The sequence below is a fragment of the Stereum hirsutum genome (genome assembly GCF_000264905.1).
Source record: "Stereum hirsutum FP-91666 SS1 unplaced genomic scaffold STEHIscaffold_15, whole genome shotgun sequence".
In the NCBI taxonomy this organism is placed as follows: domain Eukaryota; kingdom Fungi; phylum Basidiomycota; class Agaricomycetes; order Russulales; family Stereaceae; genus Stereum; species Stereum hirsutum.
Genome location: NW_006763145.1, coordinates 344,967 through 412,516, shown reverse-complemented (window position 1 = coordinate 412,516; position 67,550 = coordinate 344,967). Strand labels below are relative to the sequence as shown.

The 67,550-nt window shown below is 49.4% G+C and overlaps 15 protein-coding genes and 2 non-coding genes across 17 annotated transcripts; 5 read left to right on the top strand and 12 right to left on the bottom strand.

The window, feature by feature from the left end:
* Nucleotides 1-4,475: 4,475 nt before the first annotated feature.
* Nucleotides 4,476-4,935, bottom strand: STEHIDRAFT_64732 (uncharacterized protein; the record flags this gene model as incomplete). The annotated part of the gene is made up of 2 exons (XM_007308261.1): nt 4,476-4,787; nt 4,843-4,935. Coding segments are annotated over 2 exons (405 nt in total), but the record flags the coding sequence as incomplete, so codon positions are not given.
* Nucleotides 4,936-8,558: 3,623 nt separating this feature from the next.
* Nucleotides 8,559-9,453, bottom strand: STEHIDRAFT_114243 (uncharacterized protein; the record flags this gene model as incomplete). Its single annotated transcript, XM_007308385.1, has 3 exons — nt 8,559-8,786; nt 8,884-8,910; nt 8,980-9,453. The coding sequence occupies 3 exons, from the start codon at nt 9,451-9,453 to the stop codon at nt 8,559-8,561; spliced, it is 729 nt and encodes a 242-aa protein (XP_007308447.1).
* A 4,360-nt stretch (nt 9,454-13,813) lies between these two features.
* Nucleotides 13,814-14,303, bottom strand: STEHIDRAFT_40441 (uncharacterized protein; the record flags this gene model as incomplete). Its single annotated transcript, XM_007308245.1, has 2 exons — nt 13,814-14,099; nt 14,173-14,303. Coding segments are annotated over 2 exons (417 nt in total), but the record flags the coding sequence as incomplete, so codon positions are not given.
* A 3,325-nt stretch (nt 14,304-17,628) lies between these two features.
* STEHIDRAFT_t232 lies at nt 17,629-17,710 on the top strand. The gene has a single exon. It is a non-coding gene; the product is annotated as a tRNA-Gln (tRNA).
* A 133-nt stretch (nt 17,711-17,843) lies between these two features.
* Nucleotides 17,844-19,672, bottom strand: STEHIDRAFT_102783 (DUF1768-domain-containing protein). The gene is made up of 9 exons (XM_007308384.1): nt 19,485-19,672; nt 19,358-19,412; nt 19,051-19,298; nt 18,929-18,983; nt 18,528-18,853; nt 18,350-18,440; nt 18,250-18,287; nt 18,095-18,181; nt 17,844-18,036 (listed from the first exon to the last, which is right to left on the bottom strand). The coding sequence occupies exons 1-9, from the start codon at nt 19,599-19,601 to the stop codon at nt 17,920-17,922; spliced, it is 1,134 nt and encodes a 377-aa protein (XP_007308446.1). The 5' UTR covers nt 19,602-19,672; the 3' UTR covers nt 17,844-17,919.
* Nucleotides 19,673-20,586: 914 nt separating this feature from the next.
* Nucleotides 20,587-24,096, bottom strand: STEHIDRAFT_160851 (uncharacterized protein; the record flags this gene model as incomplete). The annotated part of the gene is made up of 5 exons (XM_007308383.1): nt 20,587-21,130; nt 21,217-21,622; nt 21,688-23,056; nt 23,768-23,930; nt 24,002-24,096. 5 exons carry the CDS (start codon nt 24,094-24,096, stop codon nt 20,587-20,589), a joined length of 2,577 nt encoding a protein of 858 aa, XP_007308445.1.
* Nucleotides 24,097-25,299: 1,203 nt separating this feature from the next.
* STEHIDRAFT_160850 (uncharacterized protein) lies at nt 25,300-28,750 on the top strand (the record flags this gene model as incomplete). Its single annotated transcript, XM_007308382.1, has 12 exons — nt 25,300-25,745; nt 25,821-26,022; nt 26,079-26,335; nt 26,400-26,534; nt 26,574-26,686; nt 26,926-26,945; nt 27,021-27,133; nt 27,253-27,291; nt 27,352-27,469; nt 28,214-28,351; nt 28,427-28,496; nt 28,575-28,750. The coding sequence occupies 12 exons, from the start codon at nt 25,300-25,302 to the stop codon at nt 28,748-28,750; spliced, it is 1,827 nt and encodes a 608-aa protein (XP_007308444.1).
* Nucleotides 28,751-31,030: 2,280 nt separating this feature from the next.
* STEHIDRAFT_160849 (cytochrome P450) lies at nt 31,031-33,484 on the bottom strand (the record flags this gene model as incomplete). Its single annotated transcript, XM_007308381.1, has 14 exons — nt 31,031-31,214; nt 31,298-31,465; nt 31,531-31,774; nt 31,834-31,861; nt 31,926-32,141; nt 32,198-32,221; nt 32,272-32,299; nt 32,356-32,432; nt 32,504-32,576; nt 32,637-32,761; nt 32,910-32,982; nt 33,038-33,119; nt 33,188-33,229; nt 33,295-33,484. The coding sequence occupies 14 exons, from the start codon at nt 33,482-33,484 to the stop codon at nt 31,031-31,033; spliced, it is 1,554 nt and encodes a 517-aa protein (XP_007308443.1).
* A 990-nt stretch (nt 33,485-34,474) lies between these two features.
* STEHIDRAFT_160848 (MFS general substrate transporter) lies at nt 34,475-35,991 on the bottom strand (the record flags this gene model as incomplete). Its single annotated transcript, XM_007308380.1, has 8 exons — nt 34,475-34,536; nt 34,613-34,805; nt 34,876-34,937; nt 34,994-35,028; nt 35,084-35,309; nt 35,375-35,541; nt 35,596-35,814; nt 35,876-35,991. 8 exons carry the CDS (start codon nt 35,989-35,991, stop codon nt 34,475-34,477), a joined length of 1,080 nt encoding a protein of 359 aa, XP_007308442.1.
* A 2,037-nt stretch (nt 35,992-38,028) lies between these two features.
* Nucleotides 38,029-38,790, top strand: STEHIDRAFT_64991 (uncharacterized protein; the record flags this gene model as incomplete). Its single annotated transcript, XM_007308282.1, has 3 exons — nt 38,029-38,199; nt 38,326-38,466; nt 38,530-38,790. The coding sequence occupies 3 exons, from the start codon at nt 38,029-38,031 to the stop codon at nt 38,788-38,790; spliced, it is 573 nt and encodes a 190-aa protein (XP_007308344.1).
* Nucleotides 38,791-43,240: 4,450 nt separating this feature from the next.
* STEHIDRAFT_114238 (DUF1768-domain-containing protein) lies at nt 43,241-43,740 on the top strand (the record flags this gene model as incomplete). Its single annotated transcript, XM_007308379.1, has 4 exons — nt 43,241-43,328; nt 43,381-43,418; nt 43,493-43,579; nt 43,642-43,740. The coding sequence occupies 4 exons, from the start codon at nt 43,241-43,243 to the stop codon at nt 43,738-43,740; spliced, it is 312 nt and encodes a 103-aa protein (XP_007308441.1).
* Nucleotides 43,741-44,691: 951 nt separating this feature from the next.
* Nucleotides 44,692-44,774, bottom strand: STEHIDRAFT_t223. The gene has a single exon. It is a non-coding gene; the product is annotated as a tRNA-Thr (tRNA).
* A 679-nt stretch (nt 44,775-45,453) lies between these two features.
* STEHIDRAFT_160847 (uncharacterized protein) lies at nt 45,454-45,798 on the bottom strand (the record flags this gene model as incomplete). Its single annotated transcript, XM_007308378.1, has 1 exon — nt 45,454-45,798. One exon carries the CDS (start codon nt 45,796-45,798, stop codon nt 45,454-45,456), a length of 345 nt encoding a protein of 114 aa, XP_007308440.1.
* Nucleotides 45,799-46,703: 905 nt separating this feature from the next.
* On the bottom strand, nt 46,704-49,917 carry STEHIDRAFT_114236 (uncharacterized protein; the record flags this gene model as incomplete). The annotated part of the gene is made up of 2 exons (XM_007308377.1): nt 46,704-47,119; nt 47,160-49,917. The coding sequence occupies 2 exons, from the start codon at nt 49,915-49,917 to the stop codon at nt 46,704-46,706; spliced, it is 3,174 nt and encodes a 1,057-aa protein (XP_007308439.1).
* A 1,519-nt stretch (nt 49,918-51,436) lies between these two features.
* STEHIDRAFT_114235 (uncharacterized protein) lies at nt 51,437-58,317 on the bottom strand (the record flags this gene model as incomplete). The annotated part of the gene is made up of 15 exons (XM_007308376.1): nt 51,437-51,516; nt 51,563-51,662; nt 51,744-51,815; nt 51,937-52,131; nt 52,164-52,329; nt 52,397-52,593; nt 52,713-52,935; nt 52,984-53,310; nt 53,369-53,436; nt 53,495-53,532; nt 53,580-53,798; nt 53,866-53,891; nt 54,021-54,043; nt 54,850-54,949; nt 55,130-58,317. The coding sequence occupies 15 exons, from the start codon at nt 58,315-58,317 to the stop codon at nt 51,437-51,439; spliced, it is 5,022 nt and encodes a 1,673-aa protein (XP_007308438.1).
* Nucleotides 58,318-59,376: 1,059 nt separating this feature from the next.
* Nucleotides 59,377-60,833, top strand: STEHIDRAFT_114234 (uncharacterized protein; the record flags this gene model as incomplete). The annotated part of the gene is made up of 10 exons (XM_007308375.1): nt 59,377-59,428; nt 59,581-59,652; nt 59,707-59,712; nt 59,860-59,908; nt 59,941-60,026; nt 60,120-60,152; nt 60,234-60,281; nt 60,383-60,415; nt 60,494-60,541; nt 60,715-60,833. The coding sequence occupies 10 exons, from the start codon at nt 59,377-59,379 to the stop codon at nt 60,831-60,833; spliced, it is 546 nt and encodes a 181-aa protein (XP_007308437.1).
* Nucleotides 60,834-64,414: 3,581 nt separating this feature from the next.
* Nucleotides 64,415-65,889, bottom strand: STEHIDRAFT_64887 (NAD-P-binding protein; the record flags this gene model as incomplete). The annotated part of the gene is made up of 6 exons (XM_007308272.1): nt 64,415-64,589; nt 64,709-64,887; nt 64,994-65,068; nt 65,130-65,165; nt 65,228-65,475; nt 65,571-65,889. 6 exons carry the CDS (start codon nt 65,887-65,889, stop codon nt 64,415-64,417), a joined length of 1,032 nt encoding a protein of 343 aa, XP_007308334.1.
* Nucleotides 65,890-67,550: the final 1,661 nt, after the last annotated feature.

Here is a 67,550-nt window from a genome sequence, read left to right as displayed (position 1 = left end):
ATGGAGACCTGTTACGGTCGTGGAACATTATGCGCACGAACCACGTCCTTCCGATGTGCTTCGTTCCGAAGTACGCGGGTCAAAGGACGCTCGTGCGTATCGTCTCTATAGAGTTGAGCTCAGTTTCCTGTCCTCCTTTGGGCATGGGGTGAGTGCTGGGCTCGTAGTTTGGGGACATACATCTCTTCTCTCTTCTCAGTTTGTCTTTCCGTAGCTTGATTTGCGGAATAGATGCTTTCTTAGTCCTTGCAAGGCGTTTGTTGTATGGAACTTTTCAGCGTAGAGTATTATATTCTATGCAAGACTTGTTTCGCCAGCACCTCGTGTGCTGGCAATATATCAACTCGATCTTTTGAACACACGATCTCCAATCCCAGCGACTCCGGTCGTATGTTCGACCTTTTCTCGTACGTCATTCTTGCCTACCTTTCCTTTTCGTTTATCCCCAGTAAAATGCACTGATACCTGATCCTAACTTTCCCCCACCCATCATCAATGCGCGCAGTTAGTACACAGCAGACCCGTCCAAAACATCAAGCTTCACCGACTAATGGGCTTCTCACCTAGGAAGACTCTGTCCTTATTCACCCGCCGTTATCCACCATCTATCCATCATACACGCAGTACACAGTACACAGCACAAACTGTGCACTCCAAGACATCTCGCTTCATCGACTCGACGGGCGACATTTCTATTCCGCAACATTCTTCCTCCACCGCCTCCGTTCGAGTTCCCGGACTGCACTAACTCGACCCATTGATCGGCCAGCCCCTCTATGTAACTCATGAAACTCGGTAAGTCCGAACCTCCATAGATCTCTTCTAGTCGAGTCAGCCTGTGAAGTGGACGCTGCGAGACAGGAAGTGCTGTTTGTATGTAGTCGTGACAGTGCCGGTGATGCGCAGACCTTTGAGCGTTTGAGACCACGACTAGTGGCTCATGTCTCCGTCGTCTACGATTTCAGCGCTAGCTGATCCACTCGTCGATGACTGAGTCAAGGACTGGGACCCTAACTTGGATTTGGAGCCGAGCTTGGACTCTGAGGTGATTTGACTCTTCGCCGTTCGTTGACATCATCGTCTACGGACAACCCAGCCCCAGACATGATTCCCACCACGGGTGCATTACTCTTCCTCGGGCCAAAAGCAATTGCAACCCGCGAAGCATACCGCGAACCACGAACCGTCATACAGTGAATTCTTTTGTCAAGCTCAGCAGTGGCAATGTCCTGATGTGGGCCACACCGTACAGTGCTGCGACGCCCGTAGTCGTATCGCGCTTGAGTTGCATCGCATACTTTGGGACCACTTTCGAACCTCGGCATCTCGCCACAAGCGTTGTTCTGAAGTCTCCTCGTCCATCATACACCCTGCTTCAGGCGTACTTTTCGAGTCGTAATCAGGACCTTGAGCAACGCGATGCGTCTTCAGGGTTCACAATGATTTACGGATAGTTCGTATATCTCGACGAACGAACGAAAAGCTCCTAATACTGATGTTCGTTTCCGAGCTCTGGTTTCCGTTTCTTTCGGATGAAGTGGCACGGCTGCGAGTGCTGTACATACACTGTGTTTCCCAAACTCGGACAATGCTCGACGAGAATCAGCATGGTCTGAAACGGTCCCTGAACGTCGTCTTCTGGTGTTGTCACGAACCGATTGTCGCGAGCTCGAACTCGGTCTGGTCTGACTATCTTAGACTCGAGGGCTGACGATGCTCGGTGTAGTTTGACGATACGATCTATTGGGGCATGTTGAACCTCAGGGACTCGGCTGCCAATGCTTTACGCAGGGTCTTCTGAGCTCCGATGAGGGTCGACGGGAATCAGCATAGTCTAAAGTCGTCTTTGAAGTTCGTTAGACTTCGTCCTTTGGCATCGTCGTGGATACAGTCCGACTGGCCTGCTTGAGGGCTGATGATGTTCAATGCCGTCTGGCAAAGCCCATCAACCCCATCCCTCGTGATATCTCGTAACAGCACATCCATTGGCGGATACTAGACTTCCTCGTCTCGCCTCCTATATGCATACAACAGCATCCTTTCCCAATCCAAGAAAAAAACACGTCCTGACAGAACAGACCATAATACCCAATCGTACACTTCTCCGAGCCGTTTCTTTGACGTTTCGCTTTACCCAATCCAAGAAAACCCGTCCTGCCCAAACTAATCCTACAAAATTGTACACTTCTCCGAGTCGGTGCGTTTACGTTTCGATGCCCAACTATTTCGCCCTGCTCGAATCTACAATTCCGGATGCACGAGGTGGAATGTGTTCGGGGGGTCTATCGTCTGCGTCTTTCATGGTGGCGACTCGTTAGCGACAGCGAGATGTTAAGTATTACAAAGAACTCCTGCGTACCTTCCTCAGGCATGTTCATCCGGCGCTGCTGATGCAAGGGCTGCTGGTGTAGGTTCTGCCGGTGCAGGCCCCGCCGGTGCAGCCCCTGCTGGTGTATGGGCTGCCGGTGCAGGTGCTGCTGGCGCAGATGTTGAGGATCCAGACGTGGCTGGAACGGCCACCGCTTGCTCAGGTGTTGTTTGAGCAGGAGCTGGTGGTACAGGCGTTGCTGGAAAGGCTGCGAGAATAGCTCTTCTGGCCTGTTCATTTACTGCGTGAACGTCCTCCTGCAGATGTCCCCTTTGTGAATTCGAGTCAGGCACGGTCAGTTGCTCCAGCCTTCTTTTCGCATCAGCGAGAATCGCTTCGGCCTTGGGCAGATCCTTCAAAATTGCTTTGGCTCTCGTGACGTCAGCCAAAATCACTCTGGCCCATTTAGCAGATTTCACCCCTTCAACCACCGTATTCCTGGTCACTTCCCCATCAGCCGAAGTCACTTTTGCCATAGGCTCCTTTACCCAAGCCTCTTGGTCTTGTGTCGTAGTCTCTCTAGCCCAAGCCGCCTTGTCTTCTAATCGGTGGGCCATGTTTTGGACAACTGCTATGATGCCCTCCCGCAGCTCGGAGGACATAGCTGTGGGTGCACCGAGGACGTCTTCGGCGAGAGAGATTACTCGGGAGACGATATCTGAGTAAGACCTAGGGTCAGGATCGGTTTCTCTCAGACGGAAGAGGGCGACGGCATCAAGCAGTTGTGTCACGAGAGGTTCATTGGTCCTGAACTTTTGTGCCTGTTCAAGTGCTGCTTCGGCGAACACCTGCAATCCACGACGAGAGAGACATCGACATAATTCTCGAAGGGCAGTGTCGATGTCCGTCAATTGGGCACTGTCTGTCATATCTCTATAGGCATTCCAGGAATCTATCAGGGCAATCATGTTTTGGCGATTCTTGAAGATCGGATGACTTCGAAGGTCACCCATAGACCCAAATAGGACAGAGAGTGGGTTTCCTGAGAGTGGGTCTCCTGAAGGGTTTTGAGGGACCCCTGCTACCACACACTGAGTATAAAACAGGCTGCTCGCTGCTAGAGCTTGGACTTGACGGAGTTCTGTCTCTAACCCAGAACCTAGCTCAGCGAAAAGTAAAAGCATACAGGGTGCATCATGGCAATTATCCTCTGAGCTCTCTAGGAGATGAATGGTGGCCAGAGCCTCCATGTATGGGGAAGTCCACAATCTCTCTGAGGCTTCACGACGCGGGTATTCATTGTAATCGGTCTCGAGTGCAGTGCATAGTGCTTTGATTATTCTGGCCCTCTGACGTTGTAGGAGGGAGAAGTGTTGGTCATTCGGGTCTAGGTACCCTAAGGTAAAAATCAACAGTGTTTTGAACAGTGAGCTATATATTCCTGGAGAATAGTCATAGGTAGAATAAAACGTACTGTAATATTTTATGATCGTAAATGCACACGTTGAATTGGCCTTTTCGCCATATTCTGGCAAAAGAAGGTCAACGATGATTTGGGTGACCTTTTCCGTATGCTTTGATTGCAGTACGGTGGGCTGAATTATGCCCCATAAAGAGCCTGCGATCTTGGCTGTATCATGGTGGTCGTATGTGTTCACAAGCATAGTATGGTAGGCCTCCAGTACCATAGTCTCCGTCGGTGTAGATAACTGGTGACGCCTATAGATTTTTGGTATGTACCGCAACATGCGTTGGAAGTTTTGCCACGAAGCGGCAGCTCTGGCCGTGTCATACCATTTACTAATGGTATCCCAGATATATACCGGGTACAGAAATCGCATTTGGACTGGAGCGAGGCCAAAGAAGATGGTTTGGATGATCGCAGCACCGCAGAAGCCCACGATAACAGAAGATATGACGCCGGCGGCGAACACGGGCTTTGGGATAGGTGATAGCGCAAAAGCGCTCGCGAATACGGTGTTCAGGAGGCCAGCAATAAAGAGAACCACAGCAATGATCAAGATGTACGGCAATGCGTCAACGGCAGGTTTAAGGAGACGGGTTGATTCCGTCCATCGAACGAGCATCATGATTAGCTTGTTGTGAGCTTCAGTTGTCTCGCGGGAGACTCGAGCTATGGAAGCGGGATAGGTCCGTTGGATGACAGCTAGGGATGCGATGGAGACCTAGAAATTTGCGGTGAAAAGTGGAAGATATTATTATTTATCAAAGAGAAGACACAACTTACACTTGTCAAGAGAGAAAGCGTCCAGAAGACAACTTGTCGAATAACACCAGGGTTTGGGTTGAACGGGATCGATTCCGGGAAATCCAATGAAGATGTCTGCCCCTGGCTGAGCTGGATGATGACTTCTGTAAGGTTAGAAACCAGTTCGTTCGTACGCTCTGCAGGGTCCTGCGAGAGCCCCGCCAATGCCGGAACCAGAAATGAAGTCACAATGGCAGAAAAAAGAGCAATCTGGAAAGATAAGGTGAGACAAAGCGGATGTCGTGAGTAATGCAAAAAGCCTGACAAAGATCAGTAGGGTATCCAATGTGTCCTTCCAAGATTCCAATTCAGGTTTAATGCTACTGCTTCTGGCAATGTTCGACAAGACAGGAGTCCAGCCGTTAGTCTCCTTGGCATAGTAAATTCGCGGAGGCTGCTGTGCTGTGGGCGTTGTATTTGAGATATATCAGCTGATAGAAATTCAACGAGCCTGATATCGAGCTATCGCTCGAGGATTAAACAATGACATACTGTTATTCGAGAGTTTCTCTGGAAGATTGTAAGTGTTTAGCAATTCAGACAAGCATACCAGTAAAATCTCTACCGATTGATTTGATTTGGCGCTCCATCATTTCACTTTGTCTATTGAGAATGGCGTCCGCCATCTCATTCTGCTTATTCAGAATTTCATCCATCATCTTCTTTTGCTGTTTGAGGATATTTTCCATCATATGCTGCTGCTGATCGATGGGTGTGCCAAGCGTGGTCGACTCGCCGCTTTCCGAACAGCAGGAGACTTCAAAGGCCATAGAATCGGAGAGAAACGACCAGTGCTCACGTTGACTGCAGACTTGATTGAGGCGCATTGTCCGCCATATCACTGTACAATCGAAGGTGGACAAGGGGAAGAAGGCAGTGTGAGGGGTGACAAGACTTGGACAAGGTTGAGTGGATGGTACAACAATGACCTGTGGGAGCGGGGCCAAAAGTGCGGTATGTGAGGACAGGCCTAGGGACAGGGTACATAGGCTGCTGAAGGCGTGGTTCAAGCATGCATACACGCATATGTAACACGCCACTTAGGCTTAAAAAGCTGGGCACGATCATATGTTTACAAATCACAAGGGAGCTTGCTTGTCACGAAGACCGGGGCCCGGGTACATACACCGCAAGCAGCTGGCGACCAGTAATTTCCGGCTTGGGTCTCAGAATTTACTTCTGTCATGCTAAATGGGAAACGGATAAAGAAGCAATTAAAAAGGGCTTGACAAAGCATTGGAAGCAGTATTGGCAGTGCCGTGCTCTCTCTCAAGCATTGCTGCAGTTCTCGGCTGTGTAGACAAGTGGTATTGAGTAGTTGCAAAGGTTGGCCTGAAACTGACGAACTTGGGCAGAGAAAGCGACGAGAATATCCTTCTGTGCTATGAATAGTATCTCATGTTTTCCGCGAGGCTTACGGATATGAAAGCAAAAAAAAAAAATTGAACATAATCGGCGGGAAGTGCATCAGCAAGACCGCATTACCCTAGCGCCCCTCTCACGCTCTAAATCGGTCTAGATGGTCTGATTGCTCTTCGCGCTTAGACCTCACGAGGTCTTGCAGACTCGATAGAGGTTGAGCTGGTACGATAGACCATCGTAGTGCTCGGTATTCATCTGACTCGCAGGTTAGAGGACGAGTTGGATGCTCAACTCTTTCTCTTTATGCAGAAGTACTTTATGAGGATGCAGTGGTGCTACTACCACCTCCTCACACTCTTCCCTACTGTGGCAGACCCGGGACAATATGTGCATGTGAGTAAAATACAGACTGGACAGGACCCAGTGATGATTGCGGCAGAGACAAGTCGAACGGAAGGGCCGCTCAGTCTGACAGCGAAAATAAACCGTGAATGCTTGATGGAGGTGATAATGCGGGAGAACGCAAGAGCGTTTGGACAGAACAGGTCAGAAACGGACAACCGTGTCTCCCCAAATGCCTGCCCTAAACAGCACGTGGGTCTGTTGATACTTGGCGGACAGTGTGATTTTTGCATCTCGCTTCTTTCCGTCCCTCCATGATGCCCTTGACTCGCTCTTTGCGTGAACACGTCGAGCAATCTCCTCGAAACGCCCCTCAGTGAACACAGCTCATTGTCCAATCGGTTCATTTCTCGCATTTTTGTTTGCTTCTTTGCTCCCGCGGTGTGAAGAGGCACCCCGCGAGGACGGGGCGGACGTACTTGATAGTATGCTAAGATTTCAACAACATCCCTTCGCCAGCTTCCCACTTTCCCCGTCCTGCCCCCACCTGCTAATGCCGGCGCACTACACCGTTCCTATTTTGACGGGTCATGACGCGTCTAACACCCATCTTCCCCCTCTCCCTAGCCGTTTGCGAACTACCTTGACGGTTCTCTACAAGGTGTGTGCACACGGTCAACCCCAGCTCTTCTTCCGCTCTGCTACTTATAATACTTACAAATATCCATTAATCATAGAACCTGGCCGGGGCTCATAAGTTATCGGTATGTTCTTCTTACCGCCATTCCTTTATACCCGTGTGATTCGCTGTTCGATGCGCTCGCTGACTTATGTCCTCCGTCTCCCAGCTGTGAAAATAACCTTTCGGCAGTCTTCGTATAGGTTTCCTGAGGTCGATCGTTCAATATCCAGGTTTTGGCGGTGTATGCGCATACCTAGCTATAGTGCAGGGTTAGTTAATGCTGTCAGGGTGCGAGTGCGAAGGTGAGGTACTGATATTGATGTGGCGACGCGTCGCGAGCACAGACGAGTACACGGACTGAAGGCGATTGTACTGTATTGCGATATGTGCTGAGACACGTGTACATCCGAGTTGTAGTTCTTGCCATGGTATACTATCTCCCAAATACATTGATTTATTTGAAGCTTCGAAAACCTCGCGTCGTGAAGCACTGTGAATTGTCGATCAAGCTCTGAGGAACGTCAACGACCTGAGGAGAGCTCTTGAAAGCTCTATGGCTACTCTAGCGGAAGAGCCATGGGTCTGGTCAAATTTCTGTCAACGGGTTCCTTAGAGACAGGTGGCACGGTCTGAATGGTCTAGGCGTTCTATTCCTAGACCTGATAGACGCGTGCGGTCTTGCTGATGTGTGGCCGACAATGGTTCTCCTCTACACGGATGTGTTTTTTTCTCGAGCGAAAGCGTCCTCTTGCAATTGGAAAGATTCGTCCCTCCGATCAAATGGCTGTATATGCAGAGTCACAATATACACTTTTTTGGAAGACAGAAGAAGACGAACGAGTGATGAAGGTATGCATGATGGATTCCGCTTCCCGGACACATGACTCGCCTCATTCAAGGGTTTTCTCGGGCACCCGGTGAAATGAGCTCATTTGCGTCGGAAGAACGGTGATACACATGAACTTACTCGAGACCTCAAAGAATCTGTTACATTGAAAAAGGCTTAATACGGCTCAGAACACTTCAAATGGCGCCTTGATAAGTTCCCGCCCTCCTTGTCCGATGTTTTCGGATTTCTGTCAACATGCAAGCACCCATCTGAATTATGGACTCCGAAGAATACTCGAACGCAACTATGAACCATCACAGACACTGTATATGTGACCAATTATATATGTAAAGTGACAAAGTGACAGGCAAAGTTGTATACACGACGCTCTATCAAGAGAAGCAGGAGTGTCTGACCAGGCACGTCAAGAATCACTGACTGTATACTATCTATCAGGTTGTCTCTTATTTAACGGCGGAGGGGGGCCTAAACATAATCAATGATGATGAACGGTAAGCTATCGCTGATCAAGCAATTCAGTGAAATTGACGGACTGACCTAAGTACTCGACATCACACCCTCCTGCGCAGAACGTGTTCAACCGACGCATTCGCACAGCCATGGTTCGAGAAGTCCGCATCAGCTTGGAGACGCTGACACCGTGGACAGAATGCTAAGCACTCACATGTATCCGTCCGTCGATGGCATCCTCCGCATGTGATCTCTTTGTTATTTTGTTTGTAGCACTTTCTTCTCTGAGGGTGCATTACCCCACTGGCCAGAGTACACCCACACCCTTCCCAACTCTGATAACACACGTCAGACGAGCGGAACGTTCTACACCCCCCTCTCTTGCATTGCACTCCGGGTCCAGTCGTCGCCACAATGTGACCCACGGCCATTCCAAGAGGCCCAAAGAGAGCACCAATAAAAGGTGCGGCGTTCCTCCACGGATCCGGATCATCGGGGTCGTGAGGGTGCGGAAGAAGGCGGCCTGAGTGATTATAATGTATGACCTCAGAGGCGTGCTTGTAAGCGATGGATGGATGACATCGTCCGTATGTGCGATGGTCACCTACGGAGTGACAAACCACACATGCTTCGTCAAGAATGCAGATCTGTGAACAATCATCACTGGTCAGCCACAAGGACTCAAAGCGAAGGAAACACCAGCAACTAGTGCGTACTTGGATCGGAGAATGTGAGATGCGCAAACCAGCTAAAGTGACCACATTCTGCTCAGGATTATCTTCGTACATTGAGATGGACCTGGGGGAGGAGCCTGTCTCTTCGTCAAGGACACATCCTCTCACGGGAAGAGCGTCATAATCGGTGTAGGGTTCGACAGCTGCTCGGATAGGAGGCTCATGACGTGGACGTAGATTCTCGACGATGAGGACGATAACATTTCTCCACCCGTCTCTCCCGACGAGACCGTCGATAAATTTGGCCTCCCATCTGATGTGGCCATCAACTCGAGTCGCAGGCTGAAGATGCCAGTTGATCCCATGTATGGTGTCTATCTTCTGAATAGCGAGGAAATTGAGGAGGGCGCGTAAAATAGACTCATCGCTATGCTTGTCGTCTGTTGCATCGATTCCGCGGGTGTCGTGAAGACCAGGCATGTCGATTGCACGGTCGCCATTGGCGAGGGTGTACATATGAACGGTGCTCGTGTCCGATTCTGCGCCGGGATTGACGTGAGCGGGTCCACCTTGATACTTTATGCTCGTTGTATTTCCTGAGCCTGTACAGCCGAATACGAGTATGGTTCTTGTCTGAAAAGGTGTCAGTGAGGATTAGAGGGATAAAAAAACAATGGATGACATGCCACCATTATATGTACCGTTACTGGTAGGCCTGGAACTTGAGGGTAAGGATAGCTGGAGTATTATGGCAGTGTGCAGTTCGCCTTCATATATGGACGAAACATTGGTGCAGCATGCCGTGAACCACGCAGCGGTTTTAGAACGAGAGTGATCGAGAGAAAATAAGAGTCTTCGCTGTTCTATGAGCACCCCCCTCGCTGGCCTGATCAAGCACAGTATGAACTCAGAACTCCTCTAGGATAACGCACTTACTCGCAATGTTCATATATAACGTCGACCCAGCTTTACGGATGAGGGTTCAAACGTTCATAAGCACTAGGGTACGCCACAAGAATTCTGGAAAGTCCTTCTTTGAGGAGAGTGCTCGATCGAATCCCTAATATAACTTTTCGGTCTGAACATAGCAACTAACCAAACCAAACAGTCGGGCTATGTGGAGAACTCCGGAGCAATCTATGATCTCTCTGCCGCAAGACTTGCGAAGGCATCTCATAGAATGCTTCTGAAAGATGCGGCAGAGGGGAGCTATTGCGAAACACTTATGGCACGAACATGGATGTGGGCCGTCCTCTGCGTTGCTATCGAGATATATCGAGAGGCATCAATAATGTAGCACAGCCGTAGAAAGATCTGGCCATACAATACCAAATGTATTGGAGATGGTTCTAGTGCTTCTTGGAACACAAGGGAAGAACTGGGTGACTTTCCGTAGCAGTCTAGAAGTGTTCCTTGACGCACAGAAGCACAAATACAAGGCTCTCAGCCAAACAAAAATCGATCTGAGCCTCTTTTCTGTGTTCTAGGTCTCTAAACCGTGCACAAACCCCCTACGGAAAGTCACCCACTGACGCCGAGATAAACATTTGAAGCTGTAGCAGCAGTGATTCGACAAATGCGTCACAAGGGAGAAGTCTGAACGCCAGTGTGGATTCAATCCGTGCATTGCTGGATCGATCTCAGCTGCGTATCAAAAATTGTGTCACGCAATACATAATCGTCATACTGCAGACTATGTGGTCGCGAAGAAAGGCTAGAATAGTGGCAATTGAATCTCTGACGAAAGAGACGAACGAGAGAAAACATTAGCAAACCCTGAAAAGGCACTGACGGCGAAGAAATTACCGCAGACGAGTTATATCATATTCCGAGAAGTTCTTGCGATAGAGCGTGAGGTGTAGAATGAAACTGGTAGGCAATACTAGGCCCAAGTGGTAAGAATTAATAGGGGAGTCCACGATGGCGTTTAAAACGACGTTTAAGCGTGCGTTTGAGCCCAAAAGCCGCGCTGCGTTCTTGAACGCGGCTTTGAACGCACGCTTAAACGGTTATCGTGGACTACCCTGATGATGGGGTTAAACAGGGACATAGAAGCCCAAGTCAAAGGAATCGTTCGAAATGAGGAGCGAATTCAACATGGCTTCCAAGCGAGACACACACTGCGCATAGACAGACACGGGTGCTGGAAATTTTTCTGAGTCATTGTCTCGGTGTGTTGGTCACCTATGGCATGGAATAAACTCTTCGGGTGAGGATAGGTAGTCAGTGGGCAACAGGGGAAGGGGATAAAGAACGTTGCTCCTCAGTGGAGGAATTCACGATATACCCAGACAAGGCCCAGGAAGAACTATAAATAGGTATTGCCAGGATGGTCCCACCGACCTCAAATGAAAAACTGGTCTATGCCGAAATAATGGAGTCCCACAGATGAGCGAAATCCAAGACCAGAGTGGATCGAGAACGACAAGTACAAGCTGTCAGAATACGAACCGCCAGAGTGTTCACATCTTCAGAGTCCGTTTCATTGTCCAGGGAGCGATGGTCTGGTCACTACGTGGTGCAAGTGGTTCGTCGACAAAGGGTACCCTGCCTGGCCCTGGCCTTGTCCCCACTGCGCCATCGTCGGTGAAAATTAGGTGAGAATACGGGTGACAATGAGTAGAGAGAGGTTATCGCGCTGGTACGGAACAGGCCAAGAGCGCGTAATGACGAGGACGCACCCAATTCGGGCGGAGATTCAATTCGGGGGTATATAGCCGAGCCGTCATTTTCCTTCTTGCCTTTTTTCTTCCACGACTCGTCCACGTACTCTGAATCCGATATTGTTTGAAACCACCTTGTTAACCTCTCGTGTGCTTTTACTTCTCATTCCATCCCCACGACCAAGTCAAGGTCTCCATTCCACCTTCCTCACAGTCGGTACAATCTCAGTATGGAGACCTGTTACGGTCGTGGAACATCATGCGCACGAACCACGTCCTTCCGATGTGCTTCGTTCCGTAGTACGCGGGTCAAAGGACGCTCGTGCGTTTCGTCTCTATAGAGTTGAGGTCAGTTTCCTGTGCTCCGTTGCGGCGTGGGCGAGTGCTGGGCTCGTAGTTTGGGGACAAACATCTCTTCGCCTCGTTTTGTCTTTCCGTAAGTTAGCTTGATTTGCGGAATGAATGCGTCTCCTTGAACTTTCCAAGACGTTTGTTGTGTGAATATTTTCAGCATAGAGGATTACGGTCCATGCAACCCTTGTTTCGCCAACACTTCGTATGCTGGCAAGAAACCAACTCAACACTTTGGACGCACGATCTCTGATCACAACATGGACTCTGGTTAACGTTGTATGTATGGCAATTTTCGTGCGTCATTCTCGCTTACTTTCCCTTTCTCTTATTCCCAGTATAGTATGCTAATAACCGATACCAACGTCGACCTGTTCATTCATCATACGCGCAGTACACAGCAAAAACCCGTACATTCCAACATATCACGCTTCATAGACTCGACGGGCTTGTCACCTAGGAGGACTCTGTCCCTATTCACCGCCAGGATCCAGCATCTGTCCATCATGCGCACAGTACACAGTACACAGCACGGATCCGTGCATTCCAAAACATCACGCTTCATCGACTCAATGGGCTTCTCATTTTGTAGTAGGAGGACCTGTGTCGATCACCATCATGCATATGCCGCGTCATCCTCACTCAACGCCTCCGTTTCTATACTAGGCCACCTCGACCCGGCAGCCCGACGAGCTGCTTCTCAGTAGCTCATGAGTCTTGAATCTCGGCATACATATATTCTTTCGGGAGCTCTGCAGTTCGCTTGCGAAGTGGACGATGCGAGTTCCTATCCGTGCGTCGTGCGCAGGCCTTTGTGCTTTTAGGTCGTGATGGATGGCCGATGTCCCCGGTCTTCGTGCGTTCAGAGCCAGTCAAGCTGCGTGTCGATCCGGACTTGTATCTCGAGATGGTCTGACTCTTGGTCCTTTCTTCGTTCTTTATTGACAGCGTCGGTTATAGACGATCCAGTCTCAGAAATGATACCTATCACGGGTGCATCACCCTTCTTTCCTCCGCTTGAGGTCAAATTTTGTCCTGTCTCGCTGATTCCTTGCGATGCGCGCGATTCTGCAGGAACAACTCCAGCCTCGACTTCCGCATCATAACGCGGTCCACGAAGCGTCACACAAAAAAAAACAGATGCATGCCCTCTAAATATCTAGTTGAAAGACTCCGTTTGACGAGTTCGATGCGACACCCTGGTGTGTGCATCGTGCTGAGCAGGCCTACGCAGAATCACCGAGTATGTAAGCTCTAGGGAACATATCGGTATTAGACTGGCGCGACAAGTCGTGGCTCGTAAAGGTCAGGTATTTTGCTTCTCTCGAGGCATCTGCAGATGGGAGATATTTGCATAAAGTAGTGCGCTAAGGATAAGTATATGTAGCCGCACTGCGCTGTGTACATGTGATATGGGAATGTCATCTCGCTCGTAATTTCGACGCGCCTCTCCGTCTCATATTCCTGCAGGCAAACCTCGCCACTTCAGACCAAACCGCTCACCCTTCAGCTCGAAGTGCCATTTACCCTGGGCAACTGCCTGGTCTTCCCGGGCCTGCCTTTCTCCTTGATTTTGCTCCTTGATTTCGATTAGTTCTTAGTCGTAAGTTCACGGACAAATAAAACAATGAAAGTACGTACTGCAGGCAAGGAATTAAAGCCTGTGCCGTCGAGGTGACGGTCTCTGCGGGAAGAGAGGTTGGGGATGTAATGGCAGGTAGGGCAAGGTCTTGCGAGCAGCACTTGCAGCTTACAGATGTCTGTGTGCTGTCAAATTCGTAATCGTATGAATTGCGACATGCGCACATGATGGTCTGTGTCATCTTGATGACCTGCGTTTTGAGGGCGAGAAGATCTGATTGAATTTTCTCTCTGACTTGAGTAATGGCCACGACATCATCGACCCCAAGCTTCGCGCCCTCCTCACGCGTAAGAGGTTCCTTCCGTCCACACAAACCAGTATATCCTGGAAGGAGCCATTCTTCATGGCCATAGCGGTGACCGAGAACGACCTTGTCGACGTCGGAGGCCGACGGAGTGAAGCACTCGATCGCGAGCTCGCGAATGGATGGGAAATCCCAGAGGGTGGCGAGATGGAGGACAGCGGCCCAAGCCGTAGCGCTATGCTTCGGGGTGGAGGTGTAGGAGCTGAGGACGCATCGCAAGGGAAAAATGATGTCAGATACAGTGCAAGTCGGATTTGTAACTCAAAGGGACGAACGTGCGATACAAGACGCTGAGGAAAGCATCGAACTGGTCTTTCTCGACGCCTTCCAAGGGAATGGGCTCGGTAGAGTCGGAGCGACCTGCGAGGAATGTCTTGGAGAATGTCGGAGAATGAAGATCGAACAAATAGCGGTGGAGGCAATAGGCTGTTCCTTCGACCTGACATAGAGATTGACGATCAGAGAGGGCATAAACGGGACAGTCTACGATACAGGAAACGAGAGATTGGCATACCACGAACGTCACACTTCGCGCATCGAACCAAAACTTGTCATGCTGAGGATACTCGGCCGTAGAGACCTTAGAATCGTCATCTCCTGGACCCGGAGAGAGGGTGAGGCTCGTGAGGGTGAGATCGGTCGGCTGCGTAGGCATAGCTATATCCACGGATACTACTGATGAAATAGTGGATGCAATATCTTCGAAGTCTGACTCGCTTGAGCCTGAGAGCTATTAGAGTTTGAGATATGTGCGATGAGTAAGAAAATGAAAGTAACGAAGTACAAACACAGGACGTGCATACCATTCCTCCGGGAAATGAATCGGAAAGGAGGAGACAAACAGACGTCTGCTCGAGCTGAATAGTGAATAGCTTATGTACCGAGACAGAATTCTTGTGGCGGCTTGGTGATGGCATACATGCGTTTTAGGCGTGTCGAGTGTGAGAGATTGAGAGCAACCAGAAGGGCCGAGGCCATAGCATATAAGTGACACACTTCTTAGCGTCAAAGAAGTAAGAGCATCAGACTGCACTTTGCAGTCAATTTTGTAGCCAAGAAAAGTGATTTGACACGGAACGAACTCGTAGCCGATTACTTAGCCTATCGTTCCTCTGATCCAACCTACGTTCTTTTGCCTTTCCTTCCCAAATCGATTCGGATAGGGGGCGATAATATCCTTCTACGTATCACGGTGACTCAAAAATCGTGCGGTGTACATCACAATTTTTTCCTTCATTACAATCTGTCAGATAGGCTTCCTGAAAACTCGGCTTTTCAATGGCTATATACAACCTACCCTTCACACCTGCGACTTCCCAATCGCCGCATTTCAATATTCACCTCGTCAGCCGTAAACTCTACGTTGGAATTAGACAAGCGCTGTTCCAGTCTGCACTCGTCTCTTCTTCCATGGCCGTTCTCTAAGTTTGAGCCTTGAGAAACATTATTCGTAGTCGGATGGGTGAACTCCATCTCTCCGAGAGTGTGTGTTTGTAAAGCGTTGGTCGTAGCACTGTTTCCTACGGAAGCTGCATCTCTAAGATGGACTACAACTCGTGTGGCGAGCATAGTGTGAAGCATGCCCTGGAGTCTAATGATCGGAGGACACCAAGTCAGTGAGTATTGTAACTAGGCATAGAATAGGAGGCCGACTCACACGGCAATGATTTCAGCTATGCCTAACTGTGGTAAGCGTGTCAGTAGCGAGGAGACAACAAAATCAAGATGTCCACGTACGGGCGCGACAAAAACAACCACGATGTTCACTATTGAGATCGCTGCTGTATTTTCAGCCAAATAACGTCCTTCCCACCGATAACATCGCTGATTAGACTTACCAACAAGAGCTACATAGTATAGAATTCCTAGATGGTGTCGTCAACAAGTGTTTGGACACCCAGTTCGGTAAGAGGGACGTACCATCCCGATATAAAACTCCATATAAGTGACTCTTCCACAACCCTGCTAAAACGGGCAGTCAGTAGAGGTGGCCGGAAGGATAAACGGACTACGAGCATTGCTCACATCTCCTCGGGGCCTTGAACATAGTGAGTGCGAAAACGACTGCGCATCAGACACACACGCACACGCACACACACATAGTGTAAGTTATGTCCTCGGTCATCATCCTCAGTTTTCACTCAGATATAATATGGACGGACCTGTCCCCGACACGACGATACAGGCATAAGTGATATATAGATCGTTGGTGCCACCCACCTGAAAGCATCGTGGAAAGGAAGCGGGGAGCCTAGGTATGTCTGAACGGACTGAACAGATAAATAAAGGCATGAGTTCAATGTTCAACGATAAACGCGACCGAATCTCGCAAGATAGCCTACATTGTGGTGATACCATAAACTTGGTGAGAATCGTGATGACGACGATAAATAGCGAGGTAATCATGGCTGCGAGCACCATTGCAACTCTCTTGTCTCTTCCCCACAGAGCCCATGTTCGAAAGCAAAATATGACTTCCAGCCATAGACGTTAGTACTATATTATTTTTAGCGATGAATGATGAAGAAACCCACGCTCAGCCGTAGTTATGCATATCATCTGGGTAGCTGAAGGGGGATGTCAGCAATACGCATGCTACGATTCGGTAGGGGCTGACCGTCTGCTGCATGATTAAACACACTACAGATGTTAGTCGAAGGATGGACCAAGTTATAGTCTACATGTCGTTGGATGAGTGGCGAAAGTTAAGTGAAGATAGAGATTGCTGCATGCCACTTACTGATTAGAATACAGACGGCTTCGAAAAGTGCACCATAGCGAGTTACAAAGAACAGCGCTTTCACGATACTCCATTCAGACGACCAAATCAAACGAATCTCTTGGGGAAGGGTCAAGAAATAGTCGTAGAACTATACATCTCGCATCATTTAGTCGTATCTCACGAATATGAATCCTTCCAGGGTGACTCACGACCAGTGCGACGGAACAGACTGAACATGGTTTTAGTAGACGAAAGCAATATAAACTTAAGAAATGCATTAAGGTCGTACCATTAACATACTGTTCAAGAGTTAGGATTTCAGAAGACACATCAATATGAGAGACCGACCGTAACAATCCGTATTTGGTGCAACGTGTCGACAGGTACAGTGAGGGCCATGCCAGCGAGAAGTTCTTCGGTGGGGTTGCGCCCTCCGATACGATCCGTCCCTCTTTTGAAGTGTCTTTCATCTTGGGCGCCTTCGCATCGTGAGATGATATGCAGATACCCCCATAGCCAGAGTATGGCCCATGCCGCACCATCGACGCTCCACAGAATGATACGATACATGTACTAGCGGCAAACACGGAGACACGTTGCAGTGCCGTTACAAATATGCCTTGAACGAGATTAGTTTGCACCAAGTGATGATATAAAGACCCGCTATGCAGTAGCAATGGTCGAAGAAGGTAGTAGTCAAGATACTTAAATTGTCATATGTATGAGTCAAAGATAAAGGATCATGATCAGGAAGGCTGAGGTCTATGTTGGGCCTACTATGTGGAATCCCTTGAATGGAATGCTGACAAAATCCTGACGCATCAAGATCTTGGCAGCCGACATCTTGTTGGCTGCGGGGACGTCCTCGAGGACAGAGAAAGTACACCAAGGAGGGAAGAGTGGTGACTATACTGAGCCTGGATGTAACGGCAGGCGGGCGGCGGCCTTGTTTGCGACCACACGGAGTAACATGAGGTGACATTATATTAACGTGTAGGCTAATTGTCAAGGCGCTATCGTATAGTGGTTAGTACACAGGATTCTGATTCACGTGATTTCCTGTAACCCAGGTTCGAGCCCTGGTAGCGCCTTATTTTTGGCGTCCATTTGTGAGCTTTACCAAATCCATAACTTGCTCGCAATACAGTAACGGACAAAGAAACACGGCCATTCATCCAGCAAACACCCCCGTCGACATATGACTATGCTCATAGATTACTTTTCATACATCCTCCTAGTTGTACAAATGCTCGCCATCAATACAGCACAGTGGCTCTTCTTACAAGAAAGATAGATGAATTTAACCTTCTGCGAGCGAAGCTCGAATCGAGTCTCTCAGTCGCATCAGACATCGCCCGAGCTCGTTCTTTCCTTGTCGATTCGCGCCTATTCCCCAGAAAGAGTCCATGTCCGAGTCCTAACGCGGTCGCCGTGAGGAAGACGGGAGGGAATGCGTGATGAAATGTGAAACATACCTCTACTAGGAGCGCATCTCCCGTCTCGAGCAGCTCTTTTCTGAGAGAAGGATGTTGCTGAAACTTGAGGGAGAGTACTTTCTCCATCTATCGTCACACGTTCATCACTAATGGCCACAGCCCATGCGAACAGTCAAGACCGGTGGGAGACGTACCTTCTTGATGTTGACATCGAACCAATCTCCGCGTACCTCTGTAAGTGATCGGTATCAGTCTAGTATGCAACGGCAAGGATCAACCAGGAGAACTACGCACTTGATTGTGAGCGGTGTGCTTCATCGAAAGCGTCCCGAGGCGTCTTGCACTTTCGTATCGCCTCCGCGATATCGGGATCGTTCTTCATGAACTGTATCAATAGCGTAACAAATGTATAATCAGCCGCACGCAGAAAATTTGTCGAATATCTGGGAGTACATAAGCAACAAGAAAGTACCTTCAACGCTTGGAACAAGTGCTCGCTCGTGGGATACACCCGATTAAGGTACTCGATTGGATGGGCAGAGAAGTTCGTAAAGCCGTAGTAAGGGGCCCCTTGGTGGTAGAACAAAATTGCGCGTTGATTTGTGCTGTTAGGGGTTGTGGGATCGCCATCTGGTGAGAATCTGGAGGTCGGTGTAGAGCTTGTGCTTGAGGAGGAAGCTGGGTTGGCATTACTTTCGTTATCAGGTTTGGGGTTCACAGCAGATTGAGGGGCTGAGGACGGGGCTTGTGCAAGTCCCGAGGCTTTAGCTTGTGCATCGGCGCAAGTCTTCCCACAATCTGATGGGGCGAAGGAAGACGATAAAAACAGACACTAAACGTTAGCTATAATGTCGACTTGAATGATAAACTCACAAGGATGTGTAATGTTCCTCTTCTCGTCTTTGTACTTAGGCCTACGGCCGCAAACCTACAATTCGGTGGAGTAGCGCAGTCGTCAACAGTCTCCAATTGCACAAAACGACCAAGGCATGTACTTCACACATTTCGATCTCCGGTTCTTTGAACGCGGGCGAGGTAACCCACTGGGCCTTTTCATCAGCTCTTGTCTTAGGCTTATTGTCTCGTTTGGGTCCAGATGAGCCGAACTTCTCCCGAAGCGTGTCCATCATCCCAGGTTTGTCTTCCTGCGCGCTCAGAGGGCGCTTGTGTTGCACCTGCGGCAGAGGTTTCGCTTGAGAGGCTCGTCGAGCCTGATCGGCCTCGGAGCACTTTTGACCACAGTCTGATGGCAAAAAGATGAAGGTTAGTTTGGTCTGACGATATGGCGATTCAAGCACTGACATTGGTGTTCTTGCTTTGTCTGTGGATCGACGTATCGAGGCTTTTGGCCACAGTACTGTTTCAGGAATAGTTGACGGTTATCGTTAGTGAGCTTTGGAGAGAGTTCAGCAATAGTTGAACCACCTACGTTGCAGCTTTTCGCAGTGCTCCAGTTCTGAGGCTGACCCTGTTGCCCTTGAGTAGCCATAGCCTGAGAAGCAGGAGTAGTAGGAGCTTCTACGTCAATATCTTCGACTGCAGCCATCCGAACAAGTTGCAACACTCAAAGTCAACCGGACAAAGAGCCCCAAGTTAACAATAAGCCAAGAAATCGAGAACTGGAGATGGGAGTGCAGACGAAGAATGGTGCCAGATGAGCATGCTGTTCTATCGTGGTATGTGGGCAAAGGGCGGTCCGTCCGGTGACGCCACCCGATGATGGAAAGCACCAATTCATCGGTTTATATCGGACCAAGCACTGTACGCGGTACGTTCCCCAAACATCAGAAACATTTTTTGTGGAAGAAAAGACAGAAGATGAAGAGCAGAGCTAAGAGCGTCGATGGGTTGGATCCGCAACCAAAAGTAGTACTCCTTTCGAAGTGGTGCGCCACATACCACATAACAGTAATCCCAGGCCACAGTTGAGTTGTGCTCCTCCTGCCTGCTGCACCCCACACCGCGAGAGAATATTTACATAAATACCTGGTCTTAGAAGGAGAGATGATACACTCTACGAAAAAAGGACCGAAATATCAATATTAAACAAGGAATGTGAAACCGCGTACGTATGAGTGGGACATACAGTAAGTACGGGTATGTATGTACTGGATCTTTGACTGCTGAGCTTGCGTTTCAACGATTGTATGTTATGTACTAGGCTACTTACTGACTATAATGACTACTGCTGACTGCCAACGAACGGACTGCGAACAATAAATACCGTGCCCGCTCGGATGCATGTGGTGGCATCGCTTGGGAAATGTAGACAGGGAGGCGGGTGTGTGGTCATGAACATGAACGGATGGAAGGTCATAAAAGGTGCGCGACGATGGGTGAGTAAATATATAGATAGCGAGAGGAAAAACCAAAGAGATGCAGCATAATGATGTGCGACGAGGGTGCGACATGCGACGATTGAACGGTTGAGAGAAGAGAAAAAATAAGAGACCATAAAAAACTAGGAACCTATTACCTATTACCGGGAAGATCATAATAGCGACGGAGGCATGCTCCTCACTCTCGAATGTTTAGATAGCCATACTTCTCCTCCTACCCAAACTCACGCCCGCGCTGCCCCCATCCATCTCGACCTCCTCCTCGCTAGCCAGAATCCCGGCAATCCTCCTACTCCCTGCAACAGCTGCGCTCCTTCTCCTTCCCTCCGTATTTATCCAGCTAGTCCTACCACCGCTCTCCCTTTCCCCGTCCGCCTCCGCCCCATCGTCATCATCCTCGCCGCCATCTCCGTCGCCTTCGTTATCACCTGACGAAGGGAGTGGGAACGGCATCTTAGGACGAGATCTTCGACGTTTGACAGTCACGGTAGAGTATCCGGGCGTATCAGATTCTCGTTCTTGTGGTGGGGGAAGTGGGGCATCGGACGGAGGGGGATCGCTGCGTGAACGAGGGGCGGAGGACGAGGAGATCGGGGCATCACGATCACGGTCTAGGGAAGTGCGAGCAGAAGCCGACTCCGATGGTGGGTCTCGAGGCTGAGTAAACGCACTCGAGGTCGAAGTACGTTTGCATTTCGGTGCCGAATCAGGTGGAGGGTCCGGTTTACGCATTTTCCTGTTTCGCCACGCCACGGATACCACGCATACGTAGTCAGCATCAAGGATGGTACCAAGTGGCAGGAGCAAAGGAAGGTGACATACGTATTCAGCTTCGGCTCAGCATAATTGACGCTCTTCCTCACTCTCCTCTCTCGTCCACCCAAACCCTCCACATCCGTCTGCGCCTGCAGCAGAGAGTCGGGACTTCCAGATCGCGCTGGTGGAGGACTGGATGATCTCGCGCCCGCACGGCCTGTACGACCCACCGGGCTTGAGGACCTAGCCGGTGCAGGAATGAAGGATGGCCGAGGTTGTGGCTCCGCGGCTGGCGCAGTTGTAGTGGAAGCGGAGGAAGAAGGCAAACGATGTGTAGAGGGCGCTCGGGCAGTTGCGGGTGTCGTTGCAGGCGTTGGGTAGACGTTGTGTGCGGATGCATGGCGGGATGAAGTATGTGCGCTGCTTGGTGGGTGAAGGTCTTCGGAAGAGGGGGTGTGGATGCGGTCGGGGTCTATCGCCACAATACGTCAGCAAATCCTTCGTAGAAAAGATCGAACTGGAGGGAAACAAACGCACCAGAGACATTTGTATCAATCCCTAACGTAGGTGGACTGACTCCGCCCCTCTTCCCCTCCGCCGCCGCTACTATCGACCCTCCCGACGCTACACGACCATTCGTAACGTCCTTCAGCCGTTTTCCTGTGGTTGTCGTTGTAGTCGTACTGAACGCCGTCTCCTGATCTTCATCCCTTTCCCTATCCCTCGCTGCTCGTCTCCTCTCCCTATCCCGTTCTTTCTCCCTCTCCTTCTTCCCTGCAGCACTATCTGAACTGCTCGAACTCTCCCCTTTCTTCCTTTTCTTCTCCTTCTCTCTTTCCTTCTCCTTCTCCCGCTCTTTTTGCCTCTCCTTCTCCCTCAGTCTCAAAGTAACCTCCCCATCCTCTTCATATTCATCCTGATCAATCTCAATAACATCATCTTCGTCCACATCCACATCCTCCCCCCTCTCCACCTTCTCTTCCTCCTCGACCTCCCTCAACCCCGCCTCCCTCCTTATCGGACTCCCAAACGCAGGACTAGGAGGCCTCGGACTCAAACTCCTCGCGACCCTCTCTCTCCCCGACCCAGCACTTGGAACGGGAACAGCGAGAGCAGCCGATGTAGTAGTAGTAGCCGCATTACTAGGAACGGGTATCATTCCACTTTGCCGTCGTAGTGTTTTCTTCTTCATTGATGACGATATGGATGTAGAGTGCGAAGATGACGACGATGAAGAGCCGCTGGTCGTTGTTGATTTCGTAGAGGCAGATTGGGGTTGAAGCGCTTCTTCGTTATAGTCCACCTGAATCGTGGCCGACACGATCTCCTGTCCCGAATAATTCCGTGTTTGTGCCGAGCTCGAAGACGAGGCGGAAGAAGGCCGTGATGGATATGAAGGTGACGGCGAAGGCGCCGACGTCATCGATGCTAAGCGCGCGGACGTCGACGGTGGTATCGAAGGTGTCGCGACCCTAGTACTAGCAGTCGAAGTGGCCGTAGCATATGCAGAAGACGAAGCCGAAGATGAAGACGATGAAGTTCTTGCTTTCCGTCTCCTCGTTGTGACAGGACTCGGGCTCGGGCTGCTTACTCTCTCCTCGTCTGCATCGCCCTCATCCTCGTCTGCTTCCTCCGGCCACCGCGCATTTCGATTCCCGGTTCCATAGCCTGTAGCCTCGCTCTCCTCGGCGTCTTCGTCTTCTTCATGGATCTCGGGGAACCCTGGCGCCCGCGCTAGACGGTTCGCATGTGGCGAAGCATTCGGATCGAGTGCGGGTCGAGGTCGTTTCGTTGGTGGTGGGTGAGACGGAGAACGGTGGTGTTTGGATGGAGTTGATTTAGGCGTTACGTTGGGTATGTTATGTGACTTGCGAAGGAGGCCGAGGTGTTTTAATAGGCTTAGTGTCTATAGGAGCAGAAGTGGCGTGAGCTTCGAAACAAGATGAAGGTAAAGGTTTGAGAGATGAGTGGCACGCGGAGTACACAGCAACTCTGGGGTGCATGTATCCGAAACGATCGAGATGGTCGACATCTTGGTTGGAGTGGCTCACGACTATCACAATCGGTGCAATCTCCCGGACACATAGGGGCCTCAGAGCATCGAAGCACCCAACTTCAAACATATCACCCAGCAACATCGCCCAGTCCGTACACGAATAGCAAAGGCACGTCCATTGTCCATCCAGCACTCAGGACTTGTGGCGTCGCGACTTACGACCACAGGGTCACGCCGTGGAAGAAGTGAAACCGGAACAGGACATCCGCGAACAAGACGACGGACGGATTGCTCCCATCGGAGCGAGATTATTCCAGAGCTGAGACGATGAAGATGGACGACCGGCCTCGTGCAAGAGCCGGAAGAGGAATGTTGTGTTCCATTCCTCGCAAGAGGAAGAACACCAGAAAATGAAAACGAGGCAAGTGAGGCGATGTATTGGGGTGTTTCGCCACATCGACATCACGATGAAGAGTTTCGAGAGCATTCGAGCGTCTACGTCGCTGTCCAAGGCGAGCAGTACTCCCCGCGGGATGCATAGTGAGGCAATACCAAGAAAGATAACGACCATATAGAAGAAAGCGAGACGAAAGAGAGCGAGAATAAGGAGAATGAACGCACTGCCGCTTCTGCATCGCCCATGACCCTCGCCGTCCGCTCCTTCTCCTTCTTTAGTTGACTCGTCAGTGCGATCTCGGACGCACGCAACCGTAGGTTCTCGACATAGAGCGCCGATATTTGTGCATTCAGCTCTTCGATACGGACGGAGAGCGTCGAGTTGAGCCTATTTGAGCGGTGACACAGAGAGATATGTTGAAATTTGGATGCCTTGGAAAAGAGGAGACCTTAACGCACTTGGTGATGTGTTTGTTAGCCAGAAGAAACTTCTTCTTGACTGAATGTCCATGTCCATGTCCGTTCCAATTCCCATTCCCATGTCCACCCGCCATATTCCGCCCACGATGTAATTTCCGAGTCGAAGCAAGAATTGATGGGCGGTTTCGAAGACGCCCAAGTCAAGTCAAGAACAAACGATTGTGTACGAAGATGATAGAGATATCAGTTAGCATCGGGAAGATGGACGGCGACACCGTAATAAGGCGTACGCACAGTTCTCGAATTCGAGCAAGGCATCATTCTGCCTCGCACCCATCGATACACGCGACTCGCGCCTGCTCATCTCGCTGCCGCTAAGGACCCTCGAGTCCCGATTATTACTTGATTTAATGTCCTGTCCGTCCTGAAGACCTCTGGTGCGGCCGGCGTCGTCGTGTATGATGTGGGGGGTGGGAAGATGGAGGTGGGTGTTGGAGGCGTGTGTTGACAAAGTTGGTCAGAAGTGCGCGAACCAAACGAACGCGGTTGAACAATACCGCCCACGTGGCGCGAGTCATTGCAAATTCAAATACCGACCTCTCTTCCTTCTTCCACCATCTTCGAAGACAAGTTCGGTCGTTCTCTATATCCCAGTAAATATCGTAGCCAGAATCCTCGGGAGCTCATGTTTTTACAAATTCACGCGCTCTGCTCAATTTGATTCCTTTGATGGATCATGGCTATCGCTCTCTGGCAATCTCCCCGTCGTTCAATGTGAGCATTCGTCTTGTTTTGTCTGTTTGTCCGTCTTAACTTCAAATTTGATTCAATACATGATTGCTGAATCTTTACTCTCAACAATTCAGCGCACCAACTACGACCGGTGGCAGTGTGGCCTGGCAGTGCGCCAGTATGTTACAGTCTCTTGACTTCTCTTTACCACGAACAGGTATGAGTGCTCTTTTTAGGTGCATCCACGGTCGTCATCCAGGTGAACGCGAGCAAGTCCTCAAGGGTTGCCTCTGCAGAAGTTCAAGGTAATCGTTCTCATAGCTGTTCTCATACATCTCCGTGTGCACGACGTACCAGTGCAGTTATCCTATCATTTTGTACAGGCGCTCTAGTGCTCTATACATACTAAGCGCACGCATCTGGCACATTGCATACATCACGATGCTATGTAATCACCTTGTCCATGCAGATGGGAATGCGCTGAATCTATAATTCCACTGCCATGCTGTTTCCTGCACAAAGTCGCGCATCTTCATCAAGGACTTTCCTAGGTTGACTCCATATAACACTTCAGAGCACCTTGACCCTCACACCCACTTCTCATCATGTCCGTTTTCGCATTCACCTTCGGCTCGTTTGGAGACATACTCTCAATAGTGCAGCTGGGTTATAAAGTCCGTACTCTCCTCAGCGAAAGCAAGGGCGCCACAGAGGAGTATCAGCAGTTGCTGTCCGAGCTCGACACGTCTCTACGCACTCTTCATCTCGTCCATGGTGCCCTTTTTGCCAAAGATGCAGCATCGCTCCCTCCTGATGTCGTGAAGGCAATCCGACAGTCTGTCAGCAACTCCTGGATCATCATATTTGATATATACTCCAAGATAGCACGTTTCCGTGATAAGCTGAAGAAGGGAGGTTCGGGAAGCATGATGCGGGCTTCGTGGCAGAAGATCGGTTGGGGCCTCTTCAAACAAGACGAGCTCGTTGAATCACGGAGAAGACTGTCAGAGCAGAGCAGCGTTATTAAAACTTTATTGGGTCTTTCGAGCTCGTACGTTTTCCGCCCTTTCGTGAGGTTACCATCGTGTTGCTCTAATCGACCAACATATACATATACCGATCTCAGCATCATCGTTACTCGCGTTGAGAACCAGGTTCTCGCATCGCATGCGGAGATCCTTGAGATCAGCCGATGTGTCAAAGGAATTCCTAAAGTGCTTGGATATTCGTGGGAAGGAGGTTTAAACCCTGAGAGTCGACCCATATCCTTGTTAGACATGCTTGGGCAGAGCATTCGTCTCCCTCTCGAACTGTGCCGAACATGGAGCGTACGTTTGACCGTCTATATCCCGATCGAATGTCCATCAAACTTATCATGTTCTAGGATTTTGATGCGTTTCTCAGGTTTTATTTTCGACAGCGAGCTGGCCGGCAGCTTGTTGAGCGAGGCGACTATGATCTTTCTTCTCAGACTGACGATACGCTCATTCCACCAGCGGAATGGACCATTCTGCCTGGATCAGCCATCAACATGAATGGCCTCATCCGGCGCCGGCTACTGTCTCAAGCGACGGAGAAGACTGCAATTTGCCCTTCTTGCAACCAGAGAGACTCTCGGGACGGTGCCACGGGCATAACATGGTAATATTTTTGATATATAAGAACGGGATGTTGTTTGATATGAGGCGCTCACTGGCATATCTAGCGCTTATTGTCGTACCTGGTTCATCACTTCAAACGCTCGTATCGAAGAGATCAAACCCACGAAAACTAGTTTTAGCGAACGGAGTGAAAATTCCAATAGCGACTCTCTTCAAGAGAATCGTGGTGAAGGGCGAGGGTCAGCTTCATCTAGCTCATCATCAATGTCTTATCGCAGTGACCCCCGTGACGAAGATTACACTCGATTTCTACGTCGCATCAGGGTGTTGAACAAAGATCTCGGTTATGGCATTGTAGAGGTTGCGTTCGAAGATAATGAATACCTCAATGGTGAGTAGTCCTTTTAGCGTGTTCATCCGGTGATCGCTCCTAATTTTCATGTACCCTTATGGTGGTCAATTATTTTGAGAACGGTTGGAGGCAGGACATAGAATGTCCGTCTGTCCAAAGGGTCTACTGGATCATTGGCCCCCCCGCGTTGCCAATGTCCCCATACGATGAATGCCCGTAAGACAGGACCCATCCGTGGCTTACTCTCAGCCTGACGTGTTGTTACAGAGAATCCCTAGACGGCCCTGAGGGTTTCCAGGTGAATGAGGTGTCAGAAGGAATCGAACAATATCGATGGCATGGGTAGGCATTCTGACAAGAACTGGCGATATAGATACCGAACCGATCGTATTTTCTCACCCGTGTAGGACTAGACGGAATTGCCTACTCGGCGATCCTGGGAACACTCAGCTCTGCACGGACACTTCGTGCTCACTATGCTCCATCGTTCGTGATTCTTATCACGTCGATCCTATCGGAAAGGCTCTCGGTTGGACCAGGCCAGTCGCTTTTCTTTTTGAGTAATTTCAACATGAGCTGCGATCCTGATTTGTACACCGTTATAGAGTGGGTCGCGGACTGTATGCGACCACGACATCTTTCAAGTGAGTATGGTCTCCAAAGATACATGATCTTCACAAACCGCTGACTCTGTGATGACGTAGATCCGAGATCTACAGCAAAAACGCTGGCGCTGCAGTCGCCTCGCACTACAAAGCCATGCTTCTCGTCTTCAGTCAAGTATACAAGACCGCTACATCGCCTCCTCACCGGTATGATTCGGTGCGTACTCCTCCCAAATGTCAATATGCTGTCACCCACCCACCTTGGCCTCCGTTATGTTGATGGTCAGATGCAACATGACAAGCCCGTCGTAAAACAAAGCCATATAATCACCCCGACATATATCGTAATTTATGGCTGATCGGCCTGTATACGTAGCTGTGGTCTTTCTGCTATACAGACAAATCTTTGACACTAAAGGCTGTTCTCTACTATCTAAATATGAACGTTAATACGTCGAACACTATCTCGCTCTACGAATTGAGGTGTAAATAATTTGATACACAATACTTGTCTACGATGGTTTTATTCTGTTCTATTCTGAGTACTACGGGGAACCTTCTGAATCCTTTGTTCTTATGACCCCCTGAAAGTCTTCCCATGTCGTCTAATTGTCGTATATCGTGTGAAGGTGATGATGTTTAGCAGTGGATGGAGAGTCGTGATTGCCTTGTTCTCGACGAACGCCCGTATTCCAGTTCGTTCGGAGAATCCTAATATGTGGCCTCGGCAGGGCGCCTAATTTATTATCACGCTCTCTTTCCTACCACCATGTCCTCCCAGGTCACAAGCAAAGACAAAGAGTCGACGAGAGTGCTCTTAACAGAAGAGCAAGCTCAGAATCTGCGGAGATGCGTAGAGATACTCAGTCCTATTGTCAAAGACCTGGTTGAAGACGCCCTGAAGGCCTGTCTTTTCTTCGACATTTTCATGTAAATGGGCTCTCTACTGATTTTGCCTCAGGCTGATACTGCGTCATTGGACGTTATCTCTCACAATCTTCGATGTGCGCTTGATGAAGTACGGAAGATATATCCCAGGGTCTCCGGCGGCATGCGGCTTCCCACTGAACACGAGGAGTCTCTGCTGAGCACTATAATGGTACGCAACCCGTTCGAAGGGGTCTAGAATCTGCACCAGTTATAAACTCTCTGATTTGTCTTCTGTATCAATTAGATCCTAGCCCATGCCGTGATCAAATTTGAGGCCTGTAACGGGGCAAGCCCGGAAATTCACCAAAAACTATGTATGTCTTACAAACAGTTTCATTGATCATATTCGGTCCTGAATATGGAAACCGCTGCTTTCAACCCACATGTAATAGTTCCCATTGCCAAGGAAACCTTCGATTATCTGAGCGAGGCGAAATCCGAGTGCGACTATGAGGAATACAACAGACTCAATCCCGTTCAATTATTCGCGCCTGGACCCGTGTTCAGTGAAGCGGTCACAAAGGAGCTAGAGGCATACCGATATTTTACAGACAGATGCATGATTTGATTTTACCGAGAAAATGTACTGTGGAGTAATGGGTTGCCCGAAAATATGCGTAAGGACCTACCAAAGGTGCGCTGAAGAGAACTTAAAGTTCGGCGGGGGAGCGGTCACTTTTCTGACGAGGAGTATGACATTTTCACCCAGCGTGGCACAACGTCTTGTTGAGTCTGGGAACATCACAGGACTAAGGACGGATAGCGGCAAATGTATATTGATACAACGTCCATGGTTAAGATGAGAGACAGGCGGGACGGTGTGACTCGCAAATCGCGTTTCATAGCCAATCAGAGACTATGATGAGTCGCTAATTTAATAGTGCATAGTCGGAGAATGGAAGATCCCAGAATATTGTAAGCAAAGAGATTTCCAAGTACATCGCTGGGCTTCTAAGTCGTTGTTCTGAGGATACTTCGGACGGCCCGCGGTCATAGCCTCAGTAGCCAGAGTGCAGCAGGGCCAGATAATGTCGCAAAAGTCGACGGTTCCTCATTAGGCGTTCTGACAGATACTGCAACCTAACACACCTGATTTGACCTAATTTTATGAACGGCAAGTCTATCAGGTCAGATTAGGGTGAATTAAGAGACTATGCCAGACTTGCCAGATGATACTAGTGTAGTGGATGCGATATATTGCAATTGGGAAAGCATCACATATGCACGTACATCTGGACCGCGGATTTATTATTGAAGGCTATCTCGGCTCTGATACTGTACATGTACTTAAGTAGCTAACTTACTTACTCATAATATGTGCGTTCACAGACAAAATACTGCCGCCCGGTGGTTGTGAGCGATACCTCAAAGACTGATTTCGTGAAGTGACGACTCAAGTCAACTCCAAGAAGGGTGGCACTAGTACTAGTAGCTGGAACGATGTGGCGGGCCGTCTACCACGATGACATCACATTTTCCAAAGCTCCACACGGGAGGCGCCCACATCTTCCTCTTGACCGCCATCACCCACAACTCGCTCGATATTCGTCAACTCATGGAGCTGCAGTGCCGACCGACATTGTCTCTTACACCTCCATTTCTCGATACTAGTATCTTCAACAACGGGGCGCATGATCTTCGAGTACACGGGCTCTCAAATACAACACGGCCGAATTCGTCGTATCTTCCTAACCACGACGCTGTAAACTTCCTCAAGTTCTTGTGCATTAGATCAATGGTCGCAGCGAAGTTGAAGTGAGAGTTCTCATCTCAGGTACGTCCTTCTGACTGTCTCTATTATCCGCCTCGCTATCGAACTTACTACCTTGACCTCCCCTCGTTATCCGTGTGCTCGCCTATAGATCCCACTATACACCGTCGGTCTGTTTCTCTTCACATGCTTTCCCCCCCCCTCCCCCAATATTCCTTGTGACCGTAAAATCGTTTTTGCTAGACATGAACCCGTTCTCTCATTCTGAGATGACTGTCAGTGTTCATACCCTTTCTCGGCTCGTACTACTGAAGAAAATACTGCGCGATCATCTTGCACCATTGCTCACTTCTCCGGCGTGAATGGCCTCCACTATCCTACGAGTTATTTGTACCCTCACTGTACATCTTCATAAACAATATTCAATTGCATGGCTTGTGCGTCTGATGCCGGTGACGACCAACGCACGTCTGGACACCCAGAACAAATAGAAAGGTCAAATAATGAGTTTTTAGGTCACATTAGGTCTCTTTAGGTGAGAGCCTAATTATGCCAATCAGCCCCTTACTGAACATGATTTGGTTCTCTGCCGCAGTATACCTAAAACAACCCAATAGGGCCTAATCAGGCCCAATTAGGATTGGTCGACTTTTGCGACAAAAGCAGACCGGCTTTGTACTTCGCGATATCCGCCTTGCATGATGCATGAATACTGGCGGGATTGATACATCCCGAGTCTGTCAACGCAGATACTTTAAGTGACGCTGACTGAGAAGCATCGTGATTGAGAGCCGACTTGACCATGAGGGATGAAGTCGGGACTATTGAAAGCGAGCGATCCGGAATGCGGAGATTCTTGACTATGCTAGGAAAGATCAAACACAAAGCAGTGTCAATAAGATCAGCACACACGACGCCAAAACTCCGATGATGTTTGGAAATCAACAAGGAACAAATAGAATAAAACAAGAAAAGATATCCATACAGAAGAGCTGCTACAAATAACGGTCGAGCCGCCGCAAATAACGGTCGAGCCGCCACAAATAACGGTCGAGACGCCACAAATAACCGTTCGAGCCCTTCAGATCATAAAAGCTGACATGGGAAAGTGCCAACATCAGACCGCCCAGTAAATTCCTAGGCCCATTCCTTCAGCCGCTCTTCAGCCTCCGCAGCCTCTGCCTCCACTAACCTCCTCGCGTCTTTGTCCCTGAAACGCAATTCGAACGATATCTTGCCTGGACCTCTTACCAGTCCATGGTTCACATAGGAGTGTGGGTCCGGGGTGGAGAGGGACACGACGTCGAACGCCCAGAGTAGTCTTGTGGTGCGTCCACCATGATATATGCGAGTCAACAAAGCGCAGAAATTCTTTTCATGGAAAGGGAGTGAAATAAGATTTACCGCGCAATGACGATGAAAAGCGATTGCGAAGCTACATGCATCCCGGGACATTGCCTCCTTCCAAAGCCGAACGGTATCGTAAAGTCCGAGGCAATCTTATCATTAGGAAACCGTTCAGGTTGGAATTCTTCTGGCTCTGGGAACATGACAGGGTCCTGCATCATGGTGCTACCGCACCGCACCCGCCATCAGCCCTCAAACCGCGTGGGAAGGTGAAAGTAAATAAAGCGCACTAGATATTTCCGTAAACTGTAGTCCCCTTCGCGATTCTACCGCCTCGAAAGAAGTCGTCCCTCGTCACAGCATGAGGAACGGCGAGTGAAACAGGTGGCCGCCATCGCGAGAGTTCCAGAATGAAGCTGCGCAGGTATGGAAGAGCAGATTCGTCCTCGAAACCAGGGAATCGTCCTCGTCCGACGACAGCGTCGAGTTCGACTTGGACTCTATGGGCCGTTTCTGGGTAGAGAATCATCGCAACTAAAAGAGAGCGAAGATTAGTTGATGAATAAACAGCAGGAAAAGGTAGGAAGACAGACGGATGGCGTATTCTATGCTGCCCGAGGTCTGTAGTACGATGCACATTGTGTGAAAAGGGAGACTCGTACAGAGAAGCTTACGATAGACTAACCGTATCAACACCCGCACCAAACGGAGCCGCCACCGAGTATGCGAGCTCGACTTCGCTGACATTGCCGCTAGGCGCCTCCAGACTACGCGAGGACATGCATTCTTTCGCAGTACCTGCATCCATTCGTTTGCGGACGTCCCTCAATAGCTGAACGTAGAAGGATGTGTCTCCTGCGAATTTCTTGTCGGCGTCGTGACGGAACCATTGAAGCCGACGCTGGTGTCTATGTGAGTGGCGGAACACATGGCGAGGGTTAGGCATGGAAGACTCACCGGGAGCCAGAGCAGACTTGGCCACTGATTTAATCCGGTCAGCACCGAGCTTGATCTGTGAAACAAGAACGTACATCGTCGACTATTTGCTTTCCGAAGCCACTGTACAGCAAATAAATACGAAAGAACCGAGAACGTCAAAGACATCTGAAACTCACATTATACTAGATCGAAGGCACAAGCCTGTCAGAGAGTTGCCAGAACGAAGGAAGATGAAAGTTGTACCGTTGTAACTCTAAACGGGGCGATGAGCCATGCGTTACGGAGAGTAATACAGCGCTTACCCGAGATTATCTCAGTGTTTACTCTGACGGCCTCTTCTTCAAGGCTCGAAGCCCGTTTCCCATAGCTGATGGACGTCACTACCGATACTGCAAACCTGAAAAGCAGGAATCGCATCCATGGGCCCAAATCGATTGAGAACTGAAGCGATGTTTACCTTTCGACTAAGGAAGAATAGTTACTCGAATCAAGTGCGAGATCACGAAGTAGAATTGTTGACTCCAGTGCTTGATGTTCGCGGTACGCAAGCGATGCTCGTCCGCTCATGCCGGTGTGTTGAATCTAGACAGACAAATGTAGAGTCAACAACGGCACATACAGATCACAGGATCCGAGGCAATGGCCCCATATCTAGTCGAAGATACGAGGATCCATCGCGTGGTGCATCTCTGCGAGATAGGAGCGCCTCACATAAAGATGCGCCACGTACCTTCCGCCATTTGCGCCAATATTCACCATACGGGGCGCTCAAACCACGTAGGTTCCCAGCGAGAATCTCATGTCTAACGACTCACATTCAGTAACCGAGAATGCAAAGAGGAGTAGGAGGCCACGCACGCCATGATAAGGCGAGGACGACTTGAGTAGATATCTCCTCGCTTGTCGAGAAGATCAGTGGCCATCTGAGCAGAGTTCAGAACTGAACACACATCCGGGTCAGGGTGCCACACTGCACCTCAACAATGTCGAGATGAACAGTGCACATACCAACGATTGGCTTTCCTCCGAGCTCGAATGAAAAGATATCGCCTGATAGTGTCAGGGATACCAGTCAGTATTCATACCCAAACGATCATGTCTACGCGTAGGCGCACCATATTTCTTCGCGAGCCCGTCAAATACCTCCCACATGGCCGTCTTCTTGATCGCTGCAGTGCGTACCAACGTCGTGACATCCTCACGATCTCCGATATACGCAGGTGGTCGTTGGTACTTCGGGCGTAGAAGAAAGCTGGTGCCCAGCGCGATGAATGTAACGGCTCCGAGAAGCAAGTAGTCCGACATAGATAGTGTGTATGAGAGAAGCTTAGAGAGAAGTTCTTCAGTTCAGGGAGCTTGGAGGGTGTTACGCGCTTGCCGAGTCCCGACCCGTTTTGGCGCCAACCGTTGAGATACCAGGGATCCATATTCAGAAACTCGTTCGCCTTGTAACCCGAGAAAACCTGGCTCCGTCCGGGCAGGAAGGGGATGGGTGAGATGGATGTGATGCGTGATGTTGCAAAAGATGGAAAGGGGTTGGACTTTTACCGATCTCGCCGGAAACGACCGGTGGCTCCAGTAGCGGAGTGGCGTGTGGCACGAATGAACATGCTGCTCATGAAAACACAGTGTAGGGACGTCCTGACTACAAGTTTTTTTATGAATAGTTTGGTCTATCTGCATGTGGTCCTGTGAAGAAGCGATAAGCGAACTAGATTTAGAACACGCGCAAGCGTCGATATAGACAGGACTACGAAGTACCTCGCGTAGGTACGGAATATAGTAATGAATTGTCCACATAAGTAATGGTCAAGAGGTCATGCAGACCATATTCATCGGTAAAGTCATACGGCTCAATCGAATTAAGAAATCACTCAGACAAACTGGGATCCTTTCCGGCACACTACCATCTGCCGCGAGACAGTCATAGTAACAGCGCCCGCGAACGTGAAGACCTGTCACATCGCAAAGATAAATATCAACGTCGCACCTCTCATAATTTATGCATGCTTTTTCAAAGCAACGAGAGCGATGGCGGGACAAATTGAGGAGATGTACTGCTACTCACCGCACTGAAAATAATTGCTTTCGGCCAGAGGAACCCAGGTCCAAGCACAGTGCCTGCGATGGGAGCTCCGAATAAGCATCCGATCGAGGCGATAGCGAAACCTAAACCGACGCGTACGCTATTCGCGTTGAAAATTGAGCATAATAAATGAAGTGGAAGATGGGAAGATATCTGTCAGAACACGTTCGGCACAAAATATGGTGCGTGCGGTGGGGGAGGAGAGGTCCCTACCCAATCTCGCTTTCGTCGCGTGCAAAACTACCGACGACAGGGCCGCAAAGGGCCATAACTGTGGTGCCGCGTAAAACCATTAGTGTGAAAACACAATGAAGGACGATTGATTGAAATAAGCAGGAGAAACTCACAAGAACCGGACGTGATGCCAAAAATGATTGAAAATATGATGATGGTCCCCGTGTTCGTGATTCCGAGGAGAGCGATGAGAAGAACTCCATTTACGAGAGAGACAGGAATGATAGCGTTCATTGGTCCGATTTTGTCTGCTGCGAAGCCTGTAATAATTCGCCCGACAACGGAAGAGGCGTTGAGGATAGCTATCTGCAAAATACTTGGTATCAATCGGGTCTTCCGGATTGAATCCAGATCAAGCCAGTCGCAAATCACTTACGGTGTAGAACGCAGTATTAGGATCGACGCCATGGAGAATCGAGAATATTTGGAGATAGAAGACTATGCCGACCGGTTATCAGTCTGTTGTTTGAGGTCATTATATAATGGATCTGTACGCGGAAAGAAGATTCCTAAGAGGTTGAACAGCCCTCTTTGAACCGCATTAATAACATACAAGCTGATTGAAGCGAACTCGGGTTACATACCCAATGCATGCAGCAAGATAGGGTACATCCGTCAATATTCCTATCATTTCTGGTTTCGGCTTGTTTGTCCCATCCATCAATGGATTTGTGGTCATAAGAAATATCCCGGGGATGAGCAAGGCGAGAACAAGGAATCCCGATGCTCGTACACCCCAACGAAACCCAACAGACCCATGGAATAGTCTATTGAGCATGATAGGAAATATAACACCGCCAAGAGCAGCACCTAAATAAATTCCAAACAAAACATCAAATTTTCCAGCATTGCGCACGGATTTGATCGTTACCCACCGCTAAAGGCTATACCTATGGCTAGAGAACGATGTTTGCGCCAGTGATGGGCTTGAACTGCAACGGCTGGTGAATATAACAAGCCCGCACCGATGCCCATACCAAGTCCTTGAGAAAGAAATATCTGATAATACTTCTCATGATGCGCGATGGACACCATCATAAGGCTATGTGATGAAAACCTTAGCAGAGTCCACCGGATTATATCAGGAAACACTCACGAAAATACATAAAGCACTGTGCCGACTATATTTGTCGTCTTGAAATGACCCGCATCGAGCAGCTTTCCAGAGACTATCCCGGTGGCGATGAGGAAGAATATTTGAACTGAGCCAATCCAACTAATGCGAGACGAAGAAGCATCTCCATTTCGTGTGTAGAAGTCTTGGTAGACCCCGAATGAGTTGGAGTACCCAAATGTCGCGAGCAATACGAGCCATCTTCAAAAAAAGCCTCCGTCTATGAAAAAATGTGAACACCCGAGACCTTGGAGGGACGCACCCGCCAGCCGTGGTACGCCAGGCTCTGACACCACCATCTACTCCGAGTTTAGATTGTTGGCGTGGAAGTGCTACGGTGCTAGAGGACCCGACGTCTGCATAGTCAAAGCTCTCCATGAGAGATCCCAATTAAAAGTTATTTAATGCACTGTCTTAAAGTCTTTATGACCCTGCATGGGTCCGACAACGGGTGCGAGCAAGTGCCAAAGACGAATGTCCCCCCGAACTGGGAAGACACCCTGTACCCGTTCGGGTACGAGTATGCCGCCGTGTGGCACGGGTTTACCTCTTACCACCACGCTATTGTGTACAGTGCTGAAACATGTAGACGGCCATGATGACATTGTAATATGGACCTCCAACCCGTATATTAGAAGACTACTTACACTGCACAGATGGAAGAACACCAGGAACTGGCCAGGTCGATTCGACAGCCTTGAAACGAAGCTTAAGACCAAATTGCCAGGCTATGCTGGTCGAATAATGTACGAGAGAGAGCACGTGAGAAAGTGATAGCTAGTATGCTCAGTATGTCGCAAAAACGAGAACATCGAGCCTCTCACACTGTCACATAAGCAAGTCGGAAAGACCACGAGTCTCTGTATTTCGCGTTCTCGATCCTCGTTAGTACTCTGAAAGTTCAGCTGTGCAGCTTGAGGACGTACGTTAAAAACAGAAAGCGGGATCGGAATTTGCTCGCAATTTAATGCAGAAAATATTCGCGTGGACACGGTCTAATGGTAATTGAATGGTGGCATGAGTGAGAGATGTTGACGCTAAAAAGTGGCCTGATTTAGTTGCCTACCTTGGCAAACTGCATGGTCATCATTCATATGCTGTCAAACGTGACTGTTCTGCAGTGGGACAATGATTTCACAAATCGTTTCATATATTGATAAGATCTACAGTCGGAGATAGGGAGGCACCCTTTCACCTTTATTTCCCGACTTCAGTTAGGCCCCATTGCTAGAAGAAGTTCTTCCCCTTAGTAATGAGGGCACCCAGATGATATGTCTCGCCTTTTCGCCATCCACATCAACAGTCACCGCCGATGACGAGGTGGACACAGGTGAACGTTCAAAAAGTTCGTCAAGAAAATGTTAAAAAGATGCCCCATACCTTCGTCTTCCCTTTCTTCGTTCCTGCTATCGTATGATGTATTTGCGTGTCGATCTATTTTGGGATCGAGATCGCATGGATTTAATTTGACACCATTCCCGTGCATCATCCCGCCGAGAATCGTATTAGCACTATGTTTGCATGCGAGCCTGAATAATGCGGTGGTGCTGAGTATACCACTGAGCTTCCAGTCTTACACCGCAGCTCCAATCTCCCCTAACATTAGATGTTTTCTGCAGCCTGAAAACCGAGAGGTTCTATGAGCTTCAAATTGGCTACTTGAGAGCTCGTCTACTTCAATGTTTATTTCATAGTTCGCTTCGAACCCTCGGTAAGTGCCAGACGCAGGCCAAATGGAGTCGATCAGCCAATCACGGCTGGCCTCCACTTTCGCCTTCGAACTGAAATTTTAGTTAAAATTCTCACTTTTACAGTTCGCTTGCGTCGCCTTGCAACTCAAAAGTCCACTTTTCAGGCTGCAGATAACATCTATTCACTAGAGTAATACTTCATAACAATCATCTTCTCCTCCAATGATGGAGTTCAATGTTCCAGAATGATCCTCCCGTTCGAGCATAGCGAGATGACACGCCCCGTCATGGAAAGCGGGACGTTATCAGCCGATCTATGGGCGAAGACCGGCTTCGAGGAACACTTCTACTTTGATGCATGGGAATGCAGATCATGATATCGTTGCATCATAGATCACGTCTGAGCTCTCCATCACGACTCTCCCGGCGAGACCTGGGATTGATACTGAAATTGAAGCTGTCGTCTTCGGGAATAACAGTAGCATACCCTAGCGTACCTGGCCTACGTTTTATCCTACCTATCTCTGGCAGATCCAGCATAGCAAACTCGATTAGTATGGGAAGCATCAGAAAATCAAACTCCCAGGGTACCATGTTTGAACTATCGTGATGATTGGAGCATCATTCAATGGTGAGCGTCTGAGTCGCCTGTTATATAGGTACTGCATCTGCTATACATCCGTGTCTCGATCCCACTCATGAGAAAACCCTGTTCCCGCTAGCCATGGAGACGCAGATCAGTATTCCCGAGACACTGGGGTGCATAGAACTCGGTGTTATACTCTCTGCGATGATATATGGAGTCATGTGCGTGCAAAGCTACAACTATCACCAACATGGATTCAAGGACAAACTGTACATCCACCTCCTGGTCCGTGCATCTCTCATATTATCAGTCAAATCTCAACCAAAACTTTTTTTGGATCAATGAAGCAATGTTTTGTTATGTGCGTTTGTTTTCCTTCTCATATAATTCTTGCTGCTACCGGCTCAACGAATCACTGGCTACAGTATCGTTGAGACTACTCACATGGTTTTCATCATCATCTCTCTCTATACAACTACGGTGAATCGTTTCGGGAATCCCGAAGCTATATTGGAAGCTACTTGGTCCATCAGTTTTTCGGTATTTCTTGCCATGCTAGTGAACTGTCCTGTTCAGGTGATTTCGAATCACCTTGCAATGTCGGACTATATCTGAAGTTCGGTCAATTTTCACCCGTAGAGTTTCTTGGCTTACAAAATACGCAATATGTCCCACAGCTGGGCGCTTACCATCTTTTCTTGGGTTGGTTCACTATTTCGTCTCACAACTGGTCTGGCCCTCAGTATACTGGCTATTCGAGTTGGCCGTATCGACCTGTTTGAGAAGAAATACCAGTGGCTTATGGTGTGTAACCTTGTGATGGGTGCTTCGGTGGATATCTGGAATGCGGGATGGTTGTGTTTCTATCTATATTGGGAACGGCCAAAGTTTTCTGCGTGAGCAGCTTCCCTGCCATTGACTTGGTAAAAACATTAGGATCCAACAAGAACCACTATGTAACTAGGACCCGCAACCTCATTGACAAGTTGATTATTGGGACAATTGGTACGACATATAGTATTCTTTCACCCTACCTTTCTCATATCATTTTTTCTCTTCTCTAGAAACCGGAATAATCACTTCGTACGTTGTTCCCTGTCCATAATTATGAAATACATCTCACCACAAAAGTCATGCGGCATGATCGTCGTAGACTTTCGGTCCTCCTCACGCTCATCACGGTGAATATCTATTGCATATATTGCAACAACACAACAACTGATGGCTTCTCCTTACTGTGTAGCTTCTCGCCCTTCCAAAATCAAGTATGATTTCTCTTAACTAGCTTGATAAATATGCCACTTATACACTCGCTACTTCCACAGCTTTCTGTAGTCTCCTTCACAGACCTTTATAGTGATGACAATCGATCACTGTTATAAGGTCTGTTCCAATTTGACGGGCCTTGGCGGAGCGACCCCCGAAGGCTCGATAAGGAAGGAGTTTGAGGGAGATATGCTGCCTCTTTCAAATATTCTCCACTCAAATGCCTTCCTTTTCGGGACTTCGGGGGTCGCTCCGCAAAGGCCCGTCAAATTCGACAAGACTAAGCTTTCTGGGTGTTCTTCATGGTCATTACCCCACGATGTGAGTAATATTGGCTTATCTGCGTCGCAGGCTACTGACGGTTGGTATGTACCAGTATATTCTAATTCACTCTTTGCAAAGTAGACTTTGATCTTGTCGTATACAGTATTCCTGGACTATGAAGGCTGACTTCTGACTGGCCCACTTGTAGCCTTAATGGACGCGCTGGCTTGCGCTCAGCGATAGCAGTATCCGATCTTGCAAATGAGGTCATTCCTGGCCTCTACCCTCACGGAGACACGGTACGCATCATTGTCAATCACCTTCCATCATATCATTGATCCCCTTCGCTATTATCCACTAAGGGCGTTGAAGTTCACGTCGATGTTCTTACAATAAGCGACGCACATGGTGCATGCGTAAGTGCTCCTCGTACTTCATGTTGCCCCAGAACAATCCCAAAATACTCAACAAGAGCTCTTCTGTTTTCGCTTGGATGTCTTTGAATCTCAGGGACACGAAGACATCGAGATGCATTGTTATACAAATTCTGAGGATTTTGATAAACAAACAAACTGACCACTTACTAATAAATAGCTTCGAATACACCCGATGTAGTTTGGCTACGTCTCCCGACGGATTGGCGCTTGAAACTTTCACGTACACATAACTCCACTTACACAGGCAAGGTCAAGCATTGGACTGTTACCATATTATTCATTCGAACAATGGAAAGAGTTGTTCCTGGCCTCTACCAAAAGGTCTTCTCGCTAGGCAATTGCTGCATAGGCACAGGTCAAACCGTGTCTGAGTTTGATAGATGTGGCAGCAAATATTGCAGCCTCGATGAAGCCAATGTGGTGTTGGAAACGCCTTCCATGTGATCAGGTGATCTACTGTATGATAGTCTACTCGGTACTTACCCACATTCGCGTTTGATGTCATCAGTTAGGTGATAGCTACTAACCCTGATTCTTAATCTCTGAGGAATCCAGGCCGGTTTCACGTCTAATAGACGGTCTCTTTTGCTGCAGAAAGTTACCCGTTTCACTATACTTACTTAGACTCGTTGACTGACACTGGAAGCGGGCCGTAGAAACGACAGTCATCCGAACGACTGACGTATACAAGTCTAACCCTATAACTCATAAGGGATACAAACACGGTTACCTACCGTATAGGTACTAGAACCTGAAATCAGGCAACGAAACACTAGAGGACACCGATCTTTGAGTTCGGTGGCTGGTGAAATTTGGGTGCAAGATTGAATCTGGGAATTGGATCTTGGAATCCGCTATAGACCGTGTGCGCGGAGAAAAACTAGGCGTTGCAGACTCTGAGGATAGCTGGTGTACCTGGCGGAGAACTGCTTGTCCCTTTTGGCGGCGCCGATATAGTTCACACTCCGCTCCTCGACCGGTGGCTACATCTACATGTTCTCTCAGCATCATACCCGCATTGTCGTACAACCATCTTACAGCACGTAAGAGACTCACGGCAAGACAAAATTGGTTAACTAGGTACTGAGCTACCATAACGGTCTTGCACAGATTCTGAAGCGACGAAAGCACGGGAAATATGTCTGTACCCGCGCCTCTTACTGGCAGTACGGCGGGTTGAGCGGACAGGTGGTATAAATGGCTGGATTATGGACCTAGCATGAAAATTAATATTCGCAGTATTCTATTCCAACTCTCAACCCTGTATTCACAACTCGTGTTCCTTGCCCCAACATCAGGTCGGGGACACCGTTGCCCTCAAACTATTCCGTTATGCCGGCACAGTACCTTCCCGATACTCGACGTCTTTGTTATGTGAGTGCGGGTAACAATATACATATTCTCTAGTGCTTACCAGGGTGTGTCGCAAAATGGGCACCGGCGTTCTAACGCTCAACCTGATTCGGGCCTGTTTCGGACCGTAATAACGTGCGTTATAACGGGATTTGGACGATCCCGGTCCGTTGAAACGCTCGGTTCGGTGAAGCGATCCATGATAAGATAACAACGCGAATCATAACACTTTCGCTGTCCGTTATAACGGGCGTTATGTCAGAAAACCCGAATCGGGTCTATATACCGGCGAGTGGCAACGCGCGCGTTGAGCCTCTCGACTCTAAAATACCCTCAAACTCGTTCAGATGGGCAGCTGGAACGTCGTTCTATGGCCACAACCTACGAAAGTGACGATTTTACCTGGTATGTGTCGCCTGTTGTCGAGGTTTGACCCAGGTACAAGCACCGATAAATATCCTGAGTCTGCACGCACAGAGGCCAGTGCCACACCGGCACATGCTGGACCGCAGGCCTGCAGGCGCCTGCCCAATCGGCGCGCCGTGATGACAAATAATGCGGGGCAGACTGAGGGCGTTATAACGCTCGGCCCGACCGTTATCACAAAAACCTTTATTGCTAGCACGGTGATAACGCGTCGTCAGCCGTTCCGGCCGTTCTAGGCATTATAACGCGTAATAACGGGGGGTGCCGCTTTTGCGACATGGCAACGATAGAATTGTGGACAACTGACACAGAGCATCGGCCAGCAAATGAACCTCTGGAATATTTGTGAGAGAAACTGTATCTTTCTGCGGCGATGGTGTACGCTTTCCCACTGAATCAGCTCTTCTTTTGTCTCGAGCGATGCTCAGACTGTAGCGAGGCATGTAAACGACAAGCTGTTCCATACAACAAACCTACTATACACAGCAAGCCACCAGCCTCAGTCCTGCGAACAGTCGCGACGGCCAACACTTGCAAGGTGAGTTTCTCGCACATTCGGACACATCGAAACAAAATATCAGCCCTCTCTTGCAGTACTGCAGAAAGCCCTTGCAATATATCATCCCATTGAATTCATGGATAAACAACTGTGAGTTTTGATGACCAGATTGCACGTCCTGTTCTGTTGTCCGACTCACACATGGGAAAGATTGCAGCCAACACTGCATGCAGCGAGCGAATGTGCTGTCCGCAATCCCAGAGCGTTTCAATAACGTCCCAACAACAGTACCCGATTTGGCGTCTGATCTCTGTTTCGTACGCTTCCTCCCTACTAACATCCTGTCTTCTGTCGTACTCTGATGTGGCGAATTTACAGAAATGTAGAATAGTACCAAGATACGTTGACACCAATGGTTTCAGACACGAATGTGAGAAGATATGCATTGTATCGGAGCTACTCCTCATCTGTTTTGTTTAGTTTGCGGGGTATGCAAAAACATCACTGCCCACCTCAAACGGGGCGGAGAAAACCGCTCAAGGTCACTCGCTCGTTCCCCTATGCCACCAAGCCCAAGGAATCCCAACCAAAAACATGTAGCATTTCTGGATTCACCAACCATTGCTCGTCAACATACGACCTGGGAGCCTGATCGAGGAATCTGTGAGGTAATTGTTATTGCTCACTTTCGTATTATGCGGCAGTCACACTGAGACATCATCATAACTGCAGCAATGCGCGGCGTGGCCTAGGTTCGCCGATAAAAAGAACTATACACATCAGCGTAGGTCTTTATTGATGTTTCCAGCTTCCTCCATAGAAAACACTCTTGACACATATTCGCGTTTTTTAAACCGTCTTATAGGCTGTGATGCATACCGGGCCCATTATCAGGCCCAGCATGTTCCCCACTCGAGACTTCCGAATTCCATATACTTCTATAGCGAGGGAAGCCCGTACTTTGGTTTCACGAACCGTTCGGGTTTTCAGGTTGAATATAAAGGAAATACGTATTGAACGAGCGAGCACCTATTCCAGGCATTCAAGGTATACCTACTTGAATCCATGCTACTCTATCGCGTGCTGAACGATGTTGCCGTAGTTCATGGACCATCGCCTAGGCATTGTCAAACGTATCAGAAGAACGAAAGATTCGGGGGAAGTTTATAATATAGTGAACGATAACAGGAGTTGTACGTGGGAATCCAGCATGCACCTTTCCGTTAGCTCTAACTCGTTATCTAGACATCAGAAGGGATTGGCACGAAGTCCAGATTGTCATTGTGCGTAAATCTACCCAGCATTATAAGTATGCGTCGATAATTAAGACTTCTTCCGTGAATTCATTACTACGTAGATGGACAAGGTTCTTGCTCTCAAGTTCGGTCAGCATCAGTCCTTGCGACATGATCTTCGTGCGACTGGGCACGCTACGCTCGTATTCGTGAGTGTATTCCCATTTTCTTTTGTTTGTCTCTACTCACTGTAAAGCCGTATGATATATAGTGCTCGAGGGACGCCTTCTGGGGATATGGGCCGAATATGAGAGGAAGGAACGAGCTGGGGAAGGCTCTGATGCGTCTCAGAGCGAGGCTTGCGGGGTAGTAATAACCATAGCCATGGTATAGGTTATATTTGAGATGAGTCGGACTGAATATGTATCGGTATGCTGTATCTCTGAATCTCGGATGCTCCTTGTCGGTGCTTTTGCTGGGGAATCATAGCGAACGTTCAAAGAGCGCCACATACTATGGCGTGGTATGTGCTCACTTGTTTTGATTAGTTCCCGTTCCTATCACTCGTAATGCTTGGGTGGAAAATACGCCACTGCTTCAGAACCCAGGAGAATCTATGAACTCATGAGCCTGAAGCCCGAACAATAATTGAGGGCGCAATTCTCGTACAGATGCTGCACCGCATAAAATCATGGCCTGAAATTCAGCGTGAGCTATCATCACGATAGCCCACTATCTCAATGCCACGTCCTCATCTCGTCAGTTCGAATTTGCTCTTTTGCTACAAAGAAGTGTATGTAGAGGGAAACCTCAAGATATATGTGGTCGAATGAGTTGCATAGCAAAACAACGGTCGTGGCAAAAGAAGTTGCAGGATGCTAGACATTCCACAGTTACGAGAAGCCGTCAGTGAGGATAAGGTCCAGGTGGTCGGCAACTCCGAATATATCCGGTTGGGCGATCTGGGCGAGGTGTGTTCTTACGCTTCGTCTTCAGTATAATGAGCACCTTACCCTTTGATGTCAATCGTGGAAACTCCCTCATTAGTGTATGTATCGGGCGACATTTCGTATCGCATTCGCTATACAGATTCTCAGACATGAGCAGAAGAGAAGTGAGCATCCGATCTTGTATAAGTTGGCGAAAGCTTTGACGACAGACACTGACAGATTGATTATTGCACATCGTCGTCGTAAAAAATCAGGTCTCACCAGCTTCATGGCCATTTGCAGATTCCAAATGCTTTTAAACAGGCCGCAGTGAAGTGTATCGTTGATCTACTGATCACCGGGTGCCAAAAAACTCTACAATGTCGTGTCAATGCCCGATGGCTGGATTGAACAACCGACCTCATCATGTGCGCGCTGGTACGAGTGACGCGCTCTACCACTGAGCTAATCGGGCATGCTCCTCTTTCAATTCCTCAATTGATGGAATGACACCCTTGCTCAATGACATAGAGTCAGCCAGACAGAAATGAATTTTATCTGAAGCAAAGGTCGTTACTGTATGGCTTGGTAGAAACACATCGCTACCACAGCAGGAGAATGGTCTTAAAATACCTTTTATGTGATACCAAAAAATGTCGATGGAACGGTAGACATTAGGCGGTCGGCGGATGACTTCTGGTCATTGACAGGTTGGGTTCAGTCCGAGTCTGAGGCAAGCCTGAGGATGCGCGGCGCTGGCTCGGGGTGCGTTGTGAGTAAATGACAATCAAATGACGATGCTATCGGTGGTCAGTACTCATCATGTAAAAATGATCTACTTATCGGTAAGACGTGCTGGTAAAGACATCATTTGAGAACAGAGTCTGACGACGGGTGAATAAAGGTTGAAAATACGACGCGTAGGACGGTCGTCCCCCCGACTCAATTCAGGAAGCGCTTCGATGAGTTCACCAAACGCCAAGTCCCATGCTGCGTGTCTGCGAGCGCAGAAAAACCGTGTTTCTCCCACCGAATGATCAGCACTGCTGCCGTCCGAATCACCCAGGCCACCATAACATTGTGCTCCAAGTCCAAAAATTGAGAACAACGTCTTACAGTCCAATAGTCCATTCACATAACCGCATCCCAGACCCTCAATGCACACAAGTATCAACCCTAAACGACCCTCCCGTCCCCGGAAACCCAAAACACCCATCCTGACTAACACTCTCGCTCTCCCCCGTGCACCCCACCTCACTAAACCACGTCACCGGACACTCAATCGCAATCGTCGGCCCCAACTCGACCGACACGGCGCCAAAGGCTTGGGAGACGCAGGCGAAGCTTCCCGTGCCGGTCTCGGTCCATTGGTTCGCGTCGGCGGTGCGGCCGGTGCAGCCTGGGGAGCCGTATTGCGTCCAGGTGATGGCGTGGGTGGTTTGGATATAGGTGGAGAGGGCGAGGATGAGGAGGGGGGCGAGGGAAGTGAGGCGCGACATGGTTGATGAAGTGGTTGGTTAGATGCGTTGCTTGAACTGTGGAAGAAATAAGTTGTAAGATGGCGGTGCTTGAAGATGAGATGAGTTGAGGAGTCCCACCGATGGAAGCTCGTCAGTTCGAGGGTTTGGTTCTTCTTGGCTAGGTTCGTTGGACTCGGGCGATCTTTATATACATACAAAGAGGCGCTCTGTCTCAATGCCATGGAGGTCAATGTCCGTCATGGGGCTGTAAGTAATAGTAATCCTCGTACTCCGTACAGCTTCCAGGATCTTGCGGCGTTTCAGCAACGAATGACCTCCGAATGAACTGCTCTTGTAATGTAAAACGCACGCGTATCAGCATGCAGGAAGACCTACACCGAAACAAGTGATCGTCGGTCTTCCCTGGCCCTGCGCCGCACAAACAACGAGGTGCTGTTGATCTCTTCAATGCTCAATGGAGTGAAGACGCCGAACTGGTGAGTGCCAAGAACTAGAACGATCCATTGGGGTACGGTGAGACCAAGTACAGATGGAGAGTCGGTATCAGCTGAGTAGCGTACGGCGCAGGCAAGACCGGTGACTTCTAGACCAGAGAGTTACGAAACAGGAATCCATGAAAGGCGGAAGAGTATGCTTGTCACCGTTCGAGAAAGCAGTGAGCGAGATTCGATGAAACCTGAACCTGAGAGGCAGAGAGGCAGCGAGAAGAAGAATCTAACACAGCAATCCCAACAGCGCAGAGAGGTATCGAATGGTAGGAAGCATAGAGAGCACAAGAAGAGCATGAGGAACTTAAACCAGAGAAAATACCGAAAGCAGCGAGCAAGAAAACGACGTCCAGAGAGCATCTCCTTCCGAGCCCGCCCACAAGCAACACGCCACCATATCGCATCCACATCCCACCGATTCCACAGCCCATCAACCTACGCCCTACCAGCAGCCTCATTAATCTTCCTCCAATTCTCCTCCCACATCTCTCTCGTCCATCCCTGACTCATCCAGAAATTCCTCACCTTCGGATCGTCCCACAGATCCACTTCCTCCTCCGGGAACTGTAACGGGCCACCCAGTTCCTCGAAAACTGCATCGGACGGCGTAGGATGGGCTATATACTGTTGAATATGCGAGATATACGAATGATGAAGACGTTGTCGGTCGAAGTCGCCGAGATGGGGAAATCGGATATGCATGTCGTCCTCCATAAGAGCACTCCACTCCTCTCCGGGCATTGTGGGAGTTTTGCCGGGATCGATGTTGTGAAGACTGAAGGCGTCATTCGCGATGTTGAAGGACTGTAACGCTGAGACGTCACAACATCCACGGCTCTCAGTCGAAAGATCTGCAGGATCGAAGAGAAGGGAAAAGAAACGGAAACACACCAGCATGCTCTGCGAAGTTCGCGAATAACCCGAAAATCGGAGGTCGTGTATATGAAGGCACGAAAGATGGCGAGGGTCCATAGAGATGAAGATCAAGCATCCCGTTGTTGTCGTAATTGGCGAGATTTTGTTGAATATAGTTATTGCCATTCTGAAATCCGCCGACCCAGCCGTTGGCACCTATTTCACCGGTCGCCCCATCGCTGGAGGACATAGGCGAGTCGCCCATGCTCATAGACACGTCGGCAAGTCGAGAGTTTACGGAAGTTGAAGACATCCAGTTGACTGGCATCGCGCTCGAGGCGGGTATCGACGCAGTGTCTGGAGCTGAGACCAAGGATCCGGGGAATGGTGTCCGGTTGGCGATAGCAAGGAAACCGTGGGGATCGCGGGCATTGAGACTGGAAGGCGGGTCCATCGTGAATGAGTACGAATCGTTGTCTTGTTCGTGGTTGTTGAACATCGAGGGGTATGTCGGTGCAACGTAAGGGACTGGAATCGATGATGCTGAAGATGAAGCGAAAACAGGAGATGGAGCAGGAGCGCAAGAACGAGAACGATCAAGAGCAAGAACACGATTGTCGACTGGAGAAAGAAGAGTATCGAGGTGATCGCGATGGGGAAGATAGATTGGGGGGAATGCAGACTCTGTAGCTGTACTTATATACGAAGACGGTCGAGTACTGAAGGACGTGTCCGAAACAGGGGAATATGAAATAGGATAGAAATCGTTTGTTGGACACGCGGTGCTGGCACGGACCGATGCGGGGCACGAGCTGGCACTATCGATCGTTACGGCATCTGTGTCTTCATCTCTGTCGTGGTCGAAATAGATACCGTTGCTGTTACGACCGAAGATATCGATCGCACTGCTCCGATCAGGGCCTTCCACAAAGCTCTGTCCAAATCGGGATGAACGCGGGGGATCGACACCACCATTAAAGTCGTGGCAGCGCCTGGGAACAGAACCGAGGGAACCAGTATCCGGTTCAGTTATGTCGGAGGGAGGATCGGGGTGGATATATGCGTAGTCATCGTCCTCATCTTCGTACGCCCCAATCCGACCAGGAGAGAGCTTGAGTATAGACCGAGGTCGGGCGACGTGTTGATGACGCGAAAATCTGAGGTCGCGAAGGGCTTGAGCAGCGGAGAGTTCTGCCTCCGAGTCAGGATAGGTGGATATATGCGTATATGAGGCCAGACCGGGCCCAGAAAGGGTCGATATATGCGTGCTGTGAGGTGGGTGGGTGGGTATATGCGTTGACGGTCTGGTCAGGGAGGTCGATGTATGCGTGCTTGGAGTCGGATGGGTGGATATATGTGCCGAAGAAATACGAGAACGAGGAGAGGGAGGCCGAGGAGAAGACAGCTGAGCTCTGAAGATACGGCTCCGAGTACGAGCTTTCGGAAGAAATGCAAAGGAGAGGGGTAGTTCCAAGGGAAACAAGCCAGTCTCTTCGTCGTGGTCGCTATCGTTTTGGGTATCAAGATCAGTAGCAGGAGAAGATGGACGAGGCGAGGAAGCAGGAACGAGAGAACTGGGAGAAGGAGACGGAGAAGATGGAGGAAGGAAAGCAGCGAGAGCACTAGCAGCAGAACGAGTATGGTAACGTGAGGCAGAAAGAGCAGGAGTAGAGTTGACGTCGAGCTTCGGTCGTTTCCTAGGAGGAGGCCCAGATTTCGCCCCCGTTTTCTTCACAGACGACTCGACTGGGACGTCCTTCTCCGGGTCCTGAATCCTCACCCTTTTCCCCTTCCCCTTCCCTGTCGTCTTCGCCTTTCCGTTTCGTTTGACGTCCCTACCCTCGTCCTCATCCATCGCGGCAGGAGGTTCCGGCTCTGTGAGCTCCTCCTCGATGACCTTCGGCTCCTCCTTCACAACGGTCGTCCGATCGACCCAACCAACCGGCTCGTCAACGCCCAACTCATAGCCTTCTCCAAGTCTCTTCTTTGCCTTCCCCTTCCCCTTCGCCTTACCATCCGACTTCGTCTCTTTCGCCTCTTTCATTCCTTCCGCATCCTCTACTTTCACCACACCCTCCTTCCCATCTTCTAGCTCTTCCCCCGTCACTGGCCCCTGCTCATTCACCGGCTCCTCCTCTTCCACCACCTCAACGCCACCGACCCCCACACCTAACGACCCTCTCCTCTTCGCGCCAGACTTCCTCCTCCAAAACCAGTCATTCACCGCCTTCGGGTTCACGTTCCTAGCTAATGCCCACACACGACGTGATTCGATCGAGGGTACTCGGGGCTCACGAAGCCAGATGAGGGAGAGCTGTGATCTGTGAGCTGGCGTGAGGCGGTCGATGAGGGAGGTTGTCTGGGTTGGGATGGCGGCGGAGGCGGTGCGGATTGAGTCGGGAGCAGAAGTGGTAGTTACTTCGGCTGTGGCAGGGGGAGGAGGATGAAGAGAGGAAGTGACTTCCAGTTTAGCCTTGGATTTGGATTTGGGAGGCTTCGGAGGTTGTGTGGCGATAGGGGCGGATTTGGACTTTGCCTTGTCCTTTGACCTGGATGAGGTTTTCGACTTGGGTTTCGACTTGGCCTTGGTTGAGGGTAGTACGGTGGGTTGTACTAAGGAGCTGGAAGGCTCTCGGGATGCAGAAGAAGAGGTGGAGGTGGGTATATGCGTTGAAGACGACGTGTTGTTCTGCGTTTTGCCTTTCACTGGGAGGGAGGGCGTCCGGTCTGTGGATTCCTGTCCAGGAAAAGACTTTAGAGTAGATAGCTCGGTTTCTATCGCCTCAGTTTTCATGTTGCCGAGAATGGGACCGAGAGCAAAGACAGTACGAGAGCGCTGGCGAGCGTTTTTGAGCAACAAGTGACAAAGCTAAAATTCAGAGTTAGCAGACTTAGCACCGAGATAGCATTCAATTGGTTGATTGGGATGTACCCAGAGTGGAAGATGGAAGAGAGCTACAGACCGCAGTGGACGACAAGAGGAAAGAGGAAGGAACCGAAAAGTTCTGTGGCGAGCGTGTGTGTGGCGGCAAAAGGCATCTGCCGGATGCTCTCAATGGTGACGCGCAATTCCCGTAGACGCGGCGTGGTGTTTGGTCATTGTTTGGTCCCCGCAAGACGCGTTGAAGTGGTGGTCGGCAGATACATAAATTTCTTGCACGACCGTATGCTCTCTGGAGACCATAAAATTTGCTAAATGTATTCTAAAGGTGATTATGCATCTCTACAACAAATTGTGGGAGAAACGGGGTACTCTGAAAAACATCGGGCTCTATTCATGAGTCCCATGCAGATTGCTTTACGAGTAAATTCTATCTATGTTCAGGATATATCCATGAGACTTATCGTACTTTGCCTCCAGAGTCTCCTCTTCTGATGAGAGAGTCTCTCATCAGACTCTGGTTCTTTTCTGAGCTATAAATTTCGCGGAGCAATGTCTTGGAAAGATACAAAATCAAACATGTACGAAAGAGGGAGACATATGTCCATGGCAAATTCGGCCAAGCTGGGCATCAGAGAGGGGGTTCTGCGCCTCTGAACGTTGATTCTTCTCGGCTAGCAGTTGGTTATGGTCGAGCCGTGAGGTCATCTTCCCTATCTCTCCCTGTCCGAAATATCCTGAAGGAGACGCGAAATCGGGAATGAGATCGTCTGAGAGGTTGTGAACGGTCAGGTCAGGTCACAAACGACTGACGATAGGTGCAAGTGAAGCGAGAGGAAGAGGGAGAAGGCACGCGAGCCATCCCGGTTCGATAAAATTAGCGCTCACTTTCGCCAATTAACCTTCGCCTTCATTCTCTCGTCTTTGAATCTGTCCTATTACGCTCGCACTTGTCAACTGTGATGAGTCCTGAATCGTGACACTCCCTTTAACTTGTTCCTCCCCTACATGCGCTGAGCATGACAAACTTTCGTACAATATCGTGCGCTGCAGAACACTCTATGGCAGTTTGTGTATACAACTACTCATTTAATCAACGACAATAGCCAACCAGCCGAGTAAAAGATCACTGCACATGTCCAGAAACTGAACAAATTGGTCTACGTGTCGCCCTCCATTTTTACATACTTCAAAGACCAGCACCGTGATTTGCCACAACCACAAGGAACGAACGGGTGGTTATTAGGATATCGGACATCGAGAAGATGTTCTCGACGCGTGCAGAAATTGGTCCAAGAAGGCACCTTCCACTGTTTGCTCAAAAAATCCCAGCAACCGTGCTCGGTGAGTAAATGAGAGGGTGTCTTGAGACTGTTAGACTTGGCTTTATTCCGTTTGGTAAGCTTGGATCGCGGGCGTGTGAGAGAAACTCCTACGCCTGCGAGAGCGACCGAAAGCGCGGCATCACGGTCCGGAGCTGAAGATATGGCTGTGGTTTGGCACGCGAATAAGCTGATGTATGAAGACGCAAACTTGAACCAGCCTTATCGGAACTTACGTGTGGAACTGATTCCTTTCAGTGAATCGGCTGTTACTTTCACTTTCAATCGCTCGTGTATGGATAGCGCGTCCATCGTAGTAATTTTTGCCACGTAATTCTATAGTAATACCGAGTATTGAATGAAGTCAGTCTGTATATTCACCACCTCTACAAGAAGAAGTCGAATTGAGGGACATACGGAGATGACCAACGCCGTACCGAAATACGGAACGGGTTCATCTCCGTTGGAGATCCAGATATTGATGTCATTCTTGAAGATAAATGATATGGGATGAGTGAGCGGCGGCTATTGTGAGTAGCAATCGCTAGTCAGCATTAGGTGGAAGGGAATCCCTAAGACACTGCGAGCTTTCAAAACAGATCGTACACACCTTCATTTTGACCGCCTGACCAAAGGAGACCTTGAGCTTGTTTCGCTCTCTACATTGGTCGTGGGGATAATAAGTCGTCTCGAACGACTTGAAAGATCTGCCTTTGACTTCATCTGGAAAACCATCCTTTTGTTTAACGATCCATTGCGGCACAACCTGATCATAACCAATAAGGCTCCCAGTCAGCCCTCTTGTCTTCATATTCCAAGGATATATCACTATCATACCTGTTCATCCTGATACTCTGCGGACTGAAGATGTGAGCGTGACGTTGTTCCTGAGATCGACGCAATAGGTTTAGGGCCTCCCATGGTAGCGGTAAGTCCCTGTTGTTCGCCTCTTTGCTCCCCACGCTTTTCCTTTACGTCTGGAATGTCATGACCATGATGAATACTGAAAGTGGTGCATTATATGAGCGTCATATTCTTGGAGATCTAGTGAAATATAGAACTGAGCGTACAAATCATTATTTGTGAACCATCGTTCGGAATTCTTTGCAATGACGCCGACGTGTCCATAAGAGCGCGTATCGAGGTCGATTTTCGTCCCAGAGGTTTTCACTTGCAACTCCCCTATGGACACCTGAGCATCTGCGTCGGTAAGCAGTGGAAAACCGTGCACATCGCGAGCAGTAGTTCCTCGTGTAGGTGTTCCAAACTGAGTGTTCCCAGTGCATATCGAACACAACCGGACAAACAGTATTATTCATGATGGTGACAACGGTGGTATCGATAGAGTGTATGCGAGCTTACCCAGAACAAACAATTCACGCTCACGTTGCCGATATCTTCCAGAATAAGATCCAATGTGAGGCTATGTTGCCGATCCGATCGTGGCCATACATCCTTCGGATACGAAGACTTCCCTTTGGTGGAAACATCCCCACGGGAAGATCCGCCACGAAGCCGAAAAGCCAGAGTTTCTCCTCGAGAGTTGTGAAGTTCTTCATCATCGACAGCTACGCTTATGTTGTCGAAGGTCTTCTGTATCTGAGATGATCTACGTGGCACGTCAAAAGGGATATCTCGTGCGATAAATCCCACTCACTCGGTTTCCGGTTTGGGATAGTCGTCTGTCGGTCGAACAACAACGGAAATTTTAGACAGTTGTGCAAGTTCGCAAGCAGCTTCGATGACATTGGAGTCATCAAATAAACCGAACAAGGCAAGAGCCTCTGTATCTGGGAAGAGCATGAACGGGAGGGGGCCACCGATGCCATTCTCCCGAATCATAATGATCAAGGGATGGTCGTTATTTTGCATCAGCCATTGGAGAGCTCTGATCGGGCATTGCACGGAGACTTGACAGGTTGCGTCCGGTTCAGCATCTTTTATAACGAGTAAATCATCGATAGTCAGAGCATGGGGTGGCCTCCTGGCAAGAGAGTTAGTACTAATGACTAGGTTAGTATGCTGCTGCACCGGAGACCTACGATTGAGTCTCAGACTGGCCCTCTGGGTGGACGAGGATGAACGTAGTTGCGTCTAGCTCGATCTGTAGCTGTCATATCCTGTCACTACGATTTCCACCGATCTCTCTCACAGAACTTTCAACTTACCTCTGGCTCCACAGAATCTTTCTTGACATTCTCTGCTTCTTCATCAGAGCAAGCCATGCAGAAGTATAATTGAATGAGGCCTCACCTTCTCCACGCTCAGGACTCTGTCCGCGCTCATGAGTTGAGCCGCGCGCAGGATTCGATTCTCGTCCACCGGCAGAATATGATCCGAAACCAGCGGACACTCCAGGTGCAAAGCTCGTTTCCCATAGAGGAAAACCTTCTCGTTCTTCAGTGATACCTTTCCGGTTGGCACTTGGAGTATGCGGTGCCGGTGGAGATTTTTTTGAGGAGCCCTCGCGCCCTGTCACATAGTCCGATATATCCAAAGACTTGAGTTGAATCTACTCATTCTGAGTAATCACACGTACCGTGCTGACGCATTGTAAGAAGATCACTGGTGAAACGGGTCAGCGATGGATTTTATCAGAGCGTCTTCAGAGACATAGAGAGTCCATTAAGTGCTAATTACCTCCGGAGAATCGGGGAGGCGCACACCAGGCGAATGGTTCAGAAAGCTACTCACAATAGCGACTCGGCAATAAACCACTGAAAGAAGAGTACGTTATGGACACGGGAGGCGCATGGGATATAATGTTAAAGCTGGATCAGAAGAAAATATTTCAAGTGAGAACGCCTTACCAGAGTGGAGATGAGTCAAATGTGGATAGTGCTAGGTTGCTCTCGCTGTCTATGTCGATGGCTGAGGTTGGTGAGAAGGATGATGCGGAAGGGCAAAGGGAACACAGCTGCTGCATTACTTATACCGTATGAATACGGTCATGTGGGGGCGGTTATCGATCATCACAACATAAATAACAGTCAGTTTCTATTCGTTCGCCGGCAAGGCCATGCCGGTCTTGTCTGGTCTGTACTAAAAACAACTCTAAGTACACTCCTCCTGGGGTGTTAGCCCCATAGATGGCGACAAAAGAAGCTGGATATCCTTCACGCTTAGTATTTTCAACACAAAAATCGTGAGTCGCATCCCGTAAGTAACCCATGGGCACTAGGGGAAACAGATGCAAGTGACGCCCATATTGCGGCCAAAATAACCACTGGAAAGGAGGGGTGATGCCTATACACCGGTATTTCTCCGTCACTGATTCAGAAGCGGAACGAGCTAGATATAGAGCGTTATCGGTCCTGTGAGAGAGGTGCGATAGCATTACGCGACCACGCCATCATCTAAACCATTCGAGTTTGGTGTTAAGAGAGGTACGAGCTGTGAGTGTACACAAAAGAAATGCTCCTGAGCAGGAGCTACTGAGTGGCATGGGAGTTCAGGCTGCAGAGTCATTGACAAGCCTTGGACAGGCAGCCATTAGACAGCGGTTGTGAGATGCGAGACGCACATGCATTGCGAGACCAGCGGCTGAGAGGAAGTGCGACAGCGATAGCACGGCGGTAGCAGTGGGAAGGAAGGAGCGGAAGGCAAGCAGCCACTCCAGAGCCCTTGGAGAAGTCGTCGATCAGTGATGAGGTTCTAAAAGCAGCGACCAAGAAAACGTCGACCATATAGCCCCTCCAGTCCCGCCCATGGGCCACACGCCACCGCATCACGAACAATAGCCCACTTGTATCGCTATCCATCAGCCATTGACATTCCACCTATTGCACGACCTATTAACCTACGCCATTCCATTCGCATCTCCAATCCTCCTCCAATTCTCTTCCCACATTTCCCTCGTCCATCCCAGACTCATCCAAAAATTCCTCACCTTCGGATCGTCCCACAGATCCACTTCCTCCTCCGGGAACTGTAACGGGCCACCCAGTTCCTCGAAAACTGCATCGGACGGCGTAGGATGGGCAATATACTGTTGGATATGCGAGATATACGAATGGTGAAGTAGTTGTCGGTCGAGGTCGCTGAGGTGGGGGAATCGGAGGTGGATGTCGTCCTCCATAAGAGCACTCCACTCCTCTCCGGGCATTGTGGGAGTGGTTCTGGGATCGATGTTGGGAAGAGAGAAGGCGTCGTTCGCGATGTTGAAGGACTGTAAGGCTGAAACGTCACGATATCCCCAGCTCTCAGTCGAAGGATCGGCAGGATCGGAGAAAAGAAGCGAAAACGCACCAGCATGCTCTGCGAAGTTCGCCAGTAATCCGAATATCGGAGCTCGTGTGTATGAAGGCGCGAAAGACGACGAGGGATCATAGAGATGAGGATCAAGCATCCCGTTGTTGTCGTAGTTGGCGAGATTTTGTTGTTGAATATAGTTATTGTCGTTCTGATATCCGTTAACCCAGCCCCCGACACCTGCCTGACCGACCGCCCCATCGCTGGAGGTTATCCCAGAACCAGCCATGCTCATAGACACGTCCGTAAGCGGTGCGTTCCCGGAAGCTGAGGACGTCCAATCCATAGAGCTCGAGCCGGGAATCGACGCAGTCTCGGAAGCTGAGACCAAGGCTCCGGGGAATGGTGTCCTGTTGGCGATAGCGAAGAAACCGTGAGGATCGCGGGCATTGAGACTGGAAGACGTGTCCATCGTGAATGAGTACGAATCGTTGTCTTGCTCGTGGTTGTTGAACATCGAGTGGTATGATGGTGCAACGTAGGGGACCGGTATCGGTGGTGCTGAAGACGAAGCAAAAGCGGGAGATGGGGCAGGAGCGCAAGAACGAGAACGATCAAGAGCAAGAACGCGATTGCCGACCGGAGAAAGAAGAGTATCGAGGTGATCGCGATGAGGGAGATAAATTGGAGTGAACGCAGAGTCCGGAGCAGTATTTATATACGAAGGCGATCCAGTGCTGAAAGACGTGTCCGAGGAGGGAGAATATGAAATAGGACGAAGGTCGTTTGTTGGACGCGCATTGCTGACATGGTACGAGCTGGCACTATCGATCGTTACGGCATCCGTGTCTTTGTCTCTGTCGTCGTTGAAATATATACCGTTGCCGTCGCGACCGAAGATATCGATCGCACTGCTCCGATCAGGGCGTTCCACAAAGCTCTGTCCAAATCGGGATGAACACAAGGAATCGACACCTCCGTCGAAGTCGTGGATGTGACCGAGACTGAAGCCGAAAGAGTTATTATCCGGTTCAGTTACGTCCGAGGGTGGATCGGGGTGGATATATGCGTAATCATCGTCCTCGCTTTCATACTCCCCAATCCGACCAGGAGAGAACTTGAGTGTGGACCGAGGTCGGGCAACATGTTGATGACGAGAGAATCTGAGATCGCGAAGGGTATGAGCGGCGGATAGTTCTGCCTCCGAGTCAGGATATGTGGATATATGCGTATGTCCAGCCATACCGGGCCCAGTAAGGGTCGATATATGCGTGCTGTGAGGTGGATGGGTGGGTATATGCGTCGGAGGTCTGGGCAAGGAGGTCGATGTATGCGTGCTTGGAGTCGGGAGGGTGGATATATGCGTCGCAGAAATACGAGAACGAGGAGAAGGAGGCCGAGGAGAAGACAGCTGAGCTCTGAAGATGCGGCTCCGGGTACGAGCTTTAGGAAGAAGCGCAAAAGAGGGAGGAAGTGCCAAGGGAAATGAGCCAGTCTCTTCGTCGTGGTCACTATCGTTTTGTGTATCAAGATCAGTAACAGGAGAAGACGGACGAGGGGGTGAAGCAGGAGCAAGAACACTGAGAGAAGGAGACGGAGGTGATGGCGGAAGGAAAGCAGCGAGAGCGGTAGCAGCAGAGCGAGTATGATAGCGTGAGGCAGAAAGAGCAGGAGTATAGTCGACGTCGAGCTTCGGTCGTTTCCTAGGAGGAGGCCCGGGTTCCGTCTCCATCTTCTTCACAGACTTAACAGTAACGTCCTTCTCCGGATCCTGAATCCTCACTCTTTTTCCCTTTCCCTTCCCTTTCGTCTTCATCTTTCCGTTTCGTTTGGCGTCCCTACCCTCACCCTCATCCATCGCAACAGGAGGTTCCGGATCTGTGGGCTCCTCCTCGACGACCTTCGGCTCCTCCTTCACAACAGTCGTCGGGTCGACCCAACCAACCGGCTCGTCAACACCCAACTCATAGCCTTCTCCAGGTCTCTTCTTTGCCTTTTCTTTCCCCTTCCCTGTTCCATTGGACTTCGTCTCCGTCGCTTCTTTCATTCCCTCCGTATCCTCGACTTTAACCACACCCTCCTTCCCATCCCCTGATTCTTTATCCGTAGCCCTCTCCTGTGTATTCTCCGGCGCCTCCTCGTCTACCACCTCAACGCCACCGACTCCCACACCTAACGACCCCCTCCTCTTCGCACCAGCCTTCCTCCTCCAAAACCAGTCATTGACCGCCTTCGGGTTCACATTCTTGGCCAACGCCCAGGCCCGACGTGACTCGATAGAGGGTACTCGGGGCTCACGAATCCAGACGAGGGAGAGCTGGGATCTGTGGGCTGGCGTGAGGCGGTCGATGAGGGAGGTTGTCTGGGGTAGGCCGGGGGCGGCAGGAGCGATGGCGAAGGTGGTGAGAATTGGCGCGGTAGCTACGGCGGTGGTGGTAGATGGAGGAGGAAGAGAAGGAACGACTTTCGGTTTGGGCTTGGCTTTGGATTTCGGAGGCTTGGGAGGTTGCGTGACGGTAGGGGCTGGTTTGGCCTTCACCTTGTCTTTTGACTTGGGTGTGGATTTCGGCGTGGACTTTGACTTGGCCTTAGATGCGGATGGTGCGGGGAGTTGAAGTAAGGAGCTGGAAGGCTCTCGGGACGCAGAAGAAGAGGTGGAGGTGGGTATATGCGTTGAAGACGACGCGTTGTTCTGCGTTTCGACTTTTGCTGGGAGGGAGGGCGTCCCGTCTGTGGTGGATGCCGGTCCTGGAGAAGACTTCGGAGTAGAGAGCTCAGCCTCTATCGCCTCAGTTTTCATGTTGCCGAGAATGATCAAGAGCACAGAAGTACGAGAGCGCTGGCAAAGTTTTTTTTCGCAACAAGTAATAAAGCTAAAGTCCCGAGTTAGCAGAATGAGTACTGAGATGGCATACGATTGGTTGATTGGAATGTACCTGCAGTGGAAGATGGACGAGAGCTACAGACCGCAGTGGACGATGAGAGGAAAGAGGAAGAAACCGAAAAGTTCTGTGGCGAGCATTGTGTGGCGTCAATCGGCATCTGCCGGATGCTCTTTATCGGTCAATTTCGAAGCGATTTCGAAGCGTCACTGCTCTGCGTTCAACGTTCGTCCTCCACCACCACAACTGACTGTATATGCCTGCACTAGTCTCATTCATTATGTCTAGATGCATATATAAGTCAATCTTAGGCTCACCATGGATAGAGCACCAGTCACCAGCGCACTAGGGTTCCTGCAAGTCTTCACGATTACTCGCTCGGACGGTCTTCGTTCTCACAGCTCTCTCTACTTAAGGCATTACTAGCTTGTACTTGACCGTGAAGTCATCTCTCGGACGTCACCTTCTGTTTCTGGACTTGGATAACACTCGTTCTGCGACCTTGGACATACACGAGAGAATACGTCCTCGACGATTCTGCCCATCAAGACAGATGTCCCCGTGCTACTACACGGTCTCCGGGTTCGGGAAACAGGCATATCGTTTTCTACGCAGCTGCCCAATGAAACGTCATATTGCTCTATAACTTTACGGCTCAGATGCTTAGAATCGAGAGCCTTTGTCTTTCGTACCGTTGTTATATATGTTTATCTATCGACAGGTACTTTCTATGTCTGAACCATCGTGGATATCTCGATTTATCATCATGATCTGTTGAGACTCCTCGTTCCCCTATAAAGCTCCTTCCATGTTCACGCCATACGGCGACCTACAAGCGTCACCGAGCCAATTACTCCACAAGAGAAAACAAAAACATATATAAAACGACACGTCTCAGGGCACCCTATCGCAGACGCACTCCACATCCTCATCGCGTCGTTTCTTCCCTCTTACATTTTCGATACGCAGCACCTATCATGAAGCTCGTTCTCGCTTTCCTTGGCCTCGTTTTCCTGACCAGGATGACTAGTGCGTTGCCCACGGTCAAAGGTATCCCCCAGTTCTGTCTATGCTCCATCTATATACCTCTGCTGACCTTATGCTCATTTTTAGGCCTTACTAATCATATTCCCCCGGATTATATCTGTACGCTCGACCCATTCTCATAGTCATGTCCGTAGGATGCACCATCTTATCGTGTATGCCTCCTTCTGCAGCTGCCGACCCGGACATGTACGAGGGTATCGTCAATGGTGAGTGCCTGTCTATTGTCATAAATCCTCAGTTACCTCATTCTCGTCTTTCAGATCGTCGTACGTCTTCCCCATGTATTACTGATACGAGTGGAAACAAGGCCAAAGCCTGGGCTTTGTCCCTATATTCACAGGTGCTGGAGTGGAGGGCATAACCCATGGCGAGTACCTTTTCAAACTCTTGAAATGTCTATGGCTCAAAACTAGTCCATGCACATACTAGAGCGTCGTACCGACTTTTACTTCGGCTACGCCCGTACGTTGCTGCTCTTTTCCTCGTTTGTCAAGGGAAAGCTCATGGCTACGCACTATACCATCCAATGTAGCGGCCGACGCGGACACTGATACAGGTGCTGAAGAAGGTGCTCTCAACGGTGAGTGTCTTTCCGGACACTCAGGAGCGGATAGACTTTTGCTGATAACTCCTCCATGTTGCTCGCGCTCCGGTTATGATTTTCTCTAAGCAGCTCGTGCTGTGTCTGCCCCGGGATACATCAACCGTATGTTTCATTCGTTCCAAGCCCGGGATCGTAATGCAGGACTACGCATTGGAGTTAAATGCTGAACCTGATATATGACAGATCCCCCCGAGGAAGATCAACCCAAAGCGAGCCCTGACACCCTTGTTCGTAAGTCCTTAATTCATACTGCACGCACAGAGTCTCCGATTTTGACTCATTGTGGCCGGCCTGCATCTTATAACTGCATGTTTTTATCACCCTTTGATCAGCTCGTGTTCTCCGAGCTGCGTATCCAAAGAACGGTATGCCGCCATGCTCACTATTTGGTATCGTTGGGTTCCGGCGTTCGACCTAAATGGTTTGCATTTGAAATTTATCAGACTTTGAGGATGAGGGTGCGTTAAACTCTGAAACTGATACCGTTCTTGGTGAGTCTCTCTCTTGCCTACCAGGGAGCGTACTGATGAGGGAGCGCTCGTCCTCACTTCACTAGCTAGAAACTGAGCTGGTGGGCCGTAGCATTGCTACACGGCCGTGGCATGTGCGTATATGTGTTTTATACTTCTTCGAGCATCGTCTAAGCGAAGCTCGGATATTACAGCGCTCGGTCGTGGGATAGAGGCATCGACTCCTGACAGGAAGAAATCGAACTCAACGACACGGAGGAAGGCAGTGAGGACGGAAATAGTACGATATAGATATGGAACTACTTTCCGGTGAACTCAACGATTTCAACTGTGGCACATGCATTGCATATGCACGTCGCAAACTTGGCTCAGCTCTCAATAACGCGATGAATCGCTGTAAAAGCTCCTCGAGAGCCTACAGACGCGATTGTCACCGCACATCGTCAGTCCGTGTGTATTCAACAGAAACGATGAGCAAGAATGAACCTGCTCAGTGACTTGTGCATACTTGTGCGCTGTCGGCGTGACGATCGTCGGTCCGCCTATAAATTTATCTATGTATGATGTGCCCATCGCTATTGCATGGGCAATGTAAGTGTAGCTACATGTTCGTGCATGCGAAGAAGAAGTCTAGAAGCGAGTGTAACAGAAACACTGTCATACGCGATAAGTAGGTCAGAATCGCTGAGAGTCGTTGAGATGTCGTAAGAGGTGATAAGTAAAAGCGTACCAGCTAGCTAATGTCGAGAGGCATCCTTTTAGAACAGGCTGCATCACCCGCTTTAGAAGAGGTGATTGACCAGAAAGACACAGAAGGCTTACTGGTGCCATCTATGATTATTCGATTAAGCAAATAAACAAAGTCAATTATATCAATGCCATTGTCTTGACGAGCAAATACTCACATAGAATGTCAGTATATTTGCGAGGTTCATGACCACCATGATTCTGTTGAGTATGGTGAGTTGGAGCAAGGCTTGACTTCAATGACAATGCGCTCACGCAAAGTATAGACCACCTATCGCAGTGAGACTCAGGAGACGAGTTTTGTTGAAAGACCAAGGAACTCACCATCTCGACAAATCAAGCCGTAAAGACCTCCGTCAGCGTTGGCGAAGGTCCTTGTCAACCCATTTGGAAATATGCGTCGGTCTTTCCACGATTTTAACACTGTCAGTGAGAATATGAAAATATCAAACAAGACCTCAGCCTCCCAAGCGGTGGCAAGGTCTGTATGACGAATTAGTTGAATGATAAATCCACAGTTCAGCGAAAAGTCGAGCGGCACATGAAATAGTGAAGATTATACTTACGGATACCTCTGTATAAAGCGGGGTAATTGTTTCCGCTGTAGGTGAGCAATTCTTGGCAAAGAAAGAGATGTTGCAGCGAACCTCGATGATGACGTATCAATATAGCATCCTTGGCCTACTGAGGCAGGTTGACCGTCTTTTGCAAAGAGTGACCACTTCCAGATAGTGTGTAGCTCGTTTGAGCGACATAGGAAGGCGAAATAATATATGACGATGACTAACGAGGATGATAGCTATCATGGTAGCTGAAAAAAGAGACATTGCGATCCAGATACTGCGAGTGTGTCCATACAACGATAATGTCCGGGAGGCCATTATAACTGTTCGGAGTAGAGCTTAAGGAGGAGTGGGGAACGATATGTGGTAGTTACTATGACTCACTGCATACAACAAGTTGATTGGCAACAAGGATCACTTGACGAGCCAATCTATAAGACTGACAGCTATTTTTCCATAGATATCAGAGAATATGCAGTCTGAGGGTGCCAGGTGGCTAAAACGCACGTCTATCAACGACAAACTATAAGCATGATAACTGTCAAGGTCATATTGTATAAATGAACCTCACTTGACGTAGATTGCGAAGACTAGTGAAATCAAGGACGGAGATAATGATGTTCGCAAAAAGTGCAAGATATCTATTGGAAAAGAACCATAGCGAAGGTTTGGATAAAGGCCTCCTCCAGATTGGCGTGGCCTCGACCCCGACCGTTAAGATATGGTCATATACCAGGAGAACTACACATCATGCATTCAGCAGGGACCTCCAGAACTACAGGGAAAAACAACACACCGAAGCCAGAGAGCTCGAGATAATTGTGTATAGAACTGTTCGGCCGCAGTTATCGAGGGATGTCTCAGTACGGTGAGTACGGCGTCTGTTGCAATAGAAAGAGCACGTACATGCCTCGCAAATCCAATTCGTTCGTAGACATTGTAGAGTAGCACCAGATGACAGGAATCGCACACTCTGCCTACTTAAGTAGAGTGGCATCTAACACCTACACAGCAGGGTCGACATCGGGAATTCTGACGGTAGAGACGGCGGGTCGATACAACAGCGGTATAGCCTTGAATCAGTGTAGTAGGCACCATAACAACAATCTGAATCTTCCTCGACCGAAATTCCGTCGAAGCGTAACCACTCAAGTATTGGATCCCTGAGCCCTCAACGTCTTGCCTGTCTCTTCGAGCGCAAGTCACTGCTCATAAGTGCCATCACTCATTGAAATAGGGACCAAGGTGGAATAATATTTCCCAGTTCACGAAAAGCTCGGAAGAGATAAATGTTTATCATGATCATATATATGATGCGTTTCATGGAGACCAAATGTTGATCTTCTCATGTCACTTTGTACTCTGAAACCGGGTCCGAATAGTCGAAACGTTGATCGTCATTCTTCTGATCCAGGAATGAGTGCGATATCTACAGTTTAAAAGTGGGTCCTTATACACATAGACGAAAGTCGGGTGTTTCGGAGTAACTCAGCATCGTATCTACCTGATAGCGGTGATATTTGGTTGCAATTTGACGACTATAAAGATTCCTGGAATCTGACGAGCATTTAGGTAGTACTGCAAGGCAGATAGGCCTTATATCTCATTGGATGGCTCTCAGTCTACTACACATACGATGATTATATTGCTGCCGGCTCCAACAGTACACGTCTTCTGCATCTCACTACGCCACCTTCCCTGTCACGGTAAGATCTTTTCGCTGAAACATAATCATATTGGGATCCGCTCTCACTCCCTTGACAATACAAATCACCAACAAAGATTCCCAAAGACAGGAAAGCAGAAAAGACGGAGCGCTTGAGAGAGGTGAGTTCGTAGGCCACAAGGAATCAGAATCTGATTTTCTCCCATCATTAGAAGTTCGTATTCCACAATACTCGTTTTGTGTGTTGATTTGCGCAGTTAGTCAGGAGATCTCGGAGACGCGAGAGAGTGTCAATTACGGTAGACAGCAGCTCCAGATCAATACGACCTGAGGATGGCAGAGGAAATGAGCGCTGACTCCCATACTTCAAAGTTGAACACCGAGTGTGAACATGCGTCCAAACGGCACCAAATTTAGCGATTCTGTGTCGCGTAGAGAGCAAGAATTGGACGAGAATATTTTTTGAAGGTCCTTAGCAATGCGCGAGGGAATGAAATGGTAGAGGATTCATCGCGAAGTATCAGGCTTACCATTCTCCATGATCTGATCTCTGCGAGGCCAGAGCAGTCAGCATGTGGGGAAGGGCCATTTAGAAAACGAGGTCGAGTCACTCAGAACGCGTAAATCCCAAATTAGATGGAAACAGAGTGATGAGATCGTACGGCGACACCAGGTATGAGTGATCGTCTACGCGGCCATTCTGTCAATATCTGAAGTATCGAGAGGTAGCAACCTCGGACTTGCCGATTCTGAATTTCTCATTGAACGAGGTAAACACATCTTGCAGACGAAATCGTGGTCAAAATTTAAACAGTATGAAGGTTTAGGCTGTGTCGCACGAAAGTTCACTTGGTATCAGCAGAAGTACGCACCTCTCCCGATTCTCCTTCAATCCATTGCTCGGTCGTCATTAGAGAGTTACTCTGTAACTCTGATCACAATCTTCCCCGAATGATGTCCCGCAGCCATATACTCGAAAGCCTCTGGTGCCTTCTGAAAAGGGAAGACTTTATGGATATACGGCTTGAGTTCCTTCGCCTCGACGAAGCGGAGGAGATCCTCGTGCATCTGTTTCGACCCGACGAGGATACCACTACATAGTACGCAATTGCAGGAAGTCACCACACGAAAAGGGAAAGATAAACATCAAGGGTTATAAGGGCGATGATTGAGAATGAGGGATAGAGAGCGATGAGAAGGAGTGGTACGGACCGAAGGTATGCCCCCTTCATTAGTGCGAGGAGCGGGACGTTGGGGTTGGCGGTGGGTGGGCCACCCAAGATACCGATACTATTGATGACGCCGCCGGGAGCGACACAGGCGAAGGATTTATCGAGGTCGTTGATGCCTATGGTATCGAAGATATGGTGTGCACCGACGTTGTCTGTCATCTGAACAAATTGCGAGAGACGTAGAGTATATCGGTGTGGTTAAAGGTCAAGGGAAGGAATGCGAGTGGCGTGCGAGTAAGCGTAAGGATAATGCGTCGGGACGAACCTCTAACACGACTTTGTCCCAGTCTGGATGGGTGTTATAGTTGATAGTATACGTGGCACCGAGTCCCTTTGCAAGCTGATTGTGATGAACAGTCACCAACTGCAGCGGCCAACCGTACAGACAGCCGTAGACGTACCTTGAGCTTATCATCCGAGCTGGACGTGATGATAGTCTACCAGAAGGAACAGATCTTGAGCTTAACGCAGGATAACAAGAATAACGAACCATAACCACCTTCGCTCCAGCAGCATGAGCCAGTATGAGTCCAGTAATGGAGACGCCACCCGTCCCCTTGAAAAGGACCGTTTGCCCAGGCTTGAGAGGAACACCTCCGCCAAATAAAGCGTTCCAAGAAGTTACGCCAGCACAAGGAAAACAAGCCGCCTCTTCGTAACTTAGATGTTTAGGGACGTGCAGGAGACCCGTGCTGTGAAAGACACGGTATTGTTGTAGGACGCCGTCGATGGGTCCGCCGAGGTGTTCTATGAGATAAATATGTTAGCAACCGTACACGCTCATCGGGGTTCCAGCTAATTACAAAGCGACAAAAAAATCAATTGATTATGCGAGGACTTACGATCCCACCTCCCTTCAATTCCATACAAATTGCTCTGATCAAAATTCGCAGTGACCCTATCGCCCTTCCTCCACTCTCGCACACCTTCTCCCACTTCAACGACCTCTCCAGCCATGTCACTGCATAACACTGGTTCTTCTTTCATCTGTGTACCGAGATTGAGACCGTTGTACACCGCGGTGTCTCGAAAGTTGAGCGATACGGCATGTATGCGAACAAGGACTTCGTACGCATTAGGGGTGGGGATCAAAGAGGTAGATTTATGCAGGCCAGCGTTGCCAAAGGGACGTCTGGTGCAAAAAGAAGTATTGTTGGACATGATGGGAGAACAGCGTGTAAGAATGTAGCCTGCAGACGTAGTCCTCGATGTCCTATAAGTAGTCGCGACGGTCCTTGATCTTGACAGCTGATGGCTTATTCAAGTCCTTGTGAAGCGCCAATGTATGATATAATCACGATCGGTCAGCTTCATGAAGAAAAGGTACGCAGCGCGTATAAGCATAGTAGCTTGGAGGTCAAATGGTGCACACGATGGAAGTCGAATCTGTGTATTCATGATGCAAAGGTAGCTTGGGAGGCTGAGCCTCTAATTAAACACGGTCTGCATCATACATAGCGATGTCTCTGTGGGATCAGGTCAGAGTCGAAAAGTATAAATGCACATGAGATACGCACCAAATAACACCCCGAATCGACCCTAGCAAAGTCGTAGTCTCTCTCAAGAAATCTCGACGAAAAGGCTGCAAGTTGCGATCTTCTTGCGGTTTAGTCACATGACGTCGGAGTCGGGGCAGGCCGGCACGCTCCGGCTCAAGCACGGCTTTGCCTCGCGCGCTCATCATCGTCAACGACGTTGAGCTCCTTGCCCCCGCCATCATCTACCGTATCGTCATCTCCCCGCACCCTCGTCGTTCTCGACCTTGACAGCATTTTTCACTTGTCAGCCCTCATCTTCTCTCATCCCCATAACCTCCACTTTTCGCTTCTTTGTGCGGTCTTGTGCCAGCCCCATCATTGCATTCAACCATGACTAACGTTTCTTCAGGCTCTAAGCGTCCCCACGATTCGATCTCCAACGGCAATGGCAGCGATTTTGATTCTCATAAAAGGCCAAGGGAAGACTCACATACTCCTAGAGACTGGCGAGATGTCCATTTGAAGAGTTCTGCTTCGTCCAGGCCGCATGATAGAGATCGCGAGCGCGACAGGGACAGACGGCATAGTGATAGAGATAGAGAGAGGGACAGGCGATATTCTGACAGAGATAGGGACATTGATAGAAGGTCTACCTTTTCCGGTGGCGGCGGCAGAGGACGAGACTACGACGATCACAGGTCCTCTAGGCGGGACCACAGCAGGGATAGCGCACGTTCTCGAGAATATGGTCATTCGAGGCGGGACGTCCTCCCATACGACTCCCCAAAGAGGAAGGATGAACTCCGTCGCAGATCGCCCGCTTCCTCCCGAGGATCAGTAAACGGTCACTCGACACATGGGTCCAAGCCTCCTGCGACTAATGGTGCAAAAATATCAGAGTCGGACAAAGAAGAAGGCGAGTGAGTATCGTTCTCGTTCCTACCATCCAGCGGCTCACATACTGACATCGCGTGTCTTGCGTTTAGGATCTCTCCTCATCCTCCTGCTCGCGACCCCACTCCACCACCCCCGCGTCGCCGTGGTTCACCCCCTCGCGGTCCTCGGGACAGGACTCAAACTGCACCTGCCGCTTCCTCGTCCACCACTTCAGCTACCCAACGATCCGCGGCCCCAGCCCCAGCCCCTGAACCCGAACCTGAAATTGAACTCCCTCCTTCACCGAAACCACTTGAATTAACCCTCGCCGAACGCCGTGCCAAACGCGAAGCCATCCGTGCGAAATATGCAGGCGTCTCCAGCGTTAATTCTATTGCTGCCAGCCAGACTACGCCCACGACAGCGGCGGTGACTCCAGCAGTGGGTCCCAGCCCTAGTCCAGCGCTG

What these genes read in the sequence shown, in the direction of transcription:
- STEHIDRAFT_102783 (XM_007308384.1), bottom strand. Translation starts at nt 19,601, where the DNA reads ATGGCTGCAGTCGAAGATATTGACGTAGAAGCTCCTACTACTCCTGCT. An exon ending in GCACTGCGAAAAGCTGCAAC is followed by an intron (nt 19,413 to 19,484) that starts GTAGGTGGTTCA and finishes TTCCTGAAACAG; the next exon opens with TACTGTGGCCAAAAGCCTCG. An exon ending in ACTTGTTCCAAGCGTTGAAG is followed by an intron (nt 18,441 to 18,527) that starts GTACTTTCTTGT and finishes CTATTGATACAG; the next exon opens with TTCATGAAGAACGATCCCGA.